Genomic DNA, 71,048 nt, shown 5'->3' with positions numbered 1-71,048 from the left:
TTTTGTATATTATATTTCAAAATGAGTACTTAGGAGATGGGATGTGTTTTTTTTTTTTACAAGTTTGTGAACCCTGAAAATAAGGGGTTACCTTGAGAGAAGAAAAGTAATCAGATAGGATTAAGGCACCAAAAGATGCCTTTATGGACTCCAAAGGAAAGCCATCAAGTCTCAGACTTCCTTGCCTTGTTCTCTCCCTGTCCCCCTGAAAAAAGCACAGAGAAAAGTGAAATGTCCAGTGTAACGGCGAAATACTTTCTGGCGAGAGTAGATGCAAACACAGGGTGGTTTAGGCAAACATCTGCCCAGAGCCAAAGTCTGCCCTACATAATTACTGGTATATCACGCAAACAAAAACACCCAAAAGAGATAGAAATACGAAGCCAACATTGTGTGGGAAAAAAAGTCTGCTCTGTTTGGTCATATCATTGCAAATTAGGTCAATGCAACCACAGCAAGTAAGGCATCGGTGAAGCATTTCGTTTTTTCTGTGTGTGCATGTGTTGCATCACTGCTTGACTCACAAACAGCCACTGCGAGACGACCGATCTTCACCTCGCTCATCAGAGGGATCTGGCAGAAAACCAAAACCTTGGGAAGGGATCCACTGGTTCATTTAAATGGCGGAGCGGCAGCAAGCCAAGATTTGGCATTCAGTAAGACTGTTAATTACATGGGAAGCTCCAATGCAGGGCGATGGAAAGCTATTTTGTCTGAAAGAAACACCTATCTAATCTTCCTTCAATTATCTAACTTGGTAATAAAGCTCTGGGAGGGACGGTTGACACTTTTCAGCACAAAGCAAGGCGGATCTGAGTTTCGGTTGAATTTTCAGATCAGTCTGTTTATGTTTTGCTTTTGTTTAAAAAAAAAGAAAAAGAAAAGAAAAACCTGGTCATGACACGAACTCTCACAAAGATAAAAATAAAAAAAATCCTCCATGCAAACACTATAATTACTATAATTTGTCTCTACATTAGCGTAGAGACAAATTATAGTTTACGGCGTAGAATTCATGGAAAGGAAAAACTGTAAAACCTGCCACTGTTTACTTGATAAGTGAAGTTAGCTCTGTGACCGGCCCTTTGTACTGTACTTATATGAGCTTGGGAAATCACCTACTCATAACTGCAAGATAACCTCATTTGTTACTGGCAACAAAAACATCTCTCGAATGCAAGATATATTTCTGTTTCAATCTTCTATATTCTGAAGTAGGCGGTTGCAGAGAGTACTTGAAGGCATGCACCACCACGGGGCAATTTGCAACGAGAAAAATAGCTATAGTTAGCCGGCATTATTTGACAATGATGAAATGTGAGCTCTACATTTTCCTTGAGGTGCTTCAGACGGCGCAGTAAACTGTAAAAATGTGACGGGGGCTGAACTCCTTCCACGGAATTAGGGTGTAACTCTCACAACCTGGTGTTTTTATTCGCCCGTGCGCACACACACGAGCGACTCTCTGCGCGAGCGCGCGCGTTTTATGCGCGTGCGAGATCCAGAGGCCCCTGTTTATCAGATGCTGGCAGAGTGGAGAACAGCCGGATCGATAGAGCTTTGGCCTGAAACAGGGAGACGGTACCTGGATCTCGACCGGCCTCCACCTTTCCTCCCATTGATCTTCATTACCTGAACAGACTGGAGCGAGCAGAGAAGGAGCTGCTCACACCGCCCATTAAAGACGAGAGGATAAACTGTGTGTGTACTGTACACACGCGCCGCACAAATGGGGAACACGTGAGGCACGCACACGCTAATACATTTCAATTACAGTCACAGCTATTTCCATGACTTTGTAAGGACCTTAGGTATTCTACATTCAGACTCTGACCACTGCTGCTTAGAGACACGTAAAAATGAAAGCTGACCAGCAAATCACCTGTGGGCTGTTAAAGCAAAAACAAATAAGAAATTACTTAGAATTAGAAGTTACTCTAAATATGTTAATACTCGTGTAAGACTATTTAGAAGCAATGCTACTCTTTGGTAGGTAAGTAAGTACCGTCTGTACTCACGTTTTGTCAGAGTTCACGCTCTTTTGCCAAGTGTATAGATTAAATCGAATCGTATGCAAGCGTAATTGATTTTTATATTATTATATAATGTTTTTTTGTTTTTTTTAATCATCTGAGAATTTCCTCTGTTTGAAAAATGTCACACAATTTATCAAATTAAATTGTTGGAACAAAGATTTCTACCAACAGCACAAGCAGAATCGATTCTAATAAAAGAATTGATGAAATACCTGTATACAAAAAAAAAAAAACTTACCAAGTCCAGGCTATTTTCAAGCAACAAAGAGAAAGCAATGGAAAAAATGAAGAAAGCAGCATGGATTTGAACACATGGATTGCTTTTTGCATTTTTTCGATGCATCTTCCCTCCCCTTGTCTCTAAATAGCGAGTCATTTCATGCCGAAGTCGAGCGAGTTTGAGAGGAAATGTGAGGGGAAAGATGGAAGTGAATAAAAGGCAGTTTATTGAATAACCAACACTGTCAGGTACCATTCTCCCCCTGTGTCTTAAGTTAATTTAATTCTGCCCCCCATGTCCCATCAAGTCTCATTTGGAAGTAGACGGCATCAAAGCCGAGCCGGAAAACAGCAAATGAGTGTAACTCAATTGTTGTGCGGCCATCATTGATTGTTTGCCCGGAAAGAAGTTGGAAGAGAGACAAGACACTTATTTTCTTCACCTCTCTCACCCTCAGCAATCACTTTTTGAGATGGATGAAAGTGTGTCAGAAAGTAGCTGTACCTGTTAGAACGCAGACGCCTCAGTTCACTTAGCTTTCAGCTGTTTCATAAGGTGCTGTATGCACAAGAAACACTAATGGCACACATAGGCAATTAAGGATAATGTGGTGGACTTGCATACAAAAATGTATAAAAAAGAGAGCGAGAGAGCACTCCTTGGTCGCAGAATAAAACAGATGGGTCTCTAATTAAGAGCCTAGAGCAGGTCATTTTGCCCGTTGTTACTCTTTCAACACTGGCACTAGTGTCAGGATTCTGACAGCAACGTAAACAAGTAATGCTCTTTAGCATATTGGGCTCCTTAATTTATTCTTAAAAAGATAATACATAAGTAAATAATTTGAAATCTGTTCAAAAACTCTACTCAACTGAAAGAGATTAGGTTTTGTCTGCTGGACAGAGGCCATTCAGGAAGAAAAAGTTGTAGGGAAAAGTCAGATTTGATTAGAAAGTCTGAAAATTGGATTTGAGTGAAAAACAACCAAAGGCTGTTGGATTTTTACTATTATAAGAAAGATATTTGTGTAGTTTTGTCAACTGGCTATTGTGCTAAATGCTAAACCATGCCAAACATTATTCAAGTAGTTCATTAGAGGCAAATCAACCTGACAGTACACCAGATCAAGACAAAATATTACTGTCCGAACATACCAAAATTTATGCAAGTCATCGACTATATTAGCACAAGCAAATCAAGACTAACAATTCTTCTCAATCGTCAAGAAAACCAGTCTATGTTTGTGTGTTTTGACCAATAGGATAACGGTTCCATAAATCTCACACATTGTTTACAAGAGTCTCTCTTTGCTGTAGAATATTCCACCGTAGGTTTGATCTCCAAGAATGCTGTATTTTGAACTAGATTTTACGCTAAGCAGCCCAAAAGCAATATGTCTGCCTAACCCTGCAACTCCCCAAAAAGGAGGATATGATATTGAACCTTTCTTGTTAGTATTTTGTGATTTATTTTTTTCCATAGTATTTCAACCTGGAATGCTTTTCGTAATTGCATTTTGCAAAAAATATATTGTGTATCACTGCTTGTTAGTGTTGCACAGGTTTTAGGGTACGGTTGGAACAGTGTTTCCATTCCACCCTGGCATCTTTTTACTACGTTGAGCTCATATTTTTGATGTGTTGCCGCTCGCTTTTGCAATTTTAAATACATTGGTGCCATCTTATTTAGTCACTCATCTTAGCAAGAAGTCAACCAACTTGTTTCTCCTAGATGTTCCAGGGCTTCTGATAAAATGTAAAGGTGCACATTTCCAGCAAATACCACAGTTAACCTTCTAATGCTAGGACAGTAAAGAACTGTGCGAAGTTGTCATCAGCGATTGACTGAGCGTGGTTTTACCTGACAGGCAACATGTTTGGAATGTGTTTGTAAAGTGTGCTGGTTTATCTCTAGTATATTTAGACAGGGCCTCATGGAAATACATAAAATTAGCATGACTCATTAACTCATTATGTGCTCGGACCAAGTGATGTGTTAAATTGTATTTCTGTACCACAGAAAGCAACAAGCTTGTCCCGTATTGACTAAGCGGTGTGTCAAAGCTGTGCTCACTGGTTAAGACTGCAGCCTTATTTCATGTAGCTATTTGAACTCAGACCGCAAAGGAGGGCAGTGTTACAAAGAAAGTCTAATTTACAAGCTGGCATTGTCATGTCTGCGCTTTAAATAGAAGGTAGTTGTGTGCCGGCATGAGAAAAAAATCTTAAAGTAGTGGCATTGCTTAGCTCCGTGGTTCCCAAAGTGTGGGGCGCGCCACCTAGAGGGGCTGCAGTGCCATTGCAGGGGGGGCGTGGGAAGTGGCATGGATGAATGAAAAAAAAAAACAGTTACACAAAAATGTTTCACTGTAAAGATAGCTTGTAGTTTGTTTTGTTGCAATCTGAAGTGTGAAATAAACTTCAGTGGAGTTTGAAAACAAAATATGTGTATAGGTTTATGTCTGGTTGAACGATGTGTGTGCCCAGTTGATTTTTTTTTTTTTTTTTTTGGGGGGCGATTATTGTAATCCATAGGGGGGCCCAGAAGAAAATCTTTGGGAACCACTGGCTTAGCTTATCATAAAATGGCAAAAATAAGGTACAACTGCAAACATACCAGGAAGTGGCAGTCCACCTTAGCTGAAAGTCTAGTTATCAAGAGGATTAATCAAAGAAACCTGCAATAGGATTGTGAAAATTATTGTAAGAATGTAAATTTAAGCCTCGTTTAAAGATTGCCCTTAGATATAAAAGGGATACAGCAAACATCCAGAAGAAAGTTCTCTCATCAGTTGAGATGAAATTCAACTATTTAGCCTACACTACAAAAACACAACATCTTCCCAAGCATCTTTGTATAGTTTCTAGTGCAAATACCATCCATCCATCCATCCATCCATCTTCTTCCGCTTATCCGAGGTCGGGTCGCGGGGGTAGCAGCTTCAGAAGGGAGGCCCAGACTTCCCTCTCCCCAGCCACTTCTTCTAGCTCCTCCGGGGGAATCCCGAGGCGTTCCCAGGCCAGCCGAGAGACATAGTCCCTCCAGCGTGTCCTGGGTCTTCCCCGGGGCCTCCTCCCGGTGGGACGTGCCCGGAACACCTCACCAGGGAGGCGTCCAGGAGGCATCCTGACCAGATGCCCGAGCCACCTCAACTGGCTCCTCTCGATGTGAAGGAGCAGCGGCTCTACTCTGAGTCCCTCCCGGATGACTGAGCTTCTCACCCTATCTCTAAGGGAGAGCCCAGCCACCCTACGGAGAAAACCCATTTCGGCCGCTTGTATCCGCGATCTCGTTCTTTCGGTCATGACCCAAAGCTCATGACCATAGATGAGGGTGGGAACGTAGATCGACCGGTAAATCGAGAGCTTCGCTTTTTGGCTCAGCTCTCTCTTCACCACGACGGACCGGTACAGCGCCCGCTTGACAGCAGACGCTGCGCCAATCCGCCTGTCGATCTCCCGCTCCCTTCTTCCCCCATTCGTGAACAAGATCCCGAGATACTTAAACTCCTCCACTTGGGGCAGGACACCCCCCCTGACCCGGAGAAGGCACTCTACCCTTTTCCGGCTCAAGACCATGGCCTCGGATTTGGAGGCACTGATCCCCATCCCGGCCGCTTCACACTCGGCTGCGAACCGCTCCAGCGAGAGCTGCAGATCACGATCTGATGAAGCCAAAAGGACCACATCGTCTGCGAAAAGCAGAGATGAGATCCTAAGGCCACCAAATCGGACCCCCTCAACACCTTGGCTGCGCCTAGAAATTCTGTCCATGAAAGTGATGAACAGAATCGGTGACAAAGGGCAGCCCTGGCGGAGTCCAACTCTCACCGGAAACGAGCCCGACTTACTGCCGGCAATGCGGACCAGACTCTGACACCGGTCATACAGGGACCTGACAGCCCGTATCAAAGGGCCCAGTACCCCATACTCCCGGAGAACCCCCCACAGGGCTCCCCGAGGGACACGGTCGAACGCCTTCTCCAAGTCCACAAAACACATGTAGACTGGTTGGGCGAACTCCCATGCACCCTCCAGGACCCTGCCGAGGGTGTAGAGCTGGTCCAGTGTTCCACGACCAGGACGAAAACCACACTGCTCTTCCTGGATCCGAGGTTCGACTATCCGACGGACCCTCCTCTCCAGGACCCCTGAATAGACCTTGCCAGGGAGGCTTAAGAGTGTGACCCCTCTATAATTGGAGCACACCCTCCGGTCCCCCTTTTTGAACAGGGGGACCACCACCCCAGTCTGCCAATCCAGGGGAACTGCCCCCGATGTCCATGCGACATTGCAGAGTCGCGTCAACCAACACAACCCCACAACATCCAGAGCCTTAAGGAACTCCGGGCGGATCTCATCCACCCCCGGGGCCTTGCCACCGAGGAGCTTTTTAACCACCTCGGTGACCTCGTCCCCAGAGATTGGAGAGCCCAACCCAGAGTCCCCAGGCTCCGCTTCCTCAGTGGAAGGCATGTTGGTGGGATTGAGGAGGTCTTCGAAGTACTCCGCCCACCGGCCCACAACGTCCCGAGTAGAGGTCAGCAGCACACCATCCCCACTATAAACAGTGTTGGTGCTGCACCGCTTCCCCCCCCTGAGACGCCGGATGGTGGACCAGAATCGCCTCGAAGCCGTATGGAAGTCTTTCTCCATGGTCTCTCCAAACTCCTCCCACGCCCGAGTTTTTGCCTCAGCAACCGCCCGAGCCGCATGCCGCTTCGCCCGCCGGTACCCATCAGCTGCTTCCGGAGTCCCACAGGCCAAAAAGGCCCGATAGGACTCCTTCTTCAGCCTGACGGCATCCCTCACCGAAGGTGTCCACCAGCGGGTTCGAGGGTTGCCGCCGCGACAGGCACCGACAACCTTGCGGCCACAGCTCCGATCGGCCGCCTCGACGATGGAGGCACGGAACACGGTCCACTCGGACTCCATGTCCCCCACCTCCCCCGGGACGTGTTCGAAGTTTTGCCGGAGATGGGAGTTAAAGCTCCGTCTCACAGGGGATTCCGCCAGACGTTCCCAGCAGACCCTCACAACACGTTTGGGCCCGCCAGGTCTGACCGGCTTTCGCCCCCACCACCGGAGCCAACTCACCACCAGGTAGTGGTCAGTGGACAGCTCCGCACCTCTCTTCACCCGAGTGTCCAAGACATACGGCCGCAGATCCGATGAAACGATGACAAAGTCGATCATCGAACTGCGGCCTAGGGTGTCCTGGTGCCAAGTGCACATATGGACACCCTTATGCTTGAACATGGTGTTCGTTATGGACAATCCATGGCGAGCACAGAAGTCCAGCAACAGAACACCGCTCGAGTTCAGGTCGGGCGGGCCGTTCCTCCCAACCACGCCCCTCCAGGTCTCACTGTCATTGCCCACGTGAGCGTTGAAGTCCCCCAGCAGAACAAGGGAGTCCCCAGGAGGAGCACTCTCCAGTACCCCCTCTAAGGACTCCAAAAAGGGTGGGTAATCTGAACTGTCGTTCGGCCCGTAAGCACAAACGACAGTCAGAACCCGTCCCCCCACCCGTAGGCGGAGGGATGCTACCCTCTCGTTCACCGGGGTAAACCCCAACGTACAGGCGCCGAGATGGGGAGCAACAAGTATGCCCACTCCTGCCCGACGCCTCTCACCTTGGGCAACTCCAGAGTGGAAGTATGTCCAGCCCCTCTCAAGGAGACTGGTTCCAGAACCAGAGCCGTGCGTCGAGGTGAGACCGACTATTTCTAGCCGGAACCTCTCGACCTCACGCACTAGCTCCGGCTCCTTCCCCACCAGAGAGGTGACATTCCACGTCCCAAGAGCCAGTTTCTGCAACCGAGGATCGGACCGCCAGGGTCCCCTCCCTCTGCTGCCACCCATCCCACACTGCACCCGACCCCTTTGGCCCCTCCCACGGGTGGTGGGCCCATGGGAGGGGGGGCCCATGTTTCCTCTTCGGGCTGAGCCCGGCCGGGCTCCATGGGTAAAAGCCCGGCCACCAGACGCTCGCCATCGTGCCCCCCCTCCAGGCCTGGCTCCAGAGTGGGGCCCCGGTGACCCGCGTCCGGGCGAGGGAACACCAAGTCCAAAGTTCTTGTCCATCATAAGGGGTCTTCGGGCTGCTCTTTGTCTGGTCCCTCACCTAGGACCTGTCTGCCTTGGGTGACCCTACCAGGGGCATGAAGCCCCAGACAGCATAGCTCCTAGGATCATTGGGACACTCAAACCCCTCCACCACGATAAGGTGGCAGCCCATGGAGGAGTAGTGCAAATACCGTATATAGTATATTGTAAATAAGTCAAAACCAACTTACAAATCACGTATAAGGAAGGTATAGGAGCTTGTTTGAATTTAATAATTCCTTAATATTGATTTAAAAAGCACTCGCTCCACTGTCAGATTATTTCACTTAAAATATGGAAAAATGTCTTGTTCTGCGTGAAATAACCTGCCAGTAAAACTAATACTTTTATTAATATTAAGGAATTGTTTACCTAAAACAAACTCCTGCATCCTGCTGAAAAGTTACTTATGAGTTAGTCTTGTCTTCTTTCAAATGTTCTACAATATTGACACTAAAATCTAGAACAGAAATACATGGTAACATTTTGTGGTTTTGCCATGAAGAAAGTCTTGATGCTCACTTCCAATTTTTTTGCAGAAATATCTTTGTGTGTGCGCCCGCGTGTGTTGGTGTGTGTGGTTGTTCATATTAAAAATTAAATAAGACGACAATGAGATTTCTGTGTGAACCCCAAAGCTACCTACATGTGCAGAAGTAGAACATAGACTTCACACAGCAGTGCATTGTTTTTGGAACTAACGGCAAATAATGGATACATTTTAAAGTTATTAGAAACCATCAGTTTGGTCACAAAGTCTTAACGCAAAGGAAGCTAATATCAAGACAATTAATGGTGATGGACTTTTGGGGAGCACTCACTGCAACTTCTGTATAGGAGTCACTTTAGATGTGTAGTCATACTAGAAGTGGTGGGATTGTGATGTGATGCGCGTCAGTGACACAGATGTCTTTTAAGGTTTTATAATTATAATTTTCCGCCATTGTTTACACCCAGGTTAACCATGTCTGGTTTCTTGTGGGGTAGAAATATGATGCACTCTTCACATCAGTGACGTAAAATTTTGATAAAATGCAACAAGTTGAGACAGCAGATGTGTTGAACACTATTATAAAAGTTTTCAGATTTAGTACCACATATGAAAGTGGCACAATTCAGATTTTTTTTTTTTCGCAGGCAAAAAAAATTGGATTTCAGTCACGATTGCCAGCTTTGTGAACCTAACACCCTAAACACCATGTTCCATTGTGAAACATAGTATCATTCTGTGGGGATGCTGTTTTTATAAATCCTGTCATCCATATTTAAGATCCTGTTGTTTTTTCACAGTTCTTTTTTTCTCTTATTACACTTACAGTGCACATGTGCCTTAGGTAGCACATATTCAGAATAGTCTCCATGTCTTGGCTCCGTTAAAGGAATCCACATTTGTCTAAGCATCAAAGCGTTTTACATCGGTGACGGGTGACAATTTCTTTCTTTAAAACCCTTTTTTTTTTGTTTGCACTCATCTCATTACACATTTTGAAAAGGTCAAGCTCGTGACTCAAAGCCCCGCCGTACCTAATAGCCCTTTGAATTTTGCTCCCGTGAGCCGTGAATGTGGATCACGTGTGGCGCTTCCGATTTCGCTCGACGGCCGGGCTCGATGGGAATTCTCTCTTTCATCCTCCCTCCTCACACGGCAGTGTTTTGGCGCGGTTCTGTTCAACACATGTCAGTCCGTTTCATTTTCATTCCTCGGAGCCGAGGCCAAGCTCATTCACATGAACGAACGTCATTACATGTACAATTCCATGTAGAAGGCATAATCATCTAACTCTGCCGAGCATGTCGTTCTGATTGCTACGGCAATTACCAGTAGCAAGTGTTGCTCTGATTGACAGGATCCAGCTAACAGTATTGTGCATACAAATAGCACGGAATTGCACAATATTCTTGCCTTTACGAGTCAAACAGAGTAAAAAACACCCATAACTATCAGTTTTTGTGGTCATGATGTCACTGCAAACAAAGCACTTGAAACTAAAACGCATAACAAATCACTTGTTCAATTACAACAGTGCATAATCTGAATTCACAAGCTGTGTTTTGTGAATTACTAGAGTGGGATATTTCAGATGCAGCAGTGAAGTCCATAGTGGAAAAAAAAAAAATTGGCTTTAGATCCAGCATGCTTTCCAAAACTGAAAACATAAATAGAAACAGCCGGCCTGGAAGACTGTAGCCACTAAGAGAATTTTGACTTTTTCCCGGAATCCTTCAATGCAACGCGTTGGTTGAAAAAGGTTGACACACAAAATGTATAGAAAAACATTTATAGGTTCTTTCACCTCAATGTAACAGTCATTGCACAATTCAAATGAAAATCAAGTGTAAGAAGGGAAAAAGTGGAAAAGAAACCACATTTTACAAAGCTGTAGTAACCAGGTTGGATACGTTTGCCACAACATTGAATCCTCTGTTGTAGCTCATTTTGGTTCAAAACCAACATTTTAGTTTTATTTGTTAGACGTTGGCCAGCATGCCAAGTTCCCACCAAGTCTCCCAGATTGCGAGGACATCTCTTTCCTCAGCCCTCTGTAGTTGATCCCATAGATTTTCTGTCAGATTCAGTTGTGAAATCTTGGCTCTGCTATTCCAAAAGCTTCAATTGTTCTTTATTGGATGCCAAAATTTTATTGATTTAGATCGATGTCTGATTAGACTCACTTTTCTGCTAAAAAAATAAAATATAATGATTCTTTTAAATCCACATTCTAGTAGGAAGGTTGAAATGTCTAGAATTTGAAACATCATTTTCTTCACCTTGATAAAAAAAAATAAATAAATAACCTAACTCCATTTGTAGAAAAGCAACCCCACAGGGTTATCATCCAGGTTATTCTGCTCCCATAATGCATCACTGTGGGTACTTTGGTTGATTCACACTGCTGTTTCTGTGCCAAACACAGCTTTTAGTATTGTGGACCAAAAACGTAACTTGGATTTTATCACACCGTAACATTCTCCCACAAGCTTTTAGAGGCTTTTAGCCAAGGCTGGAGGTTTTGTTTGCCATCAATCCTACTTCCTTGGCAACGTCACTAAGCAAAGTTCCTATTGTTTTTGCAATTATTTACAAAATTGAATAATTACTTCCCCTTTTGATTACATTTCCATCTTCCCTTTCTTGACTGAATTGCATGAAAGCTAGGACCAAACTGGCATGTCTGTATTTGAATCTATATCAAGGGTGTCAAAGTCATTTTCATTTTGGGCCCGATCAAAAACCTCAATGTTCTTAAAGGGCCAGTTGTGCCAGAATGTATTAATAAAACCATTAAACAATCAAAATCACAGATTTTGTGATGCTAATTTAGAAATATTTGTAAGAAAGCTTTACGATATTTGCGCTAATGTATGACATTAAATGTGACTTTTTATTACTCGCCATATAAATCACGGACTGTAACTTGACATCCAGTAAAACTACATCCAGTAGTCACTGAAACTCAGTTTTTTTTTTTTTTTTTTTTTTTTGCCAATTTTAAGCAAAATCAGCAGTAAAAATCAGAAAAAATGTGGGGATGTGTTGATTTTGTGTGAAATTTGTGCATTTGTGAAAAATCCGGGAGACTTATTGATGTAATTTGGAGAATTTGGGCCACATATAAAGCTACGGCGGGCCAGATTTGGACCACGGGCCTTGAGTTTGGCACATGTGATCTATATAACTGGACTCATTTGGCTATAAATTTCTGAACATAAATCTGTTAAATCTGTTTGTCTTGCAAAGTGCCCTAAGATAATCTTTTGTTGCTTGTGAATTATTTTGCAACATAGCTAAACTGAACTGAATTGAACTTATAAATTCCTTATGGTCCAAGAACGCCTCAGCAAGCCCCAGATTGACCCTGTAGTGACCCAAACGGTTTGCATTGTTTGCATTTGACATCCTGGAGACAAACTGTAACTTTCCTACTATTCAGCTGTACTGTGTGTCCTCTAGAGCTTGTATGAAATTCACTGAAATGCTAACCCATTTAAATCAAGTATTACGTTTCTAAGCAGCAATAAAACGGAAGTGCCATCTGACTGTGTAGGTATCGGAAGAATTACACAGTCAAGGCAGGCATCAATTGTCCAGCATCATTGTGTATGATGAGATTAAATGGATGTTAGTGAAGCAATGATTAATCCTGTTGTGAATTGCTCCATAGATTGCAAGAGAGCCCCGAAGGACGGGGAACCAATCTGCCGAAAATCTCCCCACAATAGCACTTGTTGTGCATGCGGCGCCATCACTTAGCAGAATCTTAAACTTCATTGCCATGCAGGAACAAACTCAAAGCCTCACTTTGTCGCCGTGATAATTAAAGATAATTTATAAATAACACCATGCATTATTTATAAAATGAGAGGTTACATGATAATTGGTATGCAAATGTGTCGCCCCCCTCCCCCCACTCATCCAAACTAATAACGTAATAATAAAAAAAACTAAACAAAGAAAAAGAGTAAATTTTTTTTTTACCAGCAACCACAATTAGTCTTCAATTAATTTGTTTCCCAATTAAACTGCGAACCTCCAATTAATCAATCTTCAATTATTAGCATATTATACACATCACATCATGGCGTAAATACACAAAGTCATATTTTATGCTCTGGCAGACATGATAAACAATGTGTTGGGAGTTTAACATGCACCACACCGATCCCTCAAACACAACAATCACCACCTAACCCACATACACAGAGGTGCTTGTACTTTCTGGAATACCAATTGTTGCCAGCTCAGAATGGAAGAAAAGTTAATGGGCTGTACATGGCACAATAAATCGTGGTTTTCCTCAACTAATCGCTCACACACTGCATCTTGAATAAAGTATTTTGCAGATATAAGTTAAACCGGGTTACAAAACCAGCAGAAAAAAACATTCAGAAAAAACAGGAAAGCTGCAAATAAAAAGATTAATTTAACAAGGCCTGTTAAATTTAATTAAAATTAGCTACCGCAGAAGTGTAAAAACCTAAACATCTGTGTTGGTTAAAACTTCTTTTCTTCACTTCTTCACTTTAAAAAAGAGTGCCTTTAACATGTAGTTAGCGTGACCCAGCTGAAAAGACCACATTTAAACAGTGAGGCTAGGTATATGTCTCAATCTTAATGGATTTCTCAGTCATTCCAAAAAACTAAAATGCAACTTTAACAACATTTAGATCTATTTGTGCATTCCCATGTGCTTACTGTTGCTTTGAAGCACGCATTTTCAAGGGATGTTCTGTTGTGGCTGCATGAGACGTATTGCAATGTAGAAAAAAAACATTCAATGTTAACTTCCTGTTGAGCTTTTCCAATTTCTTCTGAATATCCTGATAATTTCTGGATGAGAGTGTGTGAACCATCAAGAGGATTTGCTGAAAGTAACATTTGTGTGAACACCATTCTTTTTACACTCAGTGTACTTCCCATCCACATCCCACCCACTCAATGCACCTGTCACTGTGTTCTTTGGTTGCAGTTCTCCATTTATGAGAAAATATACCTGAAAACACTCCTGGTGTTACAAAGTGAAAACAAATACAAAGCAAAAAACACAGCTAAAAAAGCTGAGATGTCCAAGCAAAATGCAAAAGTAGGGTCATGGCAATAACCCAATAATGTCACTTGCAGATGGCCTGTATGCGTTGATGAAGAGCCACTCACCTTAGCATGCTGGATGTTTGAAATGGCTCACACAGCAGAAGGGCTGGACTTGTTTTAGCAATTTCTGACCACTTTGGACCAATCATAGACATATTATACTCTAATGATCAAAAACTATAAACAAATATAGAATCAAATACTTTGTTGTTGGGTGTCAAGTGGCTAAAAATAAATAAATATAGTTAATTTGAGTATAGCTGACAAGATATATAAAAACCTATGTCACCAGTATGCATAATAAAAATTTCTACTGCAACACTGGTGTTTCCAAATATGATGATATGGGGAGGAATTTTTGGGGGGTTCAGAGTAAAATGTGTTTTAAAATGTCAGAACATTTGTGGCAAAACAAGGAATGGTGTTACACAGTCTTAACATTACAGTAGTGTTTCTTAAGATGCTGGTTGTATTCTGAAAAGTACTTTCTGTGGGTGTAAGGGGGAATTTCTGTAGCATCTGTTACACCCTTGAAGTATGTGTTATGCCTTTCGTCGACTCCAGTTCTGAATAGTGTGTTCATACCGAGATCAATAGAGAGAAATTCTCAGTAAGTCAGGTTACTGAGAATGATTATTAAAATGTCGACGCACAATGAAGGTTCTGTAAGTTTTGACAACATCATCTTTAGTTGAATTAGTCAGATCGAAAGTGGAACTATCATTTTTACTTTCATTTTCAAGCACTCTGCATCTGGAGGTGAGTAAGGCGCAGGCGTAGGACAGTGTGAGACTAGTTAATCTTGTCATGTTAATCTTGTTTATCTGGTGTTTATGTTGCGTATAGCTGTGCAGAATGCATTAAAACTTGATGTGAGATAGTTATGTTGAAACAAAATCCAGAAACACACGTGATGGGAGTATTAGAGATTAGGTTTTCACTCATAAGTAGATAAAACAGTTAAAAGGTTTAAGATAGAAGAGAAAACTACATAAAGTGGTACAGCAAACTCCACAAAAACCCATTCATTTATAGCAATTTAGGGCTTAAGATTAGGTGACTCTAACGTTAATAGGGTCACCCAAAAAAGCCCATTAGTTGAAATTTTTCATGATGAAATAGAACACCGCTTCAGAAGCCAATAAATACATCCTTAGTTTTCACCAATTAACATATGTTTACCAAGATTCTAAATTATCATGTATGTTTTGTAGTTTTCTACAAAAACATTGCCACTAGCAACTATTGCTTTATGCCGATTAGCAAGGTTAGTCTTTTATACCAAATGTGGTACATTAAAAATAATCAAAACACCATTACTGCAATATGAGCAGTTAGTTGTTTCTCGATAAACTGTTGAACAAAAAGTCTTAAGACTTAAGGATTATCAAACTAAAAACCAAATTTGTTTAGATGAGACACGGGATGCTATGCTGGAATAGAAGGGTTGAGAATTTCTTCCCATTTCATTATCTGTTTTCTTTTTTTTTGTATCCAAAGTCAAACTGTTGGTTAAACATGAGGATTTTTGCGTAAAGAGTTATGTCTCTGAAGCTACCCTTTCCATTGCTTGTCATTTTAAAAGGCATCTCTTTACTCTGGTGTCAAGAAAGAGAAGAAAGGGAACAATTTTGTCGACATCCTTCAGGGGACATCCTGACATCATCCACATTGACAGTGGAGATACGGTGCTGTTACAACACAGTGAAACGAGAGGGGGCTTAGTTTAGTGTCATCAGCTTCATCACTCAGGGGAATGACCTAAGCCTTAACAGGGACTGTGACAGTAATGGCCTGGGTCTCTGGAAAAAAAAAAGAAGAAAAAACTGTTGCCAGGGCAAAAACAAGGTGCGGGGTTATGGAAAAGCTGTCCAAAGTAATAAAGTAGAGCAGGTTTGATGAATTTCCATTTGTAATTTTTGATGTAAAGTTAAGAACTGACAGAGGAAAGTGGTTAGAAAAGTTGTGCCAAGCTTGTAAAGTTTCACTTATTGAAGAGTTGGCACAACCTCACAATTTTGGGGGTTTGTACAAAAAAAAAAAAAATCATAGAAAGATTTTAAGTAATACCATGATTTTTTTTTTTTTCATGGAACAAATGTCTTCATATATACGCAGTCAGAAAATGCTTAAAAAACCAATTAATGTGTCTGTCATGAATGTAAATAAGCATATTGGCAGGTTAAGTTATTAAGTTGAAGGTAAATGTGAATTCCCCTCTCCCATTCCTCCCTGCTGTCAAATGTCTGCTTGAGTATAAATCTTATGAGATGTACATTTTAACATCTTTTCCTGGACTTATTCAAGATGAGAAATCTCTTATTCTGTCCATAATTGGAAGTTATTTTCCAAATCAAAATAATAATAATAATAAAGAAGAAGAAGAAAAAGAAGAAAAGGCCCCAAGGAGTGAAAATTTGAGCTTGGTCCGTAGGAGAGCCTAGCCACCAAGGGGTTCACACTCAATTTAGCTGCAGCACATATAAAATTTGAAGGTTGTTGGAGTAAACCGTTATTTTTCTTTTGTAAAAATAACAGTTTTGTAAAGAAAAGCTCTTGAAAGTATTCACTGCTCTGCCCTTCAATATATAATACTAGCTTCACGCTACAACGTGCTCTACACACCATTATTGGCAAAATATTAAAGCAGCAATAGGAAAGATTCTGATTTAAGACATCTCAGCCAAAAGTTATTTCTCTTACATGTCTTAGAATGGAAAATGGTTTCATGGTTCATTTCCCGAAAGATAATTAAGTTGCTCCACTGTTTTACTTCGCACATTTTAATTAGGACTTTGCCACTCATTAGTTTTTGCGATATGAGGACGCCTGCACGGTCAACCAGTCATTCTACTTAACCTTTCCATTTTGCTGCAATGAGATCCATTTGCGAATCTGTCAGGGAGCACGCGCTGTGCAGACTATTCGTAATCCGCCGCCTGAAGACGCACCGCTAAACAGTTCTCACCGCAAGCAGTGTACGGGGGGAGGTAATAGTTGTCTGCCCTTCCCTTTTGGTCACAATTCTCCTCCATGTGCACTTCTATGCAGACTTTGGAGAACGCCTTATCAAAAATCTCTCTCTGTTTGAAAATGTGTTTTGAGGGGGAAAAAAAAAAACCCTCCAATGACGTATTCTTCCATTGCTTGGTGGGTGTTGCATTTTCATCACTCTCATTCTTCAGCCCTTAGAAACACTGCGAACCAGCGTGTTTAGAAAGACTCTCTCTCCGATTGCATCTGCTCAAAGTTGCCCCGCTGATTCACAGAGGTGAGCAGCATGTGTGTTGTTACTCCTTTTTTCCAGTTTCTTCCAGATCTATTCTAATAAAAACTGATCTGAATCATATCTCCAGCAGAAACCGAAAAAAACCAAAATCACTCCCCCTCAAAAACTTTTTATTTTTATTTTATTTTACATCAAGTACAAAAAAGCAGCATGAGTTGTTTATTTATTTATTTATTTTGTTATATGGAGTTGATTTCGAATCAGGAATGAATCAACCTACCCACACAGAAGGATGAAAGCAAGGAGAGGTCTCACTGATTCTCTCTTTTATATCTCACAGTGATATAGGTCACACAGTGCCTTGCAAAAGCATTTGCAAGGCACTGTAAATCAGGAAGGGAAAAGGAGGAAAGGGAAAGAAAGGCAAGTACTGTTAAGTATCCCAAAAGTACAGAAAAAACATCTCATCTGGACACTGAGGGGTACCTCAGTGTCCAGATGATGCTGAGGTATCTGGACGCTGATACCTCAGCAGATACCTGTTTTGCATTTGCAAGCACAAACTTCAACGTACTTTATTGGGATCTCATGTGACAGACCTTGGTAAAGCACCTTTTGCTGCATTCACTTCTTAAGGTCTTTTGCAGGAGGCATCTAGCAGCTTAGCACATCTGACAACTGAAATTTTGACTCGACTTTCTTTGCAAAGAATATGAACATTAGCTTTACGTTCAGAAACAATTGCTTGTTCAAGGCATGGACCCTGCTGAAGTTTTAAATGTCACCCAATCACTGACATTTGGTCATGACTTATGCAATGCACCTGTTCGACGATATGAAGCTTGCCGGAAATTACGTGTTGTAAACAACCATCCTCCACTGTGAAAACAGAAATGGCGACCTGAACGAGACGGCTGTTAACGCTAGCTTAATATTTGGAGGCGCGGCCAACATGGACTGAAGGGCTTTGTTCACTTCTGTTTGCTGATTGGCTCTTTTAAAGCTTTACAGGACAAATCCAGGTCAATGGCAGGAATCCCAGACACAATACTGAATTGAGATTGGAATTGAGTAGAAAGGCAATAGACAGGCTAACCGCTAACAGGTTTTCATCCAGTGTTTAGATCAGTTCATGTAAGCATCGACTGTGACTTTGTTGATTATTCCTACTGCTTCATTCCAGGGTTTGGAGTGTTCAAGCAAAATGGATTTTTATCTTTCTGTCTTACAGAGCTTTTACATAAAGTCCAAAAGACTTCAGTAGTGATGTGACCTGTCCAGCAAACCTTCTTCCACATGTTCCCTGTGTCCTCCAGATTGCTCACGGAGAACTGCAAAAATACTTCTGGATGTCTTCCAACAACTTTCTTCTTGGAACTGTTCCATAAAATCTAAACACATTCAGTAGTTCCTACAGAGCTGCATTTAATTACTATTTAATTGCTGCTTTCTCTCACGTGTTTTCCAGCTTGTTTCACGTTCAAAATTCATCCAAGGTGACGCAAAATGACAAAAACCAAATCACGTCTTTCATCACACCTCTTGTGTCTAAGACGAGTGTTTCCGGCCACGTTTCCTGGCAAAGGCGGTTAACACCTGCGCCACAATGATGATGAAAAGTGCATGCAAGCATCTCACATGTTGCAAAACACCAGCAGCGAGGGCAGGGCGGCAGAGATATGGTGCAGGTTGCAGGTCCAGTCACAGAGCTCAAGTTTAATCTCAACCAAACAAACAAAACAAGTATAAAAAAACATCTCTTTTAAAGCCACAGGCTGTGTTGCATTTGATATCAGGTGCATTTAAGAGGCCTTCTCTGATTGACTCACACTATCTTTGGTGCTTACGTAACTAACGACAACCAATGTTCTCTTACATGCCACTGTTTTTTTCTTATCCCTCAGCGTCCAGATGAGATTTTTTTTCTGTATTTTTGGTCTACTTAACAGTACTTGCCTTTCTTTCCCTTTTCTCTTTCTCCCTTCCTGATTTACAGAAAGGAAAAGAGTATTAAAAGGATGGAGCATCAGCATTCTCTAGAGGCCAACAGAGGGAATGACATAGTCTTTGTTGAAAAGCATTCATCTTTCCTCTCTGTCTGATCTTCTTCCTTTCCGCGTCTGCTTGCTGCAGAGATAGCATCATATTTATTGCAGAATTCTGCCGTCTCCAGACAGTTCTGTTTTGAGACGGATAGACGCTCCTATTTTTTAATTTTTTGTTTTTTTTTAAGGGTTGACTTTTGTGCATGTGAAAACAACCAAAATGAAATAACCTGTCTCGTGGCTTACAAAGAACCTACAGGTAACTTTACTTTGACACACCCTAACTGAACTTTAATAAGTAAGTGGCTGTGGGGAATTGTTTACTTTGGGTTTTTTTTTTTTTTGCTGCTTTACCTCAAAATTTACAACAACAAAAAAACAGAGCTCAGTGAAAACATCTGTTTTAGTTTCCACTTGACACATTGCAAATTCTTCTTGTAGGAGCATCTGCAGGCTCCGTGCGTTGGGTAATTCCACCTGGTGTACATGTTGCATTCATGACAAACCCTGGAAGTGGGTGGGTCGGCATGTCACTTGGAAACTAAAAGGAAAACAAAGCAACCAAGGGCTCTATATGGGGAAATAAAAGGAAAAGAAAACCTCAGCCGAGACTAACCCTCCCTGCAGAGGAATGCCAGGGATTCTGTGCCATGAAGATGAATTTGTTATTTGTTTTTCTGCAGGAAGACTGAACTAGTCTGATTAAATTGTATGTGCTGAGCTGACAGAAAAAAAAAAAAGAAGAGTTTGCTTTAGGGAACCTAAATGTGACGCTATAAGGGAATCTGGATATGTTTTTACTCGCACCATATTTGCATTGACATCGTTGCGCCATCGTTTTATTTGCCATAAAACTCTCATTTACTGATAAATCCTGCAGCGGTTTTGTTCCACGTTGTTTAAAGTTGCTGTTTTCATCTGTGTGAGATTTCCATGTTGTGTAGGCCAAACCTTTGTCTGCAATGCTTTGTGTGCATTCAGCACCATGCAAATACCAACTTGAGTATTTTTAGTTTGTCACCTGACAGACATTTTGCATAGCTGAGCAACACAAAGTAGAGAATAATTGTGAGGTGCAAAGAAAATTATACATGATTTACTTTATTACAGTTTGTTGTAACAAATGGAAATCTTAAAAACATTAGTATTCACCCCACTCCAATTGACACTTTGTAGAATTACTTTTCAGTGTAATTTTTACCCAGAGTTTTATCTCCGACAGACTTACACGTCTAGATGCTACAATCTGGCCACATTCTTTTCAAGAGACCATAAAACTCTCTTGAAAAGATTAGACATAGAGCATCCATCCACCCATTCATCCATTGTCTATACCTGCTTATCTTTATAGTGTCACGGGGGGCTGGAGCCTGTCTCCACTGGTCATTGGGCCAGAGGCAGGAAACACAATGGACAGGTTGCCGGTCCATTCCGGGGTTACACAGAGACACACAGGACAAACAACATTCACTCACGCTCTCATAGAGCAACTAGGGACAACTCGAACTGCTTCTCCATCGTCAAGTCTCACTTTAACCCATTAATGTCTGGCTTGGTTCTACCAAACTAGTACTACTGTACATAGTTCCAGAGTTTCACACCAAGGTGGCACAAAACTTTTGCTCCAACCTAATGGGGACCAGAATGCACCGTTTCTCGCTTTTTCATTGCATTCCCTTTCTTCAGAGAGGCGTGCTGCCAAATCACGACAATTCTGATACAAAAATTGGCGCATGTTCTGTTGGCGGTGTTTAAAATTAAACTCATAATTGCGCTCCTCCACACTGAGCAGATCCCTGATAGAAGATGAAATGTCCGCCGGGCCACAGCAGTAGTTGAGATGTGTTTGTTCGTAGTGATGTTATCCCGGGCCAATCAATAAATGAGGCCTGCTGTCAGTCGTATCGCTGGAGAGCAATACTCTTGTACTACCCCAGAAGTGGGTACGAAAAATGGGGAAGAGTCGCACAGGATCTTCTGATGGAGATTAATTTAGTAGGGGCAGACCAGTTACAGACACTGGTGGAAAAGCACCTTTAGAGAGTAGGTAAACTAATCCAAAAAGACATGATTGTTACTTTAACTGTCATGGTTTCTGGACTGAGGGAGGAAGTCAAAGGACCGAGAGAGCTACCTACCTATGCATGGCGAGAACCTACAAACTCCCAACAACAAACCAAGTTCCAGCAATCACCATACATTATCAACTGGGTTTAGATTATTATGTTGATAGATCCATTCTGAAATGTCTTTGATCTAAACTGCTGCAGCTTAGCTCTAATTATACATTTCAGGTTTGTGTCCTGATTCTCTTCACCTGTTTCAAATCTTTTGGCACCTCAAACAAGTTTTCCTTCTAAGATGTTGTTTATTTGACTCCATCTTGTAATAACCTCTACAGCTACTTCCTCATAGCTGCTGAGAAATTAACATTCCCACAGCTTGATCGTGAGTCTGTGTAGGAAGATGTTTTCAGCATGACTGTCTCTTCTTACCAGAGTGCCTGTTTACTGTAACTCCAACATGACAAACTGCAAACAGGGCTTTTTTCGACAGTGACGTTTTTTGATCAATTATAGCCACGTTTGTAGAGTGTGTGACTGGCAGATTGTCCCACCTGAGCTGTGGACCACAACACATCATGCAGCTTCACTAGATGATTCATACTAGTCATCTAGTGGGTCATCTGCTAGTATGAGTGGATAACTACTTCTTGAAAGGTTTGGGTTTGTGTTATAACCTTTCCATTTTCCAATGATACATTGAACTGTGACTTTTTTTGTAGGTTTGGATATTGTTTTACAACCAAAACCTTATCGTTGTCCTGTTTTTTGTGTCCCTTGATCTTCAACATGCTGTTTGTTCAAAATCAATCAATCAATGAATGAATCAATCAAATTTTATTTGTATAGCACATTTCAGCAGCAAGGCATTTCAAAGTGCTTTACATCATATCAAACACAGAAACACAATGCAACACAGAATCAACAATCAAAACATGACATTAAGTCAAGTTCCATCAATAAATTTGTAATTGATTACATTTCAAATACAATCCTCAACAGGTGGGTTTTTAGTCTAGATTTAAAAGAAGTCAGTGTTTCAGCTGTTTTCTTAACGTTTGTTCCAAATTTGTGGTGCATAGATGCTGAAAGCTGCTTCTCCTCATTTTAAACCAGAACCGGAAGACCTGAGAGGTCTGGAGGGTTGATACAACAACAGCAGATCTTTAATGTATTGTGGTGCTAAGCCGTTCAGTGATTTGTAAACTAACAACAGTATTTTAAAGTCTATTCTTTGAGCTACAGGGAGCCAGTGGAGGGACTTTAAAACTGGTCTTATGTTCTCTTTGTTAACTAACAAAGCTCTGAGACCGTCAAAGAACAACTGGATTTGTCCTGACATTAACTTGCACAGTTACGCTACTGACTTTTTGGATTACTTCTGAATGAGACTGGTTGATTTGATTTGGGAGTTAAAACAAATGGATGCCTCAATTTTCCGGTTTTTGTTAGAGAAGTTGGGAAATACTCAGAAATCTTCAACTTCACAATTACAGTGTCGTAAATTGTAGTGGTTTGTTACAGTAAGTCAAAAATAAAATACATTTAGGCTTGCATTTGATTTGTAACAAAATGTGAAAAAGACTGGAGGGGGGAGAGAATGCTTTTGTAGGCACACGAAATCCTCTTGTAAACCTAAAAAGATTGAAAGGACACAAAGTGAAACTTAAAGGTGAAAAATGTCGACGACTCAAACAAAGAATCTCGTTTAGTCACTTTATTTTTAAGTGTAGCGAAAGTATTTCTCTGCGTTTCTCTTTCTCTTCTGCGACACATTCTCTCTGCCTTGCCTTTCATCTAAACACTCGGCAGGTTTTCTCATGCCCGGCCAGGACACATTGGAATTACCTATGGGTGTCTGAGTGAGACGCTCCACCCATCCTCGACTGATCCGACAGGTCCACACCTAAAACCATCCACATGGAACCGAGTCATTTTCTGTCAACACAGTAGGAGCTGACACACGACACTTCCTCAGCAGCCAGACAGGATTTCTGTGTTTTACCTTCCACTCCGTGTCTTTGGTAAGGTTCTTTGTTTGTTTTTTTCTTGTTTCATATAGACAGATGCTTAGGAAATTAGATGCAATTCAGATTAGTTGCTGACCGTCAGTACGTCTTTGAATGCTAAAAATAGAAGAGAAAGAAAAAAGAGAAAAGAAGACTAGAAAAACAACAATGAAACAATTAGAGGAAGTCATGTTAAGAGGTAAGATCAGTCATACAACTTATAGATGACATGCATAAGGGAAACTAATAGGCTACTGAATTGATTGCTCTCTATTTAAGACCGAAATTACAAACAGAGACAAAATCAAAGTTAAACTGGTCAAAAAGAGGAATGCATGGAAAGTTCCATGAGAGAATGCCAACCACCTTTTACAATAAAGAGGCTTGGAGATGTATTGTTTTAGCTGGAGAAGTAGATGCAACTAACTTAACTCGTAGAGGAAGTTCTAGTCAGTTTATTTCTTCTGCCAAGGGGCTCATGTACAAAGTATTATTGTATTACTCTGTATTTCTGATACAATATTATATGCTACATGAGAATTAAAAAGGTGTATTTATTCTGTGTCCTGTAAGAGTCGCACTGAGGTTCTAAATGCAATTGTTTGAATGCAGGTGCGTAAACGCATTGCACAATCTGAAAGAGAGTGATATGTGTGCTTTGTGAGAAGAAAGAAAAAGGACAAACCCTTAGCAAAGAGACGATGGGACCAGCTGCGGCTGTTGGGGAAGGCGATGCTGCATTTGGTAGCAAATAGGAAAAACAAATTGCTGGCCAGCTGATGCTGTTTTTCTCAGAATAGATACACTCTGAGATTTCTCCTCCCACCCCATTTTTGAGATGTCACCTAAATTTTACTCTAATTTACGTGAGATTTGTCGAGGAATGGCAATACTTCCTGAAAAAGAGTTTGGAGACGGACCAAGAAGTTGGCTGGCAGCTGGAAACGGGTTTTTCTCGGCCGAAAAGGCACCGACCAAGATCTCGAACACTTAAAAATAATATTATCGGGGCCGGCGTCGTAACTAAGCACAACCAACTCTTCAAAGTGGAAGTTGAAGATGACTCGAAGACGGCTGTTTTAACCTTCAGTGAGGTGTTCAAAGATTAAGAGAGATATCCAATCAAGTCAAATGAAATCTGATTTGATTTGATGAAGAGATAAAGCAACGACGTAAGAAGATACTTAAAAGGAAATCTTGTGTCCTACAACATGCAGAGACATATAAAAAAAAAAGCAAGACTTCTAAGAAGATAACAGGAAGGCCATATGTAGAGTTGCCATCTTTGTCTCTATAGTTATATATCAGGTAAACTCCTCTGGAAACAACACATGAAAAAAACAACTAGACTTTTTTCTGATGTCATTGGAAGCAGCATAATGCTCTCCGTGCTAATTACCCAAATCATTAGCTTAAGATGATAGAAACATTTTAAAATATCAACTCCACAAACATTTTGGTTCTGAAATGAATTGAAATGAAATCACAATTTTCTTTTTTCAAAAGACGTATTGGTAGGTTGAAACTTGTCCAACATCAGAGATGAATAATTGCCCTTGGAAAAACTTTGTTATTACTATAGATGAGCATCATCAGGGACAAATGGATGTAAATGCAAGAAGCCCGTCCTGCACAAAATGCCATGCATTATGACTCCCAAAAAGCATCGCTCAGCAGGTAAAATTGCTCAGCATCTAAGTCTGAGAGGAACGGGCCGAGGCGCACTCTGAGATTAATGCTCCTGTCTGGATCATCCATGTATGAGGAAAGGTAAAGTGTGGGTAGCATCAGCGTCGACTGTACGTGTCTGCTTTTAAATAGTCTCTGTTTTGATCCCCGTGGCATTTGTAGAGTTGGGTCTTTTTATGCCGTTGTAATTTAACAGTCAGAAATGCTGGATGAGAAAGTAAATGGAATCTGATTTGACAGCTCAATATGTCCACAGTGATGCTGAGACGTTGACAGAGAGCATTTTTTTGAATCCAGATGCCAGGGATTAGACGGAGCGGTGGGCAGTGAAGCTGTTATCCAACTTTTTCTTTTTTTTCTCACCCCCTGTCAGACTGCCAGTGTTTATCAGAATGAGATGTAAATATAAAAATGAGTTTTGGGAGAGTTGGGGTGGGGGGGCACTTTTTTCTTGTTATTGTAAAGTCTGGCACTTTTAAAGGTACAAACTTTTTCTGATTGCTACACTTAAAAAAAAAAGTTTGTACTTAAATGCTTTGAAATACAAGACATTTCTTTAGAATGTGTACTCAATCAGGACAAGACATTAACTATCAGGAGGGACTGACGTCAGTCAGACCAAGCTCCCACGTCCATATGCACAAATCAAAGGCTTTTCATACTTTAAAGAAGTTGGACTCCAACTTCTTTAAAGTTGGCATCATACTGACGGCTGCGTTTGCCTGTTAAGTGGCATGTTTCAAATACTGTTCAAACATTTCAAGCGGCTTGCTAATAGAGTCAAGAGCAGGGGTCCCCAAACTTTCTCCTGTGAGGGCCACATAACTTGTCCCTTCTCTGATGGGGGGCCGGGGTCAGTTTGTAACAGAAAAACGATTGTAAGAGTGCTAAACATAAAAATGTATTGTTTTTCAGAAAGCACAATCAAATAACCTTTTCTGGATTCTTCAGAGAACAAAAGTCAGGAAATAACACTATTTATGAAATAAATAATAACCAAATAACACTGGGTTCTCCACATAAAAAAAAGGGTTAGGGTCAATTATATGCATGTATAAAACAGTTACTAACTAGTAGTTAATAATAAATAAAGTTCATTACTAAGGAACATTTATTTTATTGCAAAAGTCCAACTTATCAAATAAAAATGCACATATATGAAAATACTCTGGTATTGTTCAGGGGGCCGGACCAAATGTGGAGGTGGGCCGCATCTGGCCCGCGGGCCGTAGTTTGGGGACCACTGGTCAAGAGTATTAGTTTGTCCTCCCTACAAAGGCAGGCTCTGATGATGACTCACCCACTGAAGTGTAACAAGTCAGTTTTAGAAAACTCCACTCAGACTGAATGTGAAACATCTTTTTAACTGGAAATACATTTGTGAAAGTAATGCCAGGCAGTTTGGATTCCACCCACTTCATTAACATGAAAGAGCTGCTTATGGTGTGTGTGTGTCGGGGTGTGCAGGCGGGGGTGGGCGTGTGTGTGTGTGTGTGTTAGGAACTGAACACACCATTAAAAGAACAACTGCAGTGGTTCTATTGCTACTGTTGCAGTTTAAGCATCATCAATGCAAAGACTCAATGGAAGAATGTGTCTTGCTTCCCTTTGTATTTTAAGACATTTTTATTTATCAGAATAAACGGGGCTAAAAAAATTCATGAAGCACATAAAGTTTTTTGGGGTTTTTTAAATATCCTTTTCGCTCCATTTCACAATTATCCGCAAGGACAGCCTGAGGGCATAGAAACAGCCAAGAGTTTGGTCTTAATTGAATAGAAGTCAGAAGAAAGTCATTGTTTACAAAGAAATCCTTAAGAATTTGTAAGGATTTGAGTTTTCTCTGCGTTTATTTAGGTTTCTGTGTCAGTTGAGTTTCCGTGTTGTCCGGTCTACCCTTGATTGATCCCAGCTGTGTCTAGTTCCCCTGATTACACTCTGTGTATTTAAATCCACCTGTGTCTCTTGTTTGTTGTTGGGTCCTTGTCTAATGTCATTGTCTCTAGCTGTGTTTCCTTATGATACCAGTTCTGAGCTCCAAGCCTTCTGCTCACCTGTGCTGCCTGGATTTTGTGCATTAGTCTTCATTAAACCATCATTTTCTCTACTACCTTGGTCCACTGCGTCTATCTCACCACTCTGCAACCTCAAAACATGACCGAATTCCCATTTGCCACAACCACAATAGATGGTTGTGGCAGCATTATGCATTGGCCATTGTTTTCTTGAGTGAGGACAGGGAAGAGAAAGGGAGGAAAATAACCAGTGCCCCATTATCAGCCGACATGGCTTTGATAAACATGAATCTGCAATTTTACTCTGTCAAACATCCCGTATTGGGAAAACAATCTAGTTTGCCAACTGAGGTTAGGACTGTTAGAAATGTCTTTATCTGGTTTAAACAAATTATCATCCTTGTTTGTAAAGTCTCAAGCAAACCTCTATGGAAAAATTTAGATTATTTTATTTGTCTAGCTGAAACATTTCACTTTTGCTTTCTCAGCCTTTAGTCTTTTAATTCTCTTTTCTTCCCCTTTTCTCAGGTTGAAAGCATCTGGACTTCTGACGATTTCCAGATTCTCTCCTGACCCTCTTCCGTCCAAACACGCACCCATAAGTGGGCAATCATGAACTGGGGTAATCTAGAGGTGCTCCTGAGTGGAGTTAACAAATACTCCACTGTGTTTGGCCAGGTCTGGCTCTCTATGGTGTTCATCTTCCGGATCCTGGTGTTTGTGGTAGCAGCTCAGCGGGTGTGGGGCGACGAAAACAAAGACTTTGACTGCAACACTAAGCAGCCAGGCTGCACCAATGTCTGTTACGACCATGTCTTCCCCATCTCCCACATCCGCCTGTGGGCCCTGCAGCTCATCTTCGTCACCTGCCCATCGCTCATGGTCGTCGGTCACGTCAAGTACAGGGAGAAGAAGGACATGGAGTACACCACCTCCAACAAGGGGCAGCACTTGTATGCCCGCCCTGGAAAGAAACGTGGAGGCCTGTGGTGGACTTACCTGGTAAGAAAGATGGATTTAGCAAAATTTGGTATCCTTGATTTGACTTTGACATGAAGTTGGGCTTAGAAATTCTGAGAAAAAAAATGTACAAACTTGCATCAAAAGTGACATTCATAGTTAATTTATTCTTTCCCACGTTTGATACAAATGCATCCCATTTTACAGGTGAGTTTGATCTTCAAGGCGAGCTTCGATGCTGGCTTCCTCTATATCCTGTATTTCATCTACGAGGGTTACGACATGCCCCGCCTGACCAAGTGCGAACTGCCACCTTGCCCCAACGTAGTGGACTGCTACATATCCCGGCCCACGGAGAAAAAGATCTTCACGCTCTTCATGGTGGTCTCCTCTGCTGTCTGCATCTTAATGTGCATCTGCGAAATGGTGTACCTCATCTTCAAACGTATCAAAAAGATCATTATAAGGAAGAAGGAGTACGACATGCAGAGGTTCTTGGAAAGTCACAAAATGACCCCTCTCTCAGATCCAAGGCCGTTCAGATCCAAAGTAAGAGTGGATCCTACAGTATCTATTCAGAATCTCAACAACATCAACACTGAAGAAAAGCCTCTTAAGCGAGTGGAGGAAAGCTAGCAGTACACTGTCCGGAGTGTTTTTGTCGAACGCCATGGAGAGAGGGAGTTCTCCACGAGAGAAAACGCCAGTTGCTTTAAGCAATCCTTTAATGTGGATTTGTAAATAATTTAGATGATATTCTGAAGGACACGATGTGCACCTCTTCTCTCTTAACACAGAGGTCTCCAGTGTGAAAGGATTGTGTGTTTGACTAGTCTTATTTGACTGGTTGTAATTGTGTTCTGGTTGTGCTATCTGTAAATAACTACAACACAAATAAATAAATGAACGTGGCCACTTATAAGGATGTAAGCATTGACCATGAAGAATTATAAATAGTATTGAACAATGCTTAGCATTTTCTAGTGCAACTGAATGACTCAGTTTTATTTATCTCAGGTAAATAGTCTTATCACACCCTTTGATTACAACTGCTTCACAATAAAAGTTTATATTTTTCACGTAGCTGGAAAGTTGTATTTTCATAAACCTATTTTAATAGAGCTTTAACAATAAAATAGTTTAAAAAGAGTTTGAAAAGGGGGTAAAGACACATATTGAAGACGTTTTGCTTTATATTTTGTATTTATTGATGCAACCAATAAAATCGTTATTTACAAACAAATGAACAGTGTTATTGCAGTTTATTCTTTGTGCAAATCATCGTTCTGCATTGCCACAAGGTGACGTAGTGACTGACTCATTTAGTAAGTATTGGGTTGGATGTACAGTAGGGAGGGGCTTGTTGTGGGTGGGGTTTTTTTTCCTCTCCCTTTTTTTCCCCCGTTTGTCTACATTTGTGTCTCTCCGCGCCTCTAGCGTCCAATCAGAAGCTGAGCTCACTTCCGGGGTGTCAGCGTGACAGAAAAAACGGACCAATAACACACGCGGAAAAGCCGGCGCTGTTTTCCATACTGCGGATGTGTTTTTGTAGCAGGAAGTGAAGAGTTGTCAAACAAATCATGAGTTTTCACTACGGACAGGTAGGACAACTTAATGTTTTTCTTTTGTTTCTTGCTATGGTGACTTATTTAGTGGTTTAATTAGTGGATTGTGTGTTCCGCAGCCTTCGTGTGACACCGCCAGTCGTTTATGTTACACCACAAACGACTTTTATTCATTTGTTAACTGAGGGGTTGTTCCAGACTCGATTGTGTATGTTCAGAAATATTTGCCTACTGTCACTAAAACTACTCGGCAATAGTTTTAATGTATGTAGTGGGGTTTTTATGTATAAGAGTTAAAATTAATGTGATCTCCTAAGTATTACGTGTTCTAAAAGTTTGATGCTGGTTTAATAATAAACTAAACTCTGCGCCTCCTAATTTGAATGTGTCTTTTAAAGTGAATCAGCCACGATTCCGTATATTGCGTGGTTACGGTAACCTGTGGTATACGTTTATATATGTATATATATGTATATATATATCAGTGACGTAGGCACTGACTTAATGATAATCATATTTACAAATGTATATGCCCTGCATGTTATTGTTTACATAAGGAAATTCCGCGCATGCGGACAACGCTTGAGGGCAAAAAGACACTCCTTTGACATGTCATCCATAGCCGCGCTGCCGCCGTAGAATAATTCCGTTAACTCAATCAGACTTGGACATGTAGATATTATTAATTTCGTGTTGTGCTCCACAGCAAAGGGAAAACCCGTTAAAGTCCAACTCAAAACCACTTCTTTCTCGCTCCGACTCATTGCCATAGCAACAGACAACAACGCCACAAAAAAAACCACTCAGATATTTCCCACACAAAAAGCAGAACATTCAGTCTGTTACAGGTTTTAGGATTAATGTTTATTTTGCGATTTTTAATAAATGATTGCTGTGGTAAGAGGAGAAAACTCCAAATATATCGCTGCAAGATCTAAATTGTTTATCCAGAGAGAACATACAAACTCCACGCAGAAAGACCCCAAGCTGGGATTTGAACCCAGGACCTTGTCTCTGCAAGGCGACAGTGCTACAAGCTGCACCACTGTGCAGCTCAACTTTCATTCTGTTAAATTTAATTAGTAAGGGCACATCATTAATATGTATTTTTGCTGCCTTGTAGCTCCAGAAACTTTCTTATCTCATGCAAATTTGCACCATCATACAATCGTACACAATTTATAAAGGAAACACTGTTAAAATGGGGTTCTATTATTATATTTTTGCTCGGATGCCATAGAATCGACTCAAAATCACTTGAATTCACCTGTTTTCCTTTGTATTACTGTGTAGGGGTATCCAAGAGGAGGCCACCCACTTCAAGGTAACCCATATGGTGGAGGCCAAGAGGGCTACAGGGGTCCCCCTGGAGGTGGAACAGGCCCCACTGGGGGCTCATATGGGGGTTATGGAGCTCCAGGTTATGGTGGGCAATATGGGCATGGACCTGGTGGTGTGCCCAGGGGTTACGGAGGACAGCCTTATGGAGGACAGCCATATGGAGGACCTAACCGATACAACGCTCCTGCAGGTAATTCCACTCAGCTGCTGCAGCTGTGTGAAGACTTCAGTAGCTGTAAGAGTAAAAAAAACACACAACAAGACTGCAAGATTGACCTCACACTTCTTCTTTGTTGCTTCTTTCTTTTGCTTTGCGGTGGGATGATTGATAAAAAAAGTAACCTGCGTTCCCAGATACTCATGCAGAGACGCGGCTTAAAGTGGGGAAAGAGACGCGGCACAGATGAGGCAGCGGGTGAGTTTTGCGGAGATATGTAGTCATTTAAACCGCGGACGGCATCATTAATTTGTCTGAAATAATCTGAGACTTCAGATGCGTTTAAAGTATCTGAGATTGATGACCTAGCAGGGCTAAGAGAAGGGCTCTGTGAAAAGTCATTTCCCCCAGTATTCAATGCTAATGCAAGTGTTTGCAGAGCTTGGATATTGTTAGCTATTTGTTGAGAATAATCTGATTGAGATAATTCAACTCTAGCTTGTTGGTCTTCCATTCTTTACGGAGTTATAAGAGACAAATCATACATGAATCATTTCACAATCACCTTTGCATCGGAGGAAACATTATGCAGCACTGTTCTGATGGCTTGTAGCAGGATTTTAACTTTTTCTTGGTTGCGAGCCAAAGCTTGTCGCCGTTTTCGTGCTGCACGTCTGTCCAGAAGTAGAAAAGATTCTGTGAAATATATTTAATGTGATTACAATCAGTTAGGTAAGGCTGCTTTAATTCTAAACAATACTTTACTGAAAAAGCATTTAAAAAAATAATTTAAAAAAATAATAATAATAAATAAAGTAAAAAAAAATAAGAGAGAATAAATAAATAAATAAAAAAAATTTAAAAAAGCATGTTGCATGCTTGAGGGGTAGTGAACTAACATTGCACTTTAATTTTATAATAAGACAAACTGGAGTCTCCAACTTGACAAGAACGTAGCTCTTGGCAACTTGTCAGGTTTTTTTTTAATAGTAGTATGTGGGGAAATAAATACACACTAACCCCTTTTTTTATTACATCTATTTTTAAAGAACACATGAGGTATATGTTGTTAAGGAGAAAAAGTTATTATGTTAGCTTAAATTTTGGAAAAAGCATGGCTCTCCTTTTCCTCCTGTTAGCCGGGTCGCGAGCGGATGTCATCACGGCTGCAAAAGTACGGCGAAACAGAATGACGTCACAGATCACAGAGTTTAATTCATACAGAGCAATCGACAACAAAGCTGCAGAGATACAGAGATATGCATTTTCTCATGAAAATAAAAACACACAAGGGAAGACAAACGAACACAGAGACAGACAAAGGCGCCCACGTGGAGAAAAGATGAAAAAACTCTCAACTCTCCGGTGCTGACCTGAAACTATAAACCAAAAGGGTGTTTCCCTATTTAATATATGCAAAGAAGGCGTTCTGCTCTTCGACCAATTAGAACTCCCTCAGGCCCCCAAAGAAAGTTGGGACTTCCTGATTTATAGCAAAGGTGTCTGTTTTTTATCTAAGCAAAGGGCGGACTACCCCGTGGTCATCTCTGCCTGATACGGAAGATCCCTGGCGCCAAGAAGTCTCTTCTGCTCTATCGGAATTGTAAATTTTATTGCTGTGTCTGTCAAAAGGGGGAGGAAAAAAGGGCCCTGCCTGCCTGTCTGCCATTCCCAGTTCCCACATGCTCAACAGAAAACCGTTCCAAATAAAAGTGTTGGCTATACCTTTACACGTGTCGTATATTAGCTGTATTAAACGCCAACAAATAATCATTTTCCTTTACAATGTCCAGCTTTATGTCTTGTCACACACACACGCATGCAGAGAGCAAGGGATCCTCTGCGGGAGTAGGTCCCCGTGATGTGATAGTGTAAACAGACGGAAGTCCCCATGAGGTGATAAAAACAAGAACACACACACACACACACACACACACACACACACCCTCCTCTCTGCTGTTTCTGTGTGTCTGTGGCCCCACTAAAGTTTCAGAATTTGAAAATTATGATTTGCATTTGTATTCAACCCTCGTTTACTTTAATGTTTAGTGGAATTAAATGAGAAAGCGTTAAAGGTATATATCTTTATTATCTAAAACGAATAAATAATTAAACTTACATGGGTGGAGAGAATTAGTAGCCCTCTCAGGTAGCGGTTCTGGTTCCAGTTCGAGTTCTGGTTCTGCTCTCTGTTCGGTGTCTGGCCTTGCTCCGGCCACCTGCCGTGGCGTGGGAGGAGGCGTGACGGGGTTGAAATCAAATCTCTGCCCTGAAGGCAGGTCTGCCACAAGTTCGCCCTCTTCCTTGGATGAAATGACAATTACAGCGTCCTCATTAGGGTTAAGCCTATGGAATGAAAAAAAAATAAATACGTAAATAAAAACGAAAAAAAAAATCAGTTTCCTGATTGGTTCAAATAGGCTATTATTTAAAAGGAAAAAAAAAACTTACTCTGTATTCCTGTATTAGCAGAACCGGATTGTGTCACAGCTGCATTCACCGAGTGAGATGATGTTCTGATAGGTTCAGAGTCATTTCTTTTCTTATGCAGCGACAAGCAGTTCTTTCTGCGGTTGTCCTGGACATCTGTAAGAAGATAGATACATAGTAAATGGTTATTAGTATTTATTTTCTCGCTTTTAGAATTCTGGTTACAGAAGTATTAAATTACCCGTTGTAAACTCTGATTCTGTAGGATCCTGGTGTGTCTCCTGAGTATTGGCAAGATCTGTAAACAAATAATATTTTAAATTATGTTACAACTCTGACTAAAAAGAAAAAAAAAAGAAAAGGTATGGTGAAAACAAACTTACCGCTTATAAATTCAGATTCTAAGACGATGCTTGGATCTTCTGAGACTGCACCTAAAAATAAGAAAATCATTATTAAGCATGATGCATTTCTGTATATATATATATATGTATATAAATGTACAGTATATGATTAGAGAAAGAGAATTTAAGAAGTGAATTTACTTACGATCAAACAACCACGAAAGAACCTGGGAACTTATAGTTGCAGATCTTCCTGTAAAGTCAGACATGATTCAAAATAATACTTCTTTAAAGAAATTAACAAGTTTACAAGTCTAGAAATTCTGTTGTATCGGAAGTCACTTGACGTTCTGCAGAGCTGTGATTCTTCTTCGAGATGGTGGCTCCTTTTAAAGAGGTCTAAGAGGTTTCTGTCCATTCATCTGCTTGGACACGCACACACGCACAGGCACACCCACCCTACCAAGAGGGGACTTTTGTTTCTATATGTCTTTATATACAAACACACACACACACACAAATGGCTTGGTGAGCAGCACTGTCATGGGGCCTCCTCCAAAAAGTCATGAAAATGGATCCTGTGCTGGCGTTTACAACACATCAATCAACCCCCGATAGAGACCCAATTGAGATGATCGGAAATATAGAGAGCCATACGTGTCACGCATGATGACCGGAGGTCATGAGAGTCTTCCTGATGGCTGTGGCGTATCCCTCTTCAGGTAGCATATCAGAAAGACCTTCTGTTTAAAAAACCGGAGGTAATTACACCACCCAAATCTATTTCAATATACTATATTGTATGTTACTATTGATTTTCTAACACCAAACCCCTTGTCTCTGCTTCTATTGGCTAATTCAAACTGGCGGTGTTTAAAATTAAACTCATAATTGCGCTCCTCCACACTGAGCAGATCCCTGATAGAAGATGAAATGTCCGCCGGGCCACAGCAGTAGTTGAGATGTGTTTGTTCGTAGTGATGTTATCCCGGGCCAATCAACAAATGAGGCCTGCTGTCAGTCGTATCGCTGGAGAGCGATACTCGTGTACTACCCCAGAAGTGGGTACGAAAAATGGGGAAGAGTCGCACAGGATCTTCTGATGGAGATTAATTTAGTAGGGGCAGACCAGTTACAGACACTGGTGGAAAAGCACCATTAGAGGGTAGGTAAACTAATCCAAAAACACATGATTGTTACTTTAACTGTCATGGTTTCTGGACTGAGGGAGGAAGTCAAAGGACCGAGAGAGCTACCTACCTATGCATGGCGAGAACCTACAAACTCCCAACAACAAACCAAGTTCCAACAATCGCCATACATTATCAACTGGGTTTAGATTATTATGTTGATAGATCCATTCTGAAATGTCTTAGATCTAAACTGCTGCAGCTTAGCTCTAATTATACATTTCAGGTTTGTGTCCTGATTCTCTTCACCTGTTTCAAATCTTTTGGCACCTCAAACAAGTTTTCCTTCTAAGATGTTGTTTATTTGACTCCATCTTGTAATAACCTCTACAGCTACTTCTTCATAGCTGCTGAGAAACTAACATTCCCACAGCTTGATCATGAGTCCGTTTAGGAAGATGTTTTCAGCATGACTGTCTCTTCTTACCAGAGTGCCTGTTTACTGTAACTCCAACATGACAAACTGCAAACAGGGCTTTTTTCGACAGTGACGTTTTTTGATCAATTAAAGCCACGTTTGTAGAGTGTGTGACTGGCAGATTGTCCCACCTGAGCTGTGGACCACAACACATCATGCAGCTTCACTAGATGATTCATACTAGTCATCTAGTGGGTCATCTGCTAGTATGAGTGGATAACTATATCTTGAAAGGTTTGGATTTGTGTTATAACCTTTCCATTTTCCAATGATACATTGAACTGTGACTTTTTTTGTAGGTTTGGATATTGTTTTACAACCAAAACCTTATCGTTGTCCTGTTTTTTCTGTCCCTTGATCTTCAACATGCTGTTTGTTCAAAATCAATCAATCAATGAATGAATCAATCAAATTTTATTTGTATAGCACATTTCAGCAGCAAGGCATTTCAAAGTGCTTTACATCATTACAAACACAGAAACACAATGCAACATAGAATCAACAATGAAAACATGACATTAAGTCAAGTTCCATCAATAATTTGTAATTGATTACGTTTCAAATACAATCCTAAACAGGTGGGTTTTTAGTCTAGATTTAAAGGAAGTCAGTGTTTCAGCTGTTTTACAGTTTTCTGGAAGTTTGTTCCAAATTTGTGGTGCATAGATGCTGAAAGCTGCTTCTCCTCGTTTGGTTCTGGTTCTGGGGATGCAGAGCAGAACCAGAACCGGAAGACCTGAGAGGTCTGGAAGGTTGATACAACAGCAGATCTTTAATGTATTGTGGTGCTAAGCCGTTCAGTGATTTATAAACTAGCAACAGTATTTTAAAGTCTATTCTTTGAGCTACAGCTACTTTGTTAACTAACAAAGCTCTGAGACCGTCAAAGAACGACTGGATTTGTCCTGACATTAACTTGCACAGTTACGCTACTGACTTTTTGGATTACCTCTGAATGAGACTGGTTGATTTGATTTGGGAGTTAAAACAAAGGGATGCTTCAATTTTCCGGTTTTTGTTAGAGAAGTTGGGAAATACTCAGAAATCTTCATCTTCACAATTACAGTGTCATAAATTGTAGTGGTTTGTTACATCAAGTCAAAAATAAAATACATTTAGGCTTGCATTTGATTTGTAATAAAATGTGAAAAAGATTGGAGGGGTGAGAGAATGCTTTTGTAGGCACACGAAATCCTCTTGTAAACATAAAAAGATTGAGAGGACACAAAGTGAAACTTAAAGGTGAAAAATGTCGACGACTCAAACAAAGAATCTCGTTTAGTCACTTTATTTTTAAGTGTAGCGATAGTATTTCTCTGTGTTTCTCTTTCTCTTCTGCGACATATTCTCTCTGCCTTGCCTTTCATCTAAACACTCGTCAGGTTTTGGCCAGGACACATTGGAATTACCTGGAACCGAGTCATTTTCTGTCATTTTCCGAGTCATTTTCTGACACATGACACTTCCTCTGCAGCCAGACAGGATTTCTGTGTTTTACCTTCCACTCCGTGTCTTTGGTAAGGTTCTTTGTTTGTTTTTTTTCTTGTTTCATATAGACAGATGCTTAGGAAATTAGATGCAATTCAGATTAGTTGCTGACCGTCAGTACGTCTTTGAATGCTAAAAATAGAAGGGGCTCATGTACAAAGTATTATTGTATTACTCTGTATTTCTGATACAATATTATATGCTACATGAGAATTAAAAAGGTGTATTTATTCTGTGTCCTGTAAGAGTCGCACTGAGGTTCTAAATGCAATTGTTTGAATCCAGGTGCGTAAACGCATTGCACAATCTAAAAGAGAGTGATGTGTGTGCTTTGTGAGAAGAAAGAAAAAGGACAAACCCTTAGCAAAGAGACGATGGGACCAGCTGCGGCTGTTGGGGAAGGCAATGCTGCATTTGGTAGCAAATAGGAAAAACAAATTGCTGGCCGGCTGATGCTGTTTTTCTCAGAATAGATACACTCTGAGATTTCTCCTCCCACCCCATTTTTGAGATGTCACCTAAATTTTACTCTAAGTTACGTGAGATTTGTCGAGGAATGGCAATACTTCCTGAAAAAGAGTTTGGAGACGGACCAAGAAGTTGGCTGGCAGCTGGAAACGGGTTTTTCTCAGCCGAAAAGGCACCGACCAAGGTGTCGAACACTTAAAAATAATATTATCGGGGCAAGCGTCGTAACTAAGCACAACCAACTCTTCAAAGTGGAAGTTGAAGATGACTCGAAGACGGCTGTTTTAACCTTCAGTGAGGTGTTCAAAGATTAAGAGAGATATCCAATCAAGTCAAATGAAATCTGATTTGATTTGATGAAGAGATAAAGCAACGACGTAAGAAGCAAGGGCGTAGGTTTGGTCTAAGGTTTGGTGGGACCTTACAACTTACTGACCAACCCCCCCCCCCCCCCCCCCCCCCGACCATTTTTGACCGTGGGGGGGGGGCACCACATTGGCTTAATAACCCCTCCCCTCAACCGTAACCATAACTTGATCATACATCTTGTGTATACTCAGCAGATCAGTTCAAGCACACTTTACTTTTTCCTTTTCAAAATTCAGCAGCGTAACCTGGTTTGTATTCACACTAGCTTAACTTAAATTAAGAAAATATGGCATTTGAAATGCCATATTTACTGAGATAATTTCACAGTATAACTAACACCTCACCTGGAGCCCTGAAGCTCCAGCCACCTCTCCATCATTCTGCTCTGCCCCTTGCTCTGCTGTCTGAGCATCCTATGTGAAAAAATATTACATAATTAACAGACCTATTCTACCTCACATTCAGTGCTGACCTTACTAAACACCGGACTTTACAACAAATGCGTTGCGTGATAGATATCTAACTTATGGGTCCCCTCACTGTACTTACAGCCGAGGTAGCGAAATAACTTCTAATGTCTGTCGTCCTTTTCTTTTTTGGTGGCGACATGGTCTCGGAGACTCATAATAAATGTCAAACTCAGAAGGAGACGCGTTCACTGTCAGCACCATGGACCAAGCTTCCGTTCCGCATGTGGCCAGCTGGCCGCCGCCTGTTGCAGCTAATCAAAAAACGTAGATCCACGTTCTTTGAGCCAATAGCGGCATGGGTCGTCATAGTTCATAACAGCGAATTTTAAAATGAATGCTACCACTGCGTAGTATATTGAAATTTTAAACTAATCAATGTAGATTTTCGTTTATTTATTTTGTTTTTGTTAAAAAATACATTTTTTTTATTTTTTATTAATATGGCAAAAAAATTGGTCGGGACTATTTTATATCCCTTGAATATTGGTCGTGACATGTCACGACCGTCCATACCCACACCTACGCCCATGGTAAGAAGATACTTAAAAGGAAATACAACATGCAGAGACATATAAAAAAAAAGCAAGACTTCTAAGAAGATAACAGGAAGGCCATATGTAGAGTTGCCATCTTTGTCTCTATAGTTATATATCAGGTAAACTCCTCTGGAAACAACACATGAAAAAAACAACTAGACTTTTTTCTGATGTCATTGGAAGCAGCATAATGCTCTCCGTGCTAATTACCCAAATCATTAACTTAAGATGATAGAAACATTTTAAAATATCAACTCCACAAACATTTTGGTTCTGAAATGAATTGAAATGAAATCACAATTTTCTTTTTTCAAAAGATGTATTGGTAGGTTGAAACTTGTCCAAAATCAGAGATGAATAATTGCCCTTGGAAAAACTTTGTTATTACTATAGATGAGCATCATCAGGGACAAATGGATGTAAATGCAAGAAGCCCGTCCTGCACAAAATGCCATGCATTATGACTCCCAAAAAGCATCGCTCAGCAGGTAAAATTGCTCAGCATCTACTATAAGTCTGAGAGGAACGGGCCGAGGCGCACTCTGAGATTAATGCTCCTGTCTGGATCATCCATTTATGAGGAAAGGTAAAGTGTGGGTAGCATCAGCGTCGACTGTACGTGTCTGCTTTTAAATAGTCTCTGTTTTGATCCCCGTGGCATTTGTAGAGTTGGGTCTTTTTATGCCGTTGTAATTTAACAGTCAGAAATGCTGGATGAGAAAGTAAATGGAATCTGATTTGACAGCTCAATATGTCCACAGTGATGCTGAGACGTTGACAGAGAGCATTTTTTTGAATCCAGATGCCAGGGATTAGACGGAGCGGTGGGCAGTGAAGCTGTTATCCAACTTTTTTTTTTTTTCTCACCCCCTGTCAGACTGCCAGTGTTTATCAGAATGAGATAAAAAGGAGTTTTGGGAGAGCGAGGAGGTGGGGGGGCACTTTTTTCTTGTTATTGTAAAGTCTGGCACTTTTAAAGGTACAAACTCTTTCTGATAGCTACACTTTAAAAAAAAAAGTTTGTACTTAAATGCTTTGAAATACAAGACATTTCTTTAGAATGTTTACTCAATCAGGACAAGACATTAACTATCAGGAGGGACTGACGTCAGTCAGACCAAGCTCCCACGTCCATATGCACAAATCAAAGGCTTTTCATACTTTAAAGAAGTTGGACTCCAACTTCTTTAAAGTTGGCATCATACTGACGACTGCGTTTGCCTGTTAAGCGACATGTTTCAAATACTGTTCAAACATTTCAAGCGGCTCGCTAATAGAGTCAAGAGTATTAGTTTGTCCTCCCTACAAAGGCAGGCTCTGATGATGACTCACCCACTGAAGTGTAACGAGTCGGTTTTAGAAAACTCCACTCAGACTGAATGTGAAACATCTTTTTAACTGGAAATACATTTGTGAAAGTAATGCCAGGCAGTTTGGATTCCACCCACTTCATTAACATGAAAGAGCTGCTTATGGTGTGTGTGTCGGGGTGTGCAGGGGTAGGTGGGCGTGTGTGTGTGTTAGGAACTGAACACACCATTAAAAGAACAACTGCAGTGGTTCTATTGCTACTGTTGCAGTTTAAGCAACATCAATGCAAAGACTCAATGGAAGAATGTGTCTTGCTTCCCTTTGTATTTTAAGACATTTTTATTTATCAGAGTAAATGGGGCTAAAAAAAATTCATGAAGCACATAAAGTTTTTTGGGGTTTTTTAAATATCCTTTTCGCTCCATTTCACAATTATCCGCAAGGACAGCCTGAGGGCATAGAAACAGCCAAGAGTTTGGTCTTAATTGAATAGAAGTCAGAAGAAAGTCATTGTTTACAAAGAAATCCTTAAGAATTTGTAAGGATTTGAGTTTTCTCTGCGTTTATTTAGGTTTCTGTGTCAGTTGAGTTTCCGTGTTGTCCGGTCTACCCTTGATTGATCCCAGCTGTGTCTAGTTCCCCTGATTACACTCTGTGTATTTAAATCCACCTGTGTCTCTTGTTTGTTGTTGGGTCCTTGTCTAATGTCATTGTCTCTAGCTGTGTTTCCTTATGATACCAGTTCTGAGCTCCTAGCCTTCTGCTCACCTGTGCTGCCTGGATTTTGTGCATTAGTCTTCATTAAACCATCATTTTCTCTACTACCTTGGTCCACTGCGTCTATCTCACCACTCTGCAACCTCAAAACATGACCGAATTCCCATGTGCCACAACCACAATAGATGGTTGTGGCAGCATTATGCATTGGCCATTGTTTTCTTGAGTGAGGACAGGGAAGAGAAAGGGAGGAAAATAACCAGTGCCCCATTATCAGCCGACATGGCTTTGATAAGCATGAATCTGCAATTTTACTCTGTCAAACATCCCATATTGGGAAAACAATCTAGTTTGCCAACTGAGGTTAGGACTGTTAGAAATGTCTTTATCTGGTTTAAACAAATTATCATCCTTGTTTGTAAAGTCTCAAGCAAACTTCTATGGAAAAAATAAGATTATTTTATTTGTCAAGCTGAAACATTTCACTTTTGCTTTCTCAGCCTTTAGTCTTTTAATTCTCTTTTCTTCCCCTTTTCTCAGGTTGAAAGCATCACGACTTCTGACGATTTCCAGATTCTCTCCTGACCCTCTTCCGTCCAAACACGCAGCTATAAGTGGGCAATCATGAACTGGGGTAATCTAGTGGTGCTCCTGAGTGGAGTTAACAAATACTCCACTGTGTTTGGCCGGCTCTGGTTCTTTATGGTGTTGATCTTCCGGATCCTAGTGTTTGTGGTAGCAGCTCAGCGGGTGTGGGGCGACGAAAACAGAGACTTTGACTGCAACATTAAGCAGCCAGACTGCACCATTGCCTGTTACGACCATGTCTTTCCCATCTCCCCCATCCGCCTGTGGGCCCTGCAGCTCATCTTCGCCACCTGCCCATCGCTCATGGTCGTCGGTCACGTCAAGTACAGGGAGAAGAAGGACATGGAGTACACCACCTCCCACAAGGGGGAGCACTTGTATGCCCGCCCTGGAAAGAAACGTGGAGCCCTGTGGTGGACTTACCTGGTAAGAAAGATGGATTTAGCAAAATTTGGTATCCTTGATTTGACTTTGACATGAAGTTGGGCTTAGAAATTCTGAGGAGAAAAAAAATGTACAAACTTGCATCAAAAGTGACATTAATAGTTAATTTATTCTTTCCCACGTTTGACGCAAATGCATCCCATTTTACAGGCGAGTTTGTTCTTCAAGGCGAGCTTCGATGCTGGCTTCCTCTATATCCTGCATTTCATCTACAAGGGTTACGACATGCCCCGCCTGACCAAGTGCGAACTGCCACCTTGCCCCAACGTAGTGGACTGCTACATATCCCGGCCCACGGAGAAAAAGATCTTCACGCTCTTCATGGTGGTCTCCTCTGCTGCCTGCATCTTAATGTGCATCTGCGAAATGGTGTACCTCATCTTCAAACGTATCAAAAAGATCATTATAAGGAAGAAGGAGTACGACATGCAGAGGTTCTCGAAAAGTCACAAAATGACCTATGTCTAAGACTGAAGAAAAGCCTCCTAAGCGAGTGGAGGAAAGCTAGCAGTACACTGTCCAGAGTGTTTTTGTCGAACGCCATGGAGAGAGGGAGTTCTCCATGAGAGAAAACGCCAGTTGCTTTAAGCAATCCTTTAATGTGGATTTGTAAATAATTTAGATGATATTCTGAAGGACACGATGTGCACCTCCTCTCTCTTAACACAGAGGTCTCCAGTGTGAAAGGATTGTGTGTTTGACTAGTCTTATTTGACTGGTTGTAATTGTGTTCTGGTTGTGCTATCTGTAATATTTGTAAATAACTACAACATAAATAAATGAATGTGGCCACTTATGAGGATGTAAGCATTGACCACGAAGAATTATAAATAGTATTGAACAATGCTTAGCATTTTCTAGTACAACTGAATGACTCAGTTTTATTTATCTCAGGTAAATAGTCTTATCACACCCTTTGATTACAACTGCTTCACAATAAAAGTTTATATTTTTCACGTAGCTGGAAAGTTGTATTTTCATAAACCTATTTTAATAGAGCTTTAACAATAAAATAGTTTAAAAAGAGTTTGAAAAGGGGGTAAAGACACATATTGAAGACGTTTTGCTTTATATTTTGTATTTATTGATGCAACCAATAAAATCGTTATTTACAAACAAATGAACAGTGTTATTGCAGTTTATTCTTTGTGCAAATCATCGTTCTGCATTGCCACAAGGTGACGTAGTGACTGACTCATTTAGTAAGTATTGGGTTGGATGTACAGTAGGGAGGGGCTTGTTGTGGGTGGGGTTTTTTTTCCTCTCCCTTTTTTTCCCCCGTTTGTCTACATTTGTGTCTCTCCGCGCCTCTAGCGTCCAATCAGAAGCTGAGCTCACTTCCGGGGTGTCAGCGTGACAGAAAAAACGGACCAATAACACACGCGGAAAAGCCGGCGCTGTTTTCCATACTGCGGATGTGTTTTTGTAGCAGGAAGTGAAGAGTTGTCAAACAAATCATGAGTTTTCACTACGGACAGGTAGGACAACTTAATATTTTTCTTTTGTTTCTTGCTATGGTGACTTATTTAGTGGTTTAATTAGTGGATTGTGTGTTCCGCAGCCTCCGTGCGACACCGCCAGTCGTTTATGTTACACCACAAACGACTTTTATTCATTTGTTAACTGAGGGGTTGTTCCAGACTCGATTGTGTATGTTCAGAAATATTTGCCTACTGTCACTAAAACTACTCGGCAATAGTTTTAATGTATGTAGTGGGGTTTTTTTAATGTATAAGAGTTAAAATTAATGTGATTTCCTAAGTACTACATGTTCTAAAAGTTCGATGCTGGTTTAATAATAAACTAAACTCTGCGCCTCCTAATTTGAATGTGTCTTTTAAAGTGAATCAGCCACGATTCCGTATATTACGTGGTTACGGTAACCTGTGGTACGTCACTGATATATATATATCAGTGACGTAGGCACTGACTTAATCATAATCATATTTACAAATATATATGCCCTGCATGTTATTGTTTACATAGAAATTCCGCGCATGCGGACAACGCTTGAGGGCAAAAGGACAATCCTTTGACATGTCATCCATAGCCGCGCTGCCGCCGTAGAATAATTCTGTTAACTCAATCAAACTTGGACATGTAGATATTATTAATTTCGTGTTGTGCTCCACAGCAAAGGGAAAACCCGTTAAAGTCCAACTCAAAACCACTTCTTTCTCGCTCTCTCTACGCGCTGACTCGTTGCCATAGCAACGGACAACAACGCCACATAAGAAAAACACTCAGATATTTCCCACACAAAAAGCAGAACATTCAGTCTGTTACAGTAGTATGGTTTTAGGATTAATGTTTATTTTGCGATTTTTAATAAATGATTGCTGTGGTAAGAGGAGAAAACTATAAATATATCGCTGCACTTTACTGTATGGCTAGCTCCATGGCTAGCTCGCTGTTACTGTCTCTTACTCTGCAGTTGTGGAGTCACAATGTCTGGGATCATGAGCGCCCCCTGCCATGAGGCAAGAGAACTGCCTGCCTCACCTCGAATCTGTTTTTTGCCGTTTCTGATCGCTCCTCAGCACATGAAAAACATTACACACACAGTTGGTGACAAAAAAAAACACTGTACATTATACAAATAAGCTAAATTATGAAAAATCAGTTCATATATGAAATGTTTTTCAACCATTTTATTGGCGACGTACAAACAGGAGGAGCATGCTCTCATAGAATGGCAGCCATGCAGTTAGCCAGAGATTGCGCAATCCCAGGTGAGGCTCAGCTCGCTGCTGCCTCACCGGCTTCTTTTCGGAGCATTTGAATGGGAAAATGCCAAAATTCAGTGATTTTGAAGAAATAATATATATCATTACATATTATTTTTCCATGATGACAGGTGAGGCTCTGCCTCCCCTGATCACACATCACTTATATATACAGTATATATATATATAAAATAATCAGTGTCAAGTGGAAAAATTAAAAGATTGTTCCCCATGTGGTAAATTTTTATCCTAAAGAATGTGAATTACAACACCTGATTAGCCACTGATTATTAATAATTGTTTTTTACAGTTTCTGATTTGAAGGACTTTATATTTGGACATTGCTTTTCAACAATTTTGACTAATAAACTTTTTCTCTATTATTATGCACTGTTATAAAATTGTAAACACCTCAATTATGATTACATCAGTTCATATAAACAGGGAAATATTTTATTTGGGCTGTGCATCAACATTGATGACCTCGACTGAAATGCATTCCTCCACACACTTATTGGTGCCGTTGTAAAGATGTGTTCTTATTCATATATATTCAAAATTCAATAAAGTATTTTGAAAATAATTGAATGTGTTATTACAATAGCAAGATCTAAATTGTTTATCCAGAGAGAACATACAAACTCCACGCAGAAAGACCCCAAGCTGGGATTTGAACCCAGGACCTTGTCTCTGCAAGGCGACAGTGCTACAAGCTGCACCACTGTGCAGCTCAACTTTCATTCTGGTAAATTTAATTAGTAAGGGCACATCATTAATATGTATTTTTGCTGCCTTGTAGCTCCAGAAACTTTCTTATCTCATGCAAATTTGCACCATCACACAATCGTACACAATTTATAAAGGAAATGCTGTTAAAATGGGGTTCTATTATTATATTTTTGCTCAGACGCCATAGAATCGACTCAAAATCACTTGAATTCACCTGTTTTCCTTTGTATTACTGTGTAGGGGTATCCAAGAGGAGGCCACCCAGCTCAAGGTAACCCATATGGTGGAGGCCAAGAGGGCTACAGGGGTCCCCCTGGAGGTGGAACAGGCCCCACTGGGGGCCCATATGGGGGTTATGGAGCTCCAGGTTATGGTGGGCAATATGGGCATGGACCTGGTGGCGTGCCCGGGGGTTACGGAGGACAGCCTTATGGAGGACAGCCTTATGGAGGACAGGCTTATGGAGGACAGGCGTATGGAGGACAGGCGTATGGAGGACCTAACCGATACAACGCTCCTGCAGGTAATTCCACTCAGCTGCTGCAGCTCTGTGAAGACTTCAGTAGCTGTAAGAGTAAAAAAAAAACACAACAAGACTGCAAGATTTACCTCATACTTCTTCTTTGTTGCTTCTTTCTTTTGCTCTGCGGTGGGATGATTGATAAAAAAAATAACCTGCGTTCCCAGATACTCATGCAGAGACGCGGCTCAGTTTGTGGATCCTCTGCAGGTCTATGCAGCTGGAGAAATGATGTAAGGTGAAGTCAGAGACAGATGGGCAGGAAGCGCTTTTTGTGTGCGTGTTTGATTGCACCGTTTTTAGTCGCATCTAAATCAGAAGCACAAATTCTACGTTTCCATCTCTTCCCTGCAGAAACAGACGTCAGAATGTCACCTGTTGTTCTTCCCATTCATGTTCATGACAGTCAGCCATCTCTTTACTCCTCCTCCTATCACACTACAATGTGTTTTCTAAGTCTCCATGTATTTCCCACCATTTAATCAGGTGACTACCTCTTGACCTAGTACCGATTCTCTCTTCCTCAGGATGGCTTTTCCAGCCCTGTGAGGCATATTTACCTGATTTCTTTCTTTTTTTGGAGCAGTGGGTGTGCATGCTGTGGCTTTTCAAAAATATTCACACCAAATTTTCACACCGCACAAAATCTGTCCAATGTGCTTTTGTGCTATTTGAAATAGGATAATACAAAATGACACCGACCTGTCAAGTGGAAGGAAAAGGATAAATTGTTTTACAATACATAGTATTTCTTATAAATAAATATCAGAAAAGTGTTGCATGTTTCTTTTTTGCCACAAAGCACAGCGTCTGTCTCATTCAACCAGAGCACCTAATTTGACGTTTGTCCTCTGCATGGTTTCTGAGAAACTTTAAATAGATTTTTTTTGTGTTCTTTCAAAAATGTTTTTTTTCTTTGTTCACTTTTCCTTACAAGCCACATTTTCATTATCGTTGTGATGCTGTTTATTTGTATTTATTTTATTTTTTTCTATTTGTTGTCTTTTATTTCTATTTTTTTCTTTTAAAGTTTTTTTGTTAGATGGTCTTTACTAAGATCTTCACAGAAGAGCTGGATTAATGTAGGGATTAAATTTTGTGCAGGTGAACTCTGTTTACTAATCAGTTTCTAAGGGGAACGTATTATTCAGGATTTTAATTTGTGGGTTTCTATGTAAAAGGGGATAGAGTGCAAAGAGAGAGCATGCCATTGTCTGTGCAATGCACTATATATCTAGGTTTTAGAGTAGATTCTTAAGATGTGGAATATTGTTCAGTGGTCTCAAATCTGATTTAGGGTGCAGAATGGAAAAGTTTTAATTAAATACAAGGAATAGAAACACTAAAAGAATGTTTCCTGGCTTTTGGCTTTTAGAAAAAAAAAATGAAACAATGCTGAGGCTGCTCATCTTTCTTTTTTTCCCCCCGGTTTTATGTGTAGGTAACATCCCTCCTGGTGTTAACCCGGAGGCATACCAGTGGTTCTACAGCGTTGACGCCGACCAGAGCGGCTTCATCAACTCGAAGGAGCTGAAACAGGCCTTGGTCAACTCCAACTGGTCCAACTTCAACGACGAGACCTGTCTCATGATGATCAGTGAGTCGCACGGCTGCGAATGGTTTAAAATGCCAAAAACGGCTTTTAGCATGTTGACAGTTCAACGACACAGTGGTGCGGCGTTGTTCCCCACTGGCAAAGTGGCACAAATGTGACCTGGAAACAACAGGCGTTAATTCAAGCCACAGAATAAGACATTTTTTAAACTTTAGCTCAGTTTCTAGTCCAGGGGAGGAACAGGAATGCTCTGTCTTGATTCCTGCTCCATTCCGATTACATTTGCTGGCAGGGACCTAATGTTATCTCCAGCCATAATGAGAACAATGTGACCTCTGTGGACCGGTGTTAGAAGCAGAAGGTCTGCGGTGATGGATGGGGGGGAGGGCTGCTGGGAAACGCACTAAAACATTTATGCTTTAGTTTGGAAGGAGTGTGAAGAAAAAAGTTTTTTTTTTCCAAGGGTTGTTTGTCTGAACTTGTGTTTCTCGCGTCTTCTGCCAGATATGTTTGACAAGACGCGGTCGGGTCGGGTAGACTTGTTTGGTTTCTCAGCGCTGTGGGATTACATACAGCAGTGGAGGGCCTTGTTTCAGCAGTATGACAGGGACCGCTCGGGATCCATCAGCGGCACAGAGCTGCACCAAGGTATCCATGTTTCATTACCTTGTCTTAAAGGTGCTGCTGGTCATTTATTTATTCTATATATATTCACTGTATACCCCTCACATTTTTCCCCCCCTGCCCTCTCTCCTTTTTCAGTTTTAACTCAGATGGGCTACAAGCTCAGCCCCCAGTTTTCCGAGATGCTGGTGCAGCGCTACGGCGGGAGGGGCGGCCCCCAAGGCATCCAGCTGGACCGCTTCATCCAGGCGTGCACGCAGCTCCAGAGCATGACGCAGGTGTTCAGGGAGCGAGACACCGGCATGACGGGCAACGTCCGCCTCAGCTACGAGGACTTTCTCGCCGGTGCCGTCACGAGGCTGATGTGAGCGCGGCTCGGCCAACCAGCCCCGCTCACAGCCGCTGGAAGGCGCGCTGTCATTTCGAGCACAGGTCGACAGCTGCTCGGATTTTCCGTGCTTCGCCAGAGGTGCCTCCCACCCCCACCCCCACACTTTGCGGTATATTCAGCGTAGCGGCAGTAGCTGCATTTAATTTGACGGTTAGAAGCCTGACGTTGCTCTCCGAATGAGGTGCAGAACCTTTACTGGCACGTTCACTGCGTGACGGGGTTTCTAATATCTGCTCCTGTAAGATGTTTGTCTACATAAAACCAGTCCGACCAAGGATAATGGTTATAGTTAGAGAAGTTGTTTTTTTGTTTTTTTTTTAACTTTTTTGCAAAAATGTCTTGAAATGCGGGGCTGAATTTGAGTTAATATGTAATTACAGATGATGGGAACATTACAGTTATTAGATTTATTGTCACACTGAGGCCTCGCAGTTTAATCAGGCCTTTTCCAACTAAACCAGTAAAAACGTGTCTTTTTTTTGTTGTTGTTGTTTTTTTTCTCACTCTGTTTAACACATTAATCAAATATTTCTTTGTACAACTGTACAGATTACCATGCAGTATGTAAAAATATCATGTGGACCTTCTAAAATGGAAAAAAACTGTGCAAAATATGAGTTTTTGGAATTTAGCGCAAAGACAATATGAAAAACTTATATATATTCCATAGTCATGAGTTTTGCTAAATGATTTGTGATGGTAATAAATGTATGTTTTGCCATTTGTACGCATCCTTGATTTTATTTACTAACCTGATATGCATACAAAGCAACTAGAATCCATTTTTAAATGTGTTTTTCTGGTCATTTTAACAGGATAATTTGGCTGCCACTAAAATAAAGACATGCCAATTAATTTTCACCGGATTTGCTCTGACCGGTGATTGGCAGATCAACACTGAGAGCTTAATACTCCTAAATCTGGACATAGTTATAATTTCATGACAGAACATCAACCAAACTTGATATCTGCAGATGTAAAAGGCAAGAAAGCATAGTTGGTGCTTTACTCCATGTTTGATACATGGGTCTGTGTTATAAAACAGTTAGCCTAAGCTTAGCATGCCTATTATAATGAGTTGGTTATTTATCTTGTAAAAGCTTTGAAGAATAATGGCTGTCTAAACCTTATTCTAGAGAAATATGACGCCTGATCTCAGGATTAAAAATGCTCACGATTTTGACAGAAAGTTGAGTGTGACCCTATCTGAACCTAAAAATGCCCATATAGTTACTTTGTTTTCTTTTTCAGTGAAGTGGTGTGAAAAAAATGAATAAGCAGCTGTCGCTGTCTTTCCTCCCCACATCTGGTTCTTTTCTTCTTCACCATCTGTCCCCCTGCTTGATTAGTTTGTGGAAAGAATTGTTGTGCTTCACTCCGAATTGGGTAGACAAGGAATATGAAAATCCCATTGTTATGGTAAGCATACTGATTATGGTTGTCAGTATTATCACGGTTTTGTCAGCATATGCAAAAAGTATTGCTACAGATGATGGGTAATTCGCCAACGTTGGGAGACAATCGCATAAATGTTGTTTGTAATGTCATTACCATGATGATCATTTGCATTTCACAAACCTGGCCTTTATAGAAGAGTTGTGTTTGCAGATTGCCACTAACTGTGTTACCAAACAGCAAACAGGCTTTTTCACAAATGAAGTTTGCCTGTACACTGTCGAGGTTTGGCGAATCGCCAAACCTCGACAGTGGCGAAGCCGTTCTGTCCGCGTTGACCACGGTTCCAAGTGTGGAGCAGCTAAAGTCGGAGCAAGAGAAATGCGTAAGACAGTTTGGTGAAATCAGATCCGGTTGTTTCAAATTTCAAGAGACCACGCCTTCAGCAAGCATTTGTTTCTGAGTAGCAGAGGATCTGGATTCTCCGTACGAAGCAAAGCGTAGAATGAGGGGCTGATTTTACCAGGCTAGATTTGAGTTATAGTTTTACTAATTATTTCTTACAAATTTTCATCACCCCCTGTTGGTCTATCATCCCATTAAAGCACTTTATGATTTGCTATTACAATGTAGCAAAATGGGAGGGGGGTGGAACGAATAGTAGAGGACGTGATGCATGTCCAAAGGTTTAGCATGTTTTACGGTTCGGTTCACTGAAACCCATTTCCTATTACATGGTCTTTTTCTTTCTGACTTCTGTGATTCAGCAGTGATTTAACTTGAGTCCTGTCACTTTTCCTCATGCGTAATGAGGAAATTTCCCACCACTGACCATGCCTGACATCTGTAATTAACTCTAACAAATAGGTCGAGTCTACGGGACTTTAGTGTTACAGGGCTGTGACACTCTGCTCTGTCAGGCTCGGCTCATGATTTGGATTGATAGAAATAGCTGCGTTGTTTTTTTTGTTTTTTCAGATGCAAAATATTGGCAAGCGTGGCTCTAAATCTCATTTAACGAACAAACGGACATTTATTAAATAGACCCTCCGCTGCCAAGTTCAGCTGGTAAAGCAGAACTGGCACGGGCAATGTTGTTAGCCTGCGGGAGTAAATGTGTGTGTGTGTGTGTGGCAGGAGATGAGCACATTTCTCCTTATTTGACAGCACTGATCACATGCCAGTCCTGGCAACTGAGGGATGCAGAGGTTTAAAGAATGATTTCAAACATAATCACCCACACAAGATTAAACTTAATCACAATTCCGGATTCATTTAAACTAATTTTAACAAATCTGGACATGGCTCCGTGTTTTTTTTCCCCTCTGGAGCTTTACTGCAAGAAACCATTAAGTGAACGCCAGCCACCGCTGTGTGACAGGCTGGCTGCTTATCGACTGCCATAGATCAACTAGGTGGCGAGGATTGTTGTTGTTGTTAAATGGAAAAGTTTCCAGAGTGGGGGCCGAATAATCAGTGTCATCAATCAGACGTAGCTTTGCAAAGAAGGCTTACTGATTCACTCCCCAGAAAACCATCGTACCGAGTCTGATATTGCTTCTCCTATTGGGTGAAAGAAATGCACTTTGAGAGAGACGTAGGCTACCACTTTAAATCTGTATTTCTTCACAGAAATGCACCATTCTTTCTCTGCTAGTGTTTTCTCCGTTTTTTTGTTTGTTTTCTTAGTCTTAGTGTTTCACATAAGCATGTTTTAGTATATTCAGGAAGGATAACCTGAACAAATACTGGACGCAGTTTGTAGGCAAATTTCTCCATGACAATTGCTATGAAAAATTGCTTTTTCATAGCAGTGTATATTAAACAAAACTTTTAAACCTAAATAAAAAACAGATATTCAAACTGTGTTTTTATATGTGTGGCATGTAAAAATATAGTACCGTTCATGTTTCCTTACAATTGCTTTTAAAGGGAAGAGGACTGGTTCTAAATGGTGTCTTTGACATTAAAGTATTTTACCTGGGACTTTAGCTGCCAAGTCCATCTGATCAGGGAAAGTTTTGAATGTGTTCCTTAAGGCAGTGTTTTTCAACCCTGGTCCTCCAGCCACATCGCTTTGCATGTTTTAGATATGTTAAAATAGGGAAAGATGGAGGGCACTGTGCCTCGAGGACCAGGGCTGGGAAGCATTGCCTTAAAGTATTTTTGCAGGAGTATGGAGTGTTTGTATACCCAAAGCTAGATCCAGATACGGTGTGGTACTCGAGGTGTATGAGTGGATGTTGTCTGTTTGTTGTCTTTATGCAGTCAATGACCTTTTGTATAAACCGGAGCAGATTGGAGCTTGGATAAGAGTAAGGTCATCCAGGTCTGGAATCCTCCTTCCAGGTTTCTTTGACCCTACATAAATTGTATGTTCTATGGGTGCGGAAACTTGACTGGTTACTCTGGAATTTTTACCACGTGCAGCTATGTAAACATAGTTTAATTTTGGAAAGTTATGTTACGGCTGCTTAGTTAGGAAAGTTACAAGTGTTAAGAGGTTTTTTTTCTAGCTTGAAGGCATGGATCAGATCCCTCGTAACAGGAAGAACTGGATTTCGCAAGAACGGAGCCAACAAAGACCTACACCCATTAAGACTGTGAAACTTGGGAAGTCATCCAGCGTAATCCGATAGACTGCCCCTGTGAGCATCATTTTAAAAGTGGTCATTCCTGATCTTGTCTATAATGGTCTTGCTTGCAAGGATATGAATGTTCTTAAAAAAAAGAATATTCTCCATTCAATCTGTTACTTTATGTTTCTGTCCAATACCAACACACTATATTGTCATGGATGAATGGCTATTTAAGTGGATATCTAATTGTCTCCAGGTATGAAAAAGTACACAACATTGCAGGAAAGGAAAGATCATCTTGCGAACAAAGTAAAATGCTATGATGACATTAGCTCCACATTTAAAAATACATAGAAGAAATGCATAACATCAACAATTTTACTCCAGAATGTGTTCAACTTAAAGGAAAAGCCAGAACATGATTTGTAGATCACAGATTCAAATAATGTTCCACGTGAGAGGAGTTATAGTTTTAACCAGACACCTGATTTCTGATTTATTCCTTACCAATGACCCTCAGTTTGTGAATTGTTAAATCCAGCTGGTGATGTTTATAACATTCATTTTAGATATTTTGTTAGTTGTATATACACAAACTTAAATACGGAGATACATTTTATTACGCATAATTTTTAGTCACTGGAAAAAGTAGCTGAGGGAGTACATATTGCTGGGCATTCAGTGCAGTGTGCTATATTTACCAGTAAGGGGTGGTAAAGCGCAGAAGAAAAACTGGCGAATGACGTTGATACAGGAAGTGAAATTGGAAACTCACGGAAATGACGTCTCTCTAGAACAAATGTGTTAACGGCAGAGGTGAGTGTGGTCTTATGAAATGAATTAACGGCGGTCAAAAATGGTCAAACTATATAGTGTGATAGTAATTTGTTTCTTGGTAGACATAGTAAACTAGTAGATTAATGTTCATACTTCCGGTGCCCGTTTTAAGATTATGAATATCAAATACTTCCAGCTGTGCCACCATGGTGATGCTGACTTTGTTGGCTGATATTCGTGCAATACTTTATCTAAACGTGTTCGTGTTTTGGGGGTTTCTTTGTGTCAGTTTTTAATTAAACTCATGGTCAGTTTGTGCGCGCGCATTCGACTTGTCAGCTCGTGTTTTGTGGTATTTTGAGTCAAAAATGGCGAATTCTGTTAGAATGTTTAACTACATTACCAGTAAGCAAGGTCTGACATAAAATGAACCCTGTAATAATAGCAGAGACCAGGTTTTCAATTCGGCACTGAGAAAACTGGCGAATTTGCGACATTGTAATGATTTTTGACAAATATAGGAGAACTGAAGTTTACCGGCTGGTAACATTAAAGATATTAACCCTTTAATATCGGTAAAATAATAATAATTTGTAAGATTTAAATAATCATGATTAAAAACAACAAAGTCCTCCATCTGTTCATTCTAAGATTTTGGCTAGCAGGATATAACATTGATCTAGTCTCTGCAAATTTCTACAATTGCGTTAATCTAATCTGAAATATGAACAGAAAACCACACCAGATTTTCACAACATTAAATCAGTGGAAATGCTGTTTTACAAAAAAATGCCTCCTTGCTGCTTTTATTGGATTTTTGAGAGCAAGTAGCAGCCGGGTGTTGCTAAACTGCTTGATTATCTAATTATCAACAGGTGGCTCCTCTAGAGAAAATGGAGTTGCAAAGTGCACCTTTTTAAAAACTTATTTTTCCCCCCTTTCTTTCAGACTAATTAAGTTTCTGCTGAGACTAATTGTTACAATTGACTATAATTTGTCCACATGAATATTTTTAATCGACACACTTATTTTTTATTTCTTAATCATTTTAATTTATTTGTGTTACATGTTGAAGACCTTGGAACTGGCTGTAGCAACAAACCTGTAGAATTGATTATTTTCTGGTCAAAAACACTAGACTTTATTTCCTTGACAATGGAAACTAATTTTGTTTTAACTGCAGGGATCTGGCTTTGACCACAAGAGGGGGCCAGTAGACAGAAGATGACCACTCTGGCATTAGAAGTTGATGTTTCCTAAATAGTTTTTTTTTTCCTATTACTGTTCTTAAAAGAACAATCTGTGCCACAATTTCTCTCTTACTATTATATAATTTATCTATTTTCTACTCTTCAGGGCACCTGGGAAATTAAAGCAGCATGTGGCCCGTAGTGTGGACTGTGATGCGGACCTACGCGCCGTACGTCACCTTCCCTGTCGCTTTCGTGGTCGGCGCTGTGGGCTACCACCTGGAGTGGTTCATCAGAGGCACTCCAAAACCTCGTGAGGAAGAGAAGAGCATCTTGGAACTGAGGGAGGAAAGAAAGCTGCAGGAACAGGTGGGAACAGACGGCACTCAGGTGCTTAGCCTTAAAGAGAAACTGGAGTTCACGCCTAAAGCTGCTCTCAACAGGAACAGATCTGAGAAGAGCTAACTCGTGTCGCGACAGACTTGTTCTTGCAGTTTTTTTTTTTGTTGTTTTTTTTTTCATTTTCCATCAAGAGGATGGTTCCCTAGGAACCGAAGAGTTGAACCAGAGGACACAAATCACCCACTGTTCTACTCACCTGAGTAGTTTTCACTTGTCATCTCCTGAAGAATCAAAGCCAGCCCGGCCGACAGTAAACACATAAAACCAAACACACTCTTGCTATTCTTTGTAATCAGGTAAAAATCTTCTATCGGTGAATAAGATTTGGCAATGCATAGATGAACATTTCAATCAAGCCACTCTAATAACATATTTATTGAGCCTTTAAGTGTTTATCAAATTGATTGTTTTTACTTGCGCATCTCCACTTGCCCAAAAAAATCGTGTTTATTCATGTCATATTACAGCAGTATGAGCCAGACATTATTGTGGCTTCATCATTAAGTCACTCAAATTAACCTTATTTTGGTAGTTTCATTTGAAGATATTTTCAAGATGAATGTTTCTCAAAGTGAGTGTCCTTTAATCTTTTCTGAATGTTAGAAAAGAAGTAGTAATTATCTTGCTGGAAGTGGGAAAAGAAAGATGGCTCTTTGTTGTTCCTTTTATCTCATCTGGCCTTTGAAGGTGTGTGGCAAAACAAGCCAGCAGTACAGGAGGTCTCGTTGGAGCTGTAAGCTTTTTAGGAGTATTATTTGTAACCTGAACATGATGCTTTCATTTTAGAAAGTCTGGATGGTTAGTACTCCCAGGTGTATAAATTGTGTGTCAAAGAAATTATATGAAATAAAGGAAATCTATGTTCATAAATTGAAAAAGTGTCCGTTCCTGACAAATCGCACAAAACTGGCTTAATATGCGTCACAAAAAAACATAATTCATTCCAAATGCATATTCAACATAATAAAAAGTAACTTTGCTAATCAAAAACCTTCTCATTCAGCTCTGAAAAGCGAAACTTATTCCTGAAGGGAAATCAACTCATTCATCTTTACTCTGTTGGATCATGTCAAACATGATCATCGAAGAAGCATTGATGCATCTTGAATTTTCACATTTCACCACCATAATTCTATTTGTTAGGATTTTACTTTTGTTTTTTGTGTTGTTATTTTTTTGTAATCTGAAAAGTGAGGTTTGCATTTGTATTTTGTGCCTTGTACTCCAGTACCCCTGAATACAATCAGGGGTACTGGAGTACAGGGGTACAATCAACTGATTCACCATAACATAGCTTGCCACAAATGCTAATGTTAGTTTGCATAGCAACTGATGACTGCAGATAAATGGATTTCCTGTACTGGTAAGCTGTTTTTCCGCCATTAGCACATTGAACAGCATACACAAGGATGATTGACAGCGCTAAGACCCTCCTCCTGGCTCTGATTGGTTGTTTTTGACTGAGAGCGGTTCATTAACAGTAGCATTCAGAGGATGAGGAGGAGCTTGATTTTTTTTTTTTTTTTTTTTTTTTTGCACAGATTATCTGTGTCATACTGGCAGAATGCTGCCTCCACATGGTGACATTTTTAATAAATATGGAAAAAACATTTTTCTAAAGGTTACATACTGCAGCTTTAATATTAGACATCTTTAAATGATGCAGGTTTAGCCTTTAACACACTGTCAGCGTCTTTGAAAATATAAAACAGGCAAAGTGTTTTTCTTCCAAGTTGATTCTTTTTTTCCCACCATTCACCTGATTTTTGTTTTCTCTCGCTTCGAACTTCCAAAAACCTCCGGAGGGAATGAATGTTAACAAGAGATCTGACATTTAATGTGCTGGTAAACGTATGCGCTTGAGTCAAGACCGCTTTTACTTTCGTCATCGCTACAGCGAAATGCGGGTCTGAAAATAAAAACTTGACTGGAATTAGTCACAGGCTGAATCAGACAAATGAGACAAATAAGCAACAGAACTGATCCCACTGTTTGGGGTTTTAAAAGTTGGTCCCAGACTAGTTCTGTGGTAATAAAATAAAAGTGGTCTGCAGCCTTTCTAGTGTGCCAGGATACGTTCTGCTACATTACCCCGCCAGCTTGCGAAATGGGTAGAGATCATGAAGCCCAGACTTCCACTGGCACCAGAGTGGTAAATACTGCGCTATCTGCAGCCATCTCCAGCTTTTTCGTCTCTGCTCTTATGTTCGCCATCAGCGAAATGGCCCACTCCACTTTGGATGAGACACGTTTGAAGAAGCAATTACCCTAGGCTGGAGGAAGTTTCCATTCAACAACAACAACAAAAAAAAGAACACAAAGTGAAGATGCAGAGGTGGCGCTGGGAGTTACGGCGAGCGCACTGTGTGAAAACTGTGTGTGTCCTCCTGGGAACAATCGGAGGACAGGTCCTCCCTCGTAACAATGGCCCTCCGGCTCCTCAGAACGGGACGGCACTGTGGGAACGGAGGGCCGCGGTTCCTGGGAAAGGACGGGGGCGGTAGCCATTGTTCCTGCTGGATGATGGGGATAATGGGTGTGGGTGATGCTGGCTGGTCTTTTTTTATTTCAATCTGCTCAAGGAGGTCCAATCCAACATCCTGAATGGACAGACTGGAGACTGTGTTCCAAAGTGTCGCATGAACAATAGAGCCGTCGACCTCCTGGACGGGCACCACATCCTTTTATTAGATACTGTAGCTACACACGCGTGCAGCTTTATGTCTGTGGCCATTTCATGTGGACCAGAGAGGACCAGGTGAAAATGTCTGTCTTCATAACAAAGTCCTTACTTTAAAGCAGTGCTTCACAATTCCAGTCCTCAGCCCCCCCCTGCTCTGCATGTTTTAGATGTGCCTTTATTCCAGAACAGCTGATTCAAATGATTGCATGACTGTCAAGAACTGCAGAAGGCAGTTAATCACTCACAGATTCAATCCAGGTGTGTGGCAGAAGGGAAACACCTAAAACATGCAGGGCAGGGGACCGGAATTGAGAAACACTGCTTTAAATTAAAACTTTAAACTGTCTCCTTCAAAGATACTCATATGTTGCAATAAAATGTTTATTCTAGTTAAAAATAGTTATAGGCTACTTTCAATGTCATCCCAGTGACAATGAATGCAGTGAGTTCTTATAAGAGACAAATGTTTGAGCAAATCCAATTTCAAGCTCTCCTAGTATTTTTTCGTTTTTTTGTGTGAAGATAATGCTGAATTATTTTCTAAACGTATAGCCTACAGAGTAAGCTGCCAGTCGGCCGATGTCAAGTCAGAAAATGGGCAAATATGTTTGTGTATTTTTGTTGGGAAGCTTTTATTGGAACACAGAAATGTATACATCGTATGTCTCTACCAGCTTTGGACATCCTTTATATTACAAGTATTACAGAGACGTAATATTTGTCGTCATTTTTTTTTTGTGGGATCACATTCAAAAAATGTGGGATCTTTGATCCAAGCTCTGATTGGATCAAGCTCCAATCAGAGCTTGATCTGATTCAGCCAATCAGATCAAGCTCTGATTGGCTGAAGAATCAAGATAAAAAAAGATCAAATAAAAAATAACTCTAAAATACTTATTCTGGAAGAGAATCTCAACTGGATGTAGGGCTGGAAATATGCTTTGATCTGAAATATTTCATTGTAACTCTGATGAAAGTCAAAATGCTTTGTTCTTTCTGGTCTATCTATTTTAAGTTTGTTCAATGATTTGTGAGAATTTTCTCTATATTTTGAGGATTGTTCTGTTGGAAACAAAGACTAACATTCTTGACTGACTTGATTTTTGCTAAATAATAACAATAAGGTCCATATTACAGTTGATGTGTTCATATATACCTGAAAATTATGAAAGCCAACAACATCTTACCAATGAAGAAAACTAGCTATAGCACTCATTGACAACTTAGGTCAAAATTAAATAGATACAGCCACTCCTCCAGCAAAATAACATTCCTTCTTACATGCCAACCTTTTGCAAAAAAATACTATTTACTTCAAGAGATTTCTCCATTTTTCATCTTATCTAATTACTATCCAAGCAATTTAATAGCATGTGTTCCTTGCCTTTGTAAACAAAACACAAGAAACCATATCTTAAAGGAGCATTACACTGTAAAGCTAGCTGAAAATTGCTCGTTAGTGTACTTTTTTTTTTTTTTTCTTTAACTAATTCACAATGCAAGTGTGAATTAGGGCTGGTAGAAAAAGAGCACTGATGTAATTCTAGTGTTTACCAGGAAAAGGGCTGGTAGGGGAACACTTCCACTTACGCGTATTACAAATTAATCATTGCTTACCTAATCTGAAAGTGCTCCAGCAGAATATTCGGATCCTAGATGCGCCCGAGAGTCATAATTACAAGCACATTATAGTCTACTGGCGCAACACGGCTTTGAATTTTAAAACGAGGTACGCAGGTTTTGCCTCCCCACTCTCCCCCCCTAAAGTGTTCCCTTTTTGCAATAAATTATTCCTACACATTAAAACGGTAATTATTTGCAGATGTTAACACTTCAAGCTACAGCGCCTTGCAAAAGTATCCTTGGCCGCTGCATCTTCTCACATTTTCCAAAGGTGCAACAACAAAAACAATGTCTTTCATTGAGATTCTGGGGCAGACCAGCAGAACGTAGTGCAACTACAGCATTTGGTGAGCATACACAGGGGAACAAAAAGCAAAATAATACTGGGATACCCACCACAGCACCATTGTCATGTGAAACAATCCCTGACCACCAATGCCCCAAGGGAGCAACAGTACTGGAAAAGGAAACAGATACAGACTCACTTCCTGTCCCAGCAGTTAAATTTAGATATCGGCGAAAGCCTTTTCGGTTTGTTTTTGCATGGAAGGCACGGTGCACGGACGGGAGATTGTTATGGATACGGACAAATCCGTTCTCGTGCGTTGTTTGAACGGATGTCAAGGCAAACAAAAGGAGTTGGCACACGTCTTGCCTTTTCCTCAAATGAGCTCTGCGCAGCGTAAACAATAAATCATAGAGAGCGGCCCCATGCAATGCCACAGAGCCCAAGCTCCGACTTGATCCAAAAATACAGATTTTGCATAACTTTCCTGACCTTGTCCACCCTGCAGCTGCTATTTGAAGGCCAGTTGGGTCCTTGCGGATCAGGAAAATTTTTGAGTTTTTGAGGTCGAATCATGTCGGCCCTCCCTGAGTTCGCGAGGTCGCGTTTTTACCTAACCACTACAGCCTTCAGAAATGAGTAGAACTTTTAGTTTGTATGGCAGGTAGGAATAATGACACCTATATAACGTTGTATACATTATGTTTCAGCAATGCCCCTGTGTAAATTCTTGAGATTGTGATTCACTATATCACAAGTATTAATGTATATTACTGGAATTTGAAGTGACCAACACAAAAAATGAAAAGAAAAAGTTTAAAGATGAACAATAAAGGACATCTGCAAATATCAATGCCCACGTTTTTTCCTTGAATTATTTGTTCAATTTAAGTATGGTTAAATAATGTCCGAAGTCTTTAAGATAAGCCTTACTTAACCTTAAAGCAGCGCAATTCAGTTGAAGCTTATTTGATCAAGGGCGGCACATTAAACTGTTGCATGTTGAAAACAAAGCAACTGTTGTTTTGTCTGTAGGTTTTCTAGCCACAGACTAATTTTCTAACCCAGAACCTTCTTTTGGACCTTTTTTTTTAAAAGACAGCAAAGTTAAAAATGAAAAATTCCTGTCACACACAGAGACACACAAACACACCCACACACCGACACTTGCACTAAATGTATGACTAATTACATGAAAAACATGAAAATGCATATTAGATAAATCTCCTCAACAACGTAAGCTGGTATACGTCGGTGTTCACATATCCGTTTTTGTTTTAGCCATTGTTTCACCTGGGAATTAAAACGCTTTAAAATCTGTTACCATTTTTTATAGCTACAAAACACAGCCAGCGTTACAACGGTGTGGTTTGTTGGCCGGTAACTTCCAAATTGAGATTAACAGACTCTTCCCATCAAACCTGTTTGATCTTTTACCGTTTTGCAAAAAGAACAAGCAGAAATCCTGCCTGGTAGAGACATACTGCAAAGAAAGTTAAAGTTCTGAGTGGCGGCTGTGAAAAGGTGGTTCTACAAAATGTCGACTTGCACAGGTTAAGTAAAAGTGCCCTCCAGGCGTTTGCTTTTTGTGTTTCAGAAATGAAACCAGGTATGCTGTTCCTTTCACTTCACAAGAACTGATTTGTTTTTTTTTTAAAGAAAAAAATGGGCTTCATTTATTTTCGTTGGATAAATTGAGGAAGTGGATCCACTGTGACTCCAACAATGTCAGGAAGTAGAGTCACAGTGGCATCTGAACTCAGATGTTCCCTGGGAATAACTTTATGGATATTTGTTGAAAAAAGTTGACTTTAGTTTGTAAATTTTTCACAGCTTTACACAAGCAGAAGTCTCTGTTTTATTAGTTTTTTCTAAGGCACTCCTTATACATTTTTGCCCTGAACGATTGCATTGATGAGGGGAAACAGTCTAGACAAAGTAGATAATCAAACCAGTGATGGCTGTGAAGCTTTATTAATGCCCCATTGTTCTGAAGGAGGAACCAAGCCCTTTCTAGACACTCGTAGTGGGTTTTGAAGTTTCTTAGACTTGTCAGATCAAGTCACTTCAGTCAACCTGAAAGTTACTTAACGGTAGTGGAATGTTTAGTCTGTGAAAAAGAATAGGAGGCGCCCATTATTTTGTTCTGGTTTGTAATCTGTAAGTACAGATGATGCAAAAAGCTCGTCTGCAGATTTGCTGCTGGCTTCGCCTGGCACCGGCAGGTCGCCCTCCGCAATGTGTTCCTTGACCCCTACGGCTTTTCGCTGAAAACACAGAGGCCGACGCATGCACCCACAATGGAAAGTGGAGATAACAGAACCGCTCGCAAATGCCAGAAGATTTCGAACACGCGGCAGGGACTGAACCTGGTAGCCGTTGCTGCCTCAGCGGTACGTGCAAATTTGTCCCCAACAAGGGCGTGTGATTAAAAAAAAAAAAAAACACATTCCTCCAAAGGTTGAGGCGTCTCATTCCTATCGTTATTGCAAGAGAAAATTTTGGTAACCCACAGGGAAATAAATGATTTCACTGTTCCAGTTTTTTTTTCTTTTTTGACCGCTCCTAAAGTTGAAGCTGTTCCAAAAACCAGGTTCCCTTAAAGTTTTCTATTAACCCCTTTTCCTGCCATAAAAATCGCTTATCATCACGCCCACTGGTAATGGAGGCGGCATATACTGCTGAAAAGAAATATCACCTTAATGTATCAGAACCCAAGCAAGAACTTTTGTTGAAGGCGCTGACTTCTGGGTTTTATCAGTTGCTCTACATGAGAAAGGAAGAAAAAAAAGCATTAACAGCCCGACTTCTCCAGGGGAAATTAAATAGAGCACATAGCGCCGCTACGGCTTGTGCAGGCTTATGGTGCCGGATGAGTGATGCTCTCTTTTCACTGCGAAGCCATAACCCCCTGATTAGAAAACAGACATTAAATCAAAGTTATTTCCCTCCACTGGTTTCCTTGGCAAGCTGCACTGATGATATCGTGAAATACTCTTCCATATCTTTGTTTCTATTATTTATCCTGCTGGCATGAGGGATTCATTTTCTCTGCGTTGCAACAATGCTTGGATGGCATAAAGTGTATTGTTGGACAAGGAAACAATGGCAAATAAAAAATCTCATTCTGTAAAATGTGATGGGGGGGGGACATAAACAAAAAAGATCAACTTGAACTTCAGAAGTGAATAAATGACACAAAATTGTGTCCCTTAGACTTTATTATGAACTGACATCAAAAATGATGAATAATTCTTGTTTTTTTGTTTCAAACAATAATAAATATTATGACCAGGATTGCTTTACAACACCATAAAAATTACATTTAAATACATTTGTCCAAATATTCAACCACTCCCTTTCACTGAATTTGTACATTTCTGTACCGCTTTTTGTCCATTCAATGGGCAATTACTGGATTTGAGGTCCATAGAACAAAAGCAAAAAGCCTTTTTGGCACTGTATTGCTCTGCAACGTCAAACTTCACTGTATTTTATTGGGAATAAATGAGACAGACCTACGTATAAGAAAGCATAAATGCGATGTTAACAAACAGGATATGTGGTTTTTATTACCCTGAACACACCACCACATTTTGAAACACGGTGTTTATAGCCTATGCTGTGGGAGTGCTTGTCTGGCAAATAGATGGTGCTAAACACATTGAAATCCTGGAGAAAACCCTGTAGGACACTGAAAAAGATCTCCGCAAGCATGACACTACCACCGCCTTGTTTTGCTATGGGGTTGCTGTGTTCAGTGTAATCAAAACTGCATCGTTTTTTTTTTTTTCTATATGTTGGTCAAATCAATAAAATCCCAACATTGACATTTGTGGTTGTTAAACAACAAATTGCAAAGAGGTGTATTTTTGGACGGCTCTGCAGCTATTGCTTATTGAAGTTTCCAGCTGTAGGTTCACATTAATGCCATCGCACGCAGCGCGGCCACTTCCTCTAGTCTCTTCATAGCTGAAATGCTATGGTCACCGTTACTGTTGCTCCATCCCACAAATCCCAATCTTTTGGCTTCTCTTCCCACTCCCCACATCGCCTTCCAAGGCCACATCTCCAACTTTTGATTGACCGGAACTCACTGGGCGAAAGGAGACAAGCATATTGTGTGCGTGCCTTCATCCACGCCGCAATTATCCTTCTGGGAGCCGAGCGGGGTCCAGAGACCAGTGCATTCCACAGAGAGCACAAATCCATTAGGAGAGAGCAAAGTTCCAGGAGACTCTTGGGGTTTCAGTGCAAATCTCAGAAGCGTACGTTTAAATCTAAATTTCCTTGCATAAACACTTAGTAGCTCCCTTTGCCAGACCCCTCGGCTTGCTTTTTCCACATCACTTTGCTATTAAACCTAGCAGGAAGGCATCTTATGACTTAAATCTCATTATGGAGTCACATTTTTATTTCGCCATTGGCAGGGTTCTCAAAATGCTTCATTTTGAATAGATTTGTTTATCAAAAAAGAAAAAACCTGCAAATGTCTGTGCCTCTGAGGCATGGAGTTCACAGTGCAGTGGTTGTTATACTGCTTTCCTTCAAACTGTGCACTCCTATTTGTTAAGTGTCATGTGCAGAAACGTCAAAAACCAAAGGAAGCTACCGTCAAACATATTGTTTCTGGTTTTTTGCATGTCCCTTATGGGCACCTTTCACATCCGTCCCTGTTTGATCTGAATGTTTTGAATGACTGCATCGTTTGGAACTTGCTTTTCCAGTGGATTTCATGCAGTTCATGTAGCTTGGAAGCAAGTTATCCCCGGTCTCTCCTGCATCCCAGTTCACTTCTATTACCGTTTCAGCGTAGCTTTCACAGGGGTTGCCCGGTAATTTTGCCTCCCTACCCTGTGTGGGGATGCTGATGTCCCTGCCGGTGTTATAAACATGGGGCGTCTCCATTCGTAGGGCTGGAGTTACTTGTACCTGCTCTCTTAGAGGTAGGCAATCCTCATCCCACTTCTCTAGGTGATAGGAAAAGGCTAGGCTCAATAGATGGATGAGTTCAATCAGGTTGAGCAAAAGGGAGATGCCGGCTATCACCTGAGCGTAGACGGTGAAGATGGTCTTCTCCGTGGGCCGAGAGACAAAGCAGTCCACCGTATGAGGACACGGGAATCTCGTGCATTCAAACTTGGCCGCAATGAAGAAGCCGTCATAAAGGAACCAAAGTCCAGCGATAAATCCCGCCTCCAAGAAGACCTTTAGGAGGATGCTGAATGCATATGCCCTCAGAAGCCTCCCTTTCAGTTTCGGAGCTTCAGTAGATGCCTTTTTAGGCCCTATCCTTTTCCCACCACAGTTTTCTTTCTCTTTCTGCTCTGCAATTTCTTTAGTCACACTGGCGTCCTCCCTTTCTTTCACAGTTTCACATTTTTTACTCCCACTTTCACCTTTGCCCTCTTGGGCTTTTGGGTCCTTCCCACCTCTGATGGCCACGTATCCATAATAGAAGATGGAAGGAGTCGAAACAATGATGACCTGGAGGACAAAGTAGCGGAAGTGGGATATGGGGAAGGCTTTGTCGTAGCACACGGAAGTGCAGCCGGGCTGCTTCGTGTTGCAGACGAAGTCGGCTTGCTCGTCATCCCACGCCGATTCAGCAGCTGTTCCCAGTACCAGAATGCGAAACAGGAAGAGTACGGTGAGCCAGATCCGGCCAATAGCAGTTGAGTACTCTTGGCCCTCCTCCAGCAGGTGTTCCAGGAAGGACCAGTCAGCTCTGGACATCCTCTGCTCCTGAGAGGGACAGATTATAGATAGGAGGCCATGAGACACATTAGAAAATCAAAACCAAATGTTCCCTGAAAATGTACTGAAAGAAGATACGTTTTAAAGCAGGAAAAATCTTTTTTTTTTCAATTTAAATTTCTTTAGCCGAATCCCCGCAGAGATAATGTTACCAACCATGGGAATGAATATTCCCATATTGTGTTGTTTTTAACTATGCCTTTGTACTGGCAGTATATTTCCAGAGCTGCATTGAGTTATTCAGTTGTACATATAAGTTCAAACATAGGCATACTACTAATATTTGGATAAGTGCTGCCATTGCTAAAACTACAGGCAGACTAGAACAGCGCAGAAAATTTACATCATCATTCGCAACTTCTCCTGTTTGCTGATTGGCCCGGTTGAAATTCTACAACCGGGCCAAGTGAATGGGAGAAATCTCAGTCTGAGCTGTAAAGAGAGATTAGAGTTGTACAGAATAACGCAGAAAGGCGATGGCCATTGTAGGATGCTACAAACCTAGCCATGCTAGGCCAATCTACAAACCGGAATCTTAATATTATGATTATCCCTTAAAAAAAACTGATGTGTGTTTGGGATCTTTGTCCTGTCAGAACACCCAACTGTGACCAAGTTTCAACCATCTAAATACAAAACTCCTCTTGACAGCGAACCAGACCCTCAGCATGATAATAGCTCTTTTTAAGTCCGCCTGCTAAGTCAAACCAGGTAATGGGGACAAGACGTCCTGGTTATATATAACTGTGGTTACCGTGACTGATATCCAAAGTTTATGTATAATAATAATTTTTTTTTACAACTTTTCAATTTCATTTGTTAAGGACAGCGACTCACACCAGTCATTTCCAGTTTTATATCTGTAACTGAGCACATTTGCCGAAAAAGCACCGAAAAAATGGTTTAAGAGGGATCATAAAACTCTGGCATCAACGCACAATTGGCAAAGCAAACTGGATGTACTGACAGCATAGTTTGTCACTCTAATATAACTTCATAAGTTGAAAGCAGAAGAAAGATATAAAAAAAAACGTTGTCTGAGAGCTGCAGGTTGCAGCTGTATCAGACCGACAACCTATCTAGGGATTTAAAAGAACTCTTTGGCTGGCCCAAGCTCACTTTAATCTGGGAAAGTTGCTTTGATGATCTTGCGACCAACTGTGTTACAGCCGTTTGTTTTACCAGTGACATGAACTGTGTCGTGTCAACATCCTTCAGCCTGTGGCTGTTCCTTCTCTTGAAGCCAAGATTTCCATAATTTCAGGGCAACAAGTGCTTTGAATTGAGAGAATGTTTCACAATGGGCTAAATCTAAATCTACTCTCCACCTGTTTATTTTCACTAAGCTTGTCTATTTTTCCAGTGTAAAAAGGATCACTGGGCAAAAGTAAGAGTGCTCACTTTAGCTTTTCTTTTTCCGATTACCAGTAAGCGGCCATATGTCCTTTCAACAAATTTCCACAAGAAGAGGCTTTCCACATAGAGAGCAATTTGCTTTGTATACAATGCCTGGCTGTGACATCATCTATACACAAAGCTGTGAAAAAAGGTTTTGCTCCTTTCACATTTCTGCTGTTTTTGCTTTTATGTCACACAAGTTTCATACCTTAAACCTTCATACCTTAAAGGGGCAGTATCATGTAAAATCGACTTTGTTACAATGTGATTCCCTCATCAAGAGCACATGTGGAGTGTTGCCTTGATTCTTTCATGCACGTTTGAGAAATCCCTTAATCTCCATGGCAACCATTCAGCTGTGAAAAACACCTTGCGTGGCTTTGGAGGACAAAGCTCCCCTTCTGAGCTGCGGCTTCTTAGCCACCAAGCTTCCACCACTCAGAGCAGCCCGAGTCGCAACGCCTCAGCTCAGCTCCTTCAGACTAGCCAGCCGCAGTTAGCAAACAACTGGCGGAACTGCGCATCTGCTGAGCTCATTGTACGAGCTGCTTCTCAGTGCAACGCTGGGAAAAAACGTTGCTAAAGAGTTAATAGAGGAGCACTGTTGTGAGACGGAAGCCCAATTTGAAGGCGTTAAAGCAGAAAGTCACATTTCTTTTAAGGTATATAGCATCTTTATAACTGAAGTTAACATAGTTACATGATTATGCTATAAAACGGTGCTATGTTCCTGGAAAACACATAATGCATTTAAAGGCACACAAACTATTGGAAGGAATATAAAAGACATGTGGAGCACGGGAATGCAGAGTGCCAAAATGAAAAGCTCACTTTCTTTACAAAGACTGTTTAAGAACCCCAGAGACTGAGAATCCCTTCATTACTGGAACCCCTGGAGTCGTTGTGTGGGGGATGTTCTACCGCAACAAGGACCGGGTTACAAGTTATACAGAGCAGCCCATTCAACATTGTTCAGAACCCCCCCATGCTGGAGCAAAGTTCAAAGAATACAACGCTTTACAGGTAATGAGGGACATAAAAACTGACACAGTAAAGCCTCCAAAAGGTAATGGCTCTAAGTTTAATTTGTGGAGAGGAAAAAAAAAAGTCTGTTTTTGCTGTTTAATTGGGTAAAACAACATACACCAAATGCATAGATTCTGAAATGCATTTGAAAACATTCCAACTTATGGCTATTTTTACAGCATGCAAAACTTTCCAGTGCAATTTTTTTTTCTCAAAGAGGTTCTAATGTGGTTCCTAAATCCTGACTACGTGTGGGGTGCAGACAAACTTTAAAACCATGGACAGTGAGAGCTTTTTTGGACTAATCTCAGAGTGGGGGGCAGATGAAATTAGATTAAGCAATTAGATGTAAGTGGACAATATCCTTTTACATGCAAGATGTGTTGCATTTGTTGCTGCAGCTTAATTTTAAGGGCACGCAGCCCAGCTACGCCGCGAGGACTGGCTTGAAAATGTACCAATTACATTTTAATTGGTACATTTTATTTCCATGACAGAATTCTCACCGGTTTTTGAGAAAAGGAAAAGAAAAAAACAACAAAAAAGCGGCGCGTTGTTTTATCCTGTAAGTAACAAACGAGCTAATTTTCTCCAACCTTTTCGGCATAATGGTTCCTTCTTCACGAAAGAGCGCGTGTGTCTGGCGGCGGTTCCCTTATTAGTTCTTCCATGAGCTCACGCTGTTCTGAGGGGGCTCCGGGCCCTCATCATCGAGATGCAGAGGAGCGAGGCTTCCATACACTAACAAAACAACTAAAACAAAAACATATGGCGCTAAACTTAGCATTTTATTTGAGCAGGATTGGGGCGCGCTGCAACTGTTTACGACGAAACTTTGAAGGACCCGTCCAAAGAGAGGCCGTTATCCCTTTTTACAGAACACGACTACGAGCCGTTTATGCGTTTGGTGTATTAGGTAATAAGAGTAAGCAATGTGTAACGCGGCGCACTGTGGCTGAATTCAATAAAGTATTGTCCTGACCTGTGAGGATGTTAGGAAATGGAGGATGTTGGACATTGTTGAATGACACAGCGGCTTGCTCAAAGGGCAACACACACACCCCCCCACACACACACACATCTGAATAAACATCCTGTGTGGGGGAGATCAGGCTTTGCTGTGATGCTTGTCTATTTGTTTATGCTATTAATGTTTTTATGTTATTTCTTCCATCTCAGGGAAGAAATAACTCTTCATATGTGAAAATAAAAACTCCTATGACAGGATGAGGAGACAATGGGCTGCCAAGCAACTCGGAGACGATAATGGCGTAGTAACTTTGCTGTTTCTGGGAAAATTCACGTGAGGAATTTGCTGACAATGTACCTGTGAGTGGGCTGGTATGATGACCTCACAGTATAAGAAGCCCAAATGAAAATATTATAGTATCACTGAGTTAACAAAATTAAAGTGTAAAGTGATATAAAATATTTATTTTTGCTCTTACAATAATATTTATTGCTTTGATATGCTACATCAGTAAAAGTCATATTTCTTTTGTTTGAGTACCATTATAGAATGAACTGTCGCACACCTTAATCTTGGCACTATATCCATTTAAACATCTTTGTTTTTAGTTGCTCCATATATTTATGGTATTCACAACTTCAATTTACTATCTAAAAAAAAAAGAAATTCCCAGAAAAGAATCCCAAAATAAGCCACAACAGGTAAATAGTACCATCTAAACTAACTGAGTAGAAGTGTGTAGCAACAGGTGGGGGAGGGGACAGATGGCCATGATCTAAAAAGCTGGAGAAAATGTACCTGTAGCAGTTTCTCTGGCTTCCAGTTAAATGACTTTAAGCTGTTGGGGCTCAGCAGTTTTGTAATCTTTTTCAACAACCTCCAGAAAACTTGAAACACTTTAATGATTCTAATAAATAATGAATGTGGTGAGTAAGCGACACATAGCGGAGTTGGTGATGTTGCTGTAAAATTACGCTCCATTACACAACGTGATGACAGTTCCTCCTACAATAAAAGCAATAAAAATGTGTAGAAAATGCTTCTATTGACTGATGTTTAATTGTAAGCAATGGAAAGGAGACGGTTGTAAACACATCAGTAACAATCCTGGTCAAAAGATAAATGACATACAAATCTAAGTGCTGACAAAGTCTATATTTCTGTATTACTGTTTCTTGCACCCACAACCAAACTTCAGGTCACTCCAGGCACATTTTCTGTCATTTTAAAAGGTGGATATTAAACTGTAGAAACATTCTGATGTATAGGCTTAGGCGGATTTTGGAGCCTCAATTGTTTCTTGTTTCGGTCTTACAAACGTCTCTGGTTTAATATTACAGTTAAAAACACAGCATGGCAAAAGTTCATCTTACAACAACAACAACAAAAAAAACATGTAAAAACAAATCTTCCGGCTGCTTCTAGGTTTTACGCAAAACTAAATTATTTGTAGGTTATTCTAGGAATGGTGCATTTGCACACGTACACCAAAGTAAATAAGCTGGTCAGAAATTGAAATAAAAATGACAGTGTGCGCCTTACTTTCTTTTTGACATCGCTCTAAAAGGACTAAAGTCAGTGATAGAAAATGTTAGTTTTGAAAGCACAGCTTTTTTTTTGTGTGTGAAAACTTTGCGCATGTTCATACCAGTAGCGTAGTTCCCAAACTGTATTTTTAAAAAAGTCAGGTTTTGATCAATCACCAAAAAGTCACATAACAACTAAGAGCCTGGCTCAACTCAGAAAACGGCAGCAATAATGAACAGAACGAGGGCTTTGAAACCAGTCAACTCTAAATTAAGTTCTGTTGAAACTTTCACATTTCCTAAAGGGATTGAAATAAGATCATTGTCACCTATTACAATGACATAAAAAAAACACCTACTGGAATTATCCTTAAAAACGCAAAAATGAAACTTTTACCTGCCACTGTAAACACAAACCAGAACATTTATTCATTCACGATAAAAGAGACTTCACACTTCATAATGCTCTCATAATTCCATCCGTATTCATTTTTGTTTTATTTTTTCCCTTATCCAGGTGAACCTTCTTACCTTTCTCTCTCTTAAGGCGGCTTGTGTCTCCTCGCCGGTTCCGAGTCGCTCTGCTGATGTTACGCCGCTTGAAAGTGTGCGCTGCCTCCTTTACAAAGATCCGCCGTAATCGGAAAAAGTGGGGAGAACTTTCCCATGCCCGCTGCTCTTCCCCTCTCCGCTCGGGCCCTCCCTCAGGAACTCCGTCCAGGAAACGTGATGCATGGACCCAGAGCGGTTCTGGGTAGCTGCGCCCCGACGCTCGAGCTCTGACCCTGTTGGATGAGGGCGCGCCGTCAGCGCGCGCGATAATTGCGCGGCGGGGGAAATGCCGCCTGTTGCGCTTTAGTTTAACTTTGGAGGTTCGCGGTCACTGAAGATGAAACGGAAGCACGAATGAAAGATATAATAATAATAATAATAATAATAATAATAATAATAATAATAATCAGCTTAAAATAAACCGATAGACTTATTATTATTATTACAAAAATAGAAAGCCATTTATCCTAATCTACATTTGAGCATCTAGATTTATGGCCGGAATGAAAACAGCGTTGTTGTTGTTTTTAGGATTTTTAT

The 71,048-nt window shown here is 40.8% G+C and overlaps 5 protein-coding genes across 9 annotated transcripts; 4 read left to right on the top strand and 1 right to left on the bottom strand.

The window, feature by feature from the left end:
- Window positions 1-19,385: 19,385 nt before the first annotated feature.
- LOC102238023 (gap junction beta-4 protein-like) lies at window positions 19,386-29,197 on the top strand. 2 transcript variants are annotated; one of them, XM_023344503.1, is made up of 4 exons: window positions 19,386-19,486; window positions 23,103-23,314; window positions 27,532-28,005; window positions 28,171-29,197. In XM_023344503.1, the coding sequence occupies exons 3-4, from the start codon at window positions 27,616-27,618 to the stop codon at window positions 28,597-28,599; spliced, it is 819 nt and encodes a 272-aa protein (XP_023200271.1). In that variant the 5' UTR covers window positions 19,386-19,486; window positions 23,103-23,314; window positions 27,532-27,615; the 3' UTR covers window positions 28,600-29,197. The 2 variants fall into 2 exon arrangements, with proteins under 2 accessions (XP_023200271.1, XP_023200270.1); XM_023344502.1 differs by lacking the exon at window positions 19,386-19,486 and having other exon boundaries at window positions 22,891-23,314.
- Window positions 29,198-29,385: 188 nt separating this feature from the next.
- On the top strand, window positions 29,386-42,910 carry LOC102218767 (gap junction beta-3 protein-like). Of its 4 annotated transcripts, XM_023345503.1 has the most exons (5): window positions 29,386-29,564; window positions 30,822-31,059; window positions 31,208-31,284; window positions 41,308-41,781; window positions 41,950-42,910. In XM_023345503.1, exons 4-5 carry the CDS (start codon window positions 41,392-41,394, stop codon window positions 42,265-42,267), a joined length of 708 nt encoding a protein of 235 aa, XP_023201271.1. In that variant the 5' UTR covers window positions 29,386-29,564; window positions 30,822-31,059; window positions 31,208-31,284; window positions 41,308-41,391; the 3' UTR covers window positions 42,268-42,910. The 4 variants fall into 4 exon arrangements, with proteins under 4 accessions (XP_023201271.1, XP_023201272.1, XP_023201273.1 ...); XM_023345504.1 differs by lacking the exon at window positions 31,208-31,284; XM_023345505.1 differs by lacking the exons at window positions 29,386-29,564; window positions 30,822-31,059; window positions 31,208-31,284 and adding an exon at window positions 36,340-36,925.
- Window positions 42,911-43,170: 260 nt separating this feature from the next.
- pef1 (penta-EF-hand domain containing 1) lies at window positions 43,171-49,068 on the top strand. Its single transcript, XM_023345502.1, has 5 exons — window positions 43,171-43,277; window positions 45,495-45,777; window positions 47,216-47,371; window positions 47,834-47,977; window positions 48,092-49,068. Exons 1-5 carry the CDS (start codon window positions 43,257-43,259, stop codon window positions 48,319-48,321), a joined length of 834 nt encoding a protein of 277 aa, XP_023201270.1. The 5' UTR covers window positions 43,171-43,256; the 3' UTR covers window positions 48,322-49,068.
- A 4,001-nt stretch (window positions 49,069-53,069) lies between these two features.
- smim12 (small integral membrane protein 12) lies at window positions 53,070-55,565 on the top strand. The gene is made up of 2 exons (XM_005813020.3): window positions 53,070-53,134; window positions 54,452-55,565. Exon 2 carries the CDS (start codon window positions 54,475-54,477, stop codon window positions 54,748-54,750), a length of 276 nt encoding a protein of 91 aa, XP_005813077.1. The 5' UTR covers window positions 53,070-53,134; window positions 54,452-54,474; the 3' UTR covers window positions 54,751-55,565.
- Window positions 55,566-63,059: 7,494 nt separating this feature from the next.
- On the bottom strand, window positions 63,060-70,670 carry LOC102235517 (gap junction alpha-4 protein-like). Its single transcript, XM_005813024.2, has 2 exons — window positions 70,488-70,670; window positions 63,060-65,024 (listed from the first exon to the last, which is right to left on the bottom strand). Exon 2 carries the CDS (start codon window positions 65,013-65,015, stop codon window positions 63,894-63,896), a length of 1,122 nt encoding a protein of 373 aa, XP_005813081.1. The 5' UTR covers window positions 65,016-65,024; window positions 70,488-70,670; the 3' UTR covers window positions 63,060-63,893.
- Between the last annotated feature and the right edge of the window lie 378 nt (window positions 70,671-71,048).

This window comes from Xiphophorus maculatus, chromosome 13 (assembly GCF_002775205.1).
Source record: "Xiphophorus maculatus strain JP 163 A chromosome 13, X_maculatus-5.0-male, whole genome shotgun sequence".
Lineage (NCBI taxonomy): Eukaryota > Metazoa > Chordata > Actinopteri > Cyprinodontiformes > Poeciliidae > Xiphophorus > Xiphophorus maculatus.
This window is presented reverse-complemented; position numbering and strand designations above follow the sequence as displayed.

Excerpts from the sequence above, each read along its gene's own strand:
- LOC102238023 (XM_023344503.1), top strand. The coding sequence starts at position 27,616 with ATGAACTGGGGTAATCTAGAGGTGCTCCTGAGTGGAGTTAACAAATAC. Across the intron at positions 28,006-28,170 it reads GCCTGTGGTGGACTTACCTG|GTGAGTTTGATCTTCAAGGC; the intron begins GTAAGAAAGATG and ends CCCATTTTACAG.
- LOC102218767 (XM_023345504.1), top strand. The coding sequence starts at position 41,392 with ATGAACTGGGGTAATCTAGTGGTGCTCCTGAGTGGAGTTAACAAATAC. Across the intron at positions 41,782-41,949 it reads CCCTGTGGTGGACTTACCTG|GCGAGTTTGTTCTTCAAGGC; the intron begins GTAAGAAAGATG and ends CCCATTTTACAG.
- pef1 (XM_023345502.1), top strand. The coding sequence starts at position 43,257 with ATGAGTTTTCACTACGGACAG. Across the intron at positions 47,372-47,833 it reads GACCTGTCTCATGATGATCA|ATATGTTTGACAAGACGCGG; the intron begins GTGAGTCGCACG and ends GTCTTCTGCCAG. Across the intron at positions 47,978-48,091 it reads CGGCACAGAGCTGCACCAAG|TTTTAACTCAGATGGGCTAC; the intron begins GTATCCATGTTT and ends CTCCTTTTTCAG.
- smim12 (XM_005813020.3), top strand. The coding sequence starts at position 54,475 with ATGTGGCCCGTAGTGTGGACTGTGATGCGGACCTACGCGCCGTACGTC.
- LOC102235517 (XM_005813024.2), bottom strand. The coding sequence starts at position 65,015 with ATGTCCAGAGCTGACTGGTCCTTCCTGGAACACCTGCTGGAGGAGGGC.